General features: G+C 45.0%; 2 protein-coding genes across 4 annotated transcripts in view; both read left to right on the top strand.

Moving 5' to 3' along the window:
* The first annotated feature begins 19675 nt into the window (after positions 1 to 19675).
* LOC309401165 (BEN domain-containing protein 3-like) lies at positions 19676 to 45010 on the top strand. 3 transcript variants are annotated; one of them, XM_081970201.1, is made up of 4 exons: positions 19676 to 19789; positions 27073 to 27126; positions 29256 to 29467; positions 41602 to 45010. In XM_081970201.1, exons 2-4 carry the CDS (start codon positions 27084 to 27086, stop codon positions 43810 to 43812), a joined length of 2466 nt encoding a protein of 821 aa, XP_081826327.1. In that variant the 5' UTR covers positions 19676 to 19789; positions 27073 to 27083; the 3' UTR covers positions 43813 to 45010. The 3 variants fall into 3 exon arrangements, with proteins under 3 accessions (XP_081826327.1, XP_081826326.1, XP_081826328.1); XM_081970200.1 differs by lacking the exon at positions 19676 to 19789 and adding an exon at positions 22838 to 22897; XM_081970202.1 differs by lacking the exon at positions 19676 to 19789 and adding an exon at positions 23193 to 23244.
* A 10881-nt stretch (positions 45011 to 55891) lies between these two features.
* Positions 55892 to 71885, top strand: part of MYD88 (MYD88 innate immune signal transduction adaptor) — a 16266-nt gene continuing 272 nt past the window's right edge. The window contains exons 1-5 of the mRNA XM_081970235.1: positions 55892 to 56328; positions 59531 to 59665; positions 62449 to 62629; positions 66878 to 66969; positions 67886 to 71885. The exon at positions 67886 to 71885 is cut by the window's right edge and continues 272 nt beyond it. Coding sequence (XP_081826361.1) covers positions 55992 to 56328; positions 59531 to 59665; positions 62449 to 62629; positions 66878 to 66969; positions 67886 to 68040 — 900 coding nt within the window. The 5' untranslated portion in view covers positions 55892 to 55991 and the 3' untranslated portion in view covers positions 68041 to 71885. The remainder of the gene's footprint in view (positions 56329 to 59530; positions 59666 to 62448; positions 62630 to 66877; positions 66970 to 67885) is intronic.

Here is a 71885-nt window from a genome sequence, read left to right as displayed (position 1 = left end):
GGCGCTGCGGAAAGAAGGGACACCTGGCTACTGTCTGTCGGGCGTGGATACCTGCAAATAGGGAAGCCACCCCACAACCTTCAAATCGCCCAAACTCTGGACGACCAACCGTTCGTCAGACAAACAGCTGTCCTTCCGTGATTAACGAAGACAACTCTGCAGAATGGACTATCGATTCAGCATCCACTGAAGGTAACCACTCAGAAAAAATCCATATAACCATTGAACTGGAGGGCAAGCCCTGCATCATGGAGCTGGATACCGGATCAGCGAAATCCATAATCTCTTGGAACACCCTACGCTCCCTAATACCATCAATACGCCAAGACCAGTTGACATCTCCTCGCTGCCGTTTGAGGGACTATCAGGGAAACATCATCCCTGTCATCGGCTGCGGAAAATTCCATGTTCACTATGGCCACTTTAAGGGCCAACTACCCCTCATAGTAGTTTCCAAACCTTTAGCCTCACTATTGGGCATGGATTGGTTTAGGGCAACAGGTCTTTCAATCTCGGGAGTTAATTACACTGACCAAGGGGATGAAATGGACGGGTTGCTAAGGGAATTCGCAGATGTATTTTCTCCGTCATTAGGTAAATACAAGGGCACACCTATATCCCTAAACCTTGACCCACAGGTGGCACCCATTCGGCTTAAAGCCCGCCGCGTTCCATTAGCTTTAAAACATAAACTGGATGCGGAAATAGATAAACTACTGGAACAAGGGGTGATTGAGCCAGTAGATCACGCAAAATGGGAAACCCCCATAGTAATTCCCTTGAAGGCAGATGGCTCTATAAGAATATGCGCTGACTATAAGGCAACATTAAATAGAGCCTTACAGGCACACCCTTACCCTCTCCCAGTGGTACAACATGTGTTGCACTCACTGGGTCAGGGCAAGATATTTGCAAAGCTGGATTTGGCACAAGCCTACCAGCAATTACCCGTAGATGCTGATACTGCAACAGCACAAACAATTGTGACACACCGTGGGGCATTCAAGTGCAACAGGCTTCAATTTGGGGTATGCGTTGCTCCCGGTTTATTCCAAAGCATTATGGAGCACGTACTCCATGGAATACCCGGGGTTATTCCATACTTTGATGATGTTGTGATTGCGGCTAAAAATCAGTCACAACTCACTATCACACTCAGACAAGTGTTTAGGCGTTTCAGAGAATCTGGCCTCAGGTTAAAGAAAGAAAAATGCAAAATAGGAGTGCCAGCTGTAGAGTTTTTAGGATATCTAATTGACAGTCAGGGCATCCACCCCACACCAGCGAAGGTGGAGGCAATTAATGCAGCCCAACACCAACAAATAGGGCAGAATTACAAGCATTTTTGGGACTCTTGAATTTTTATTCAAGCTTCATACCACATAAGGCTTCGGTGGCAGAACCTCTGCACCGTTTGTTAGACACTTCTGCAAATTGGAGTTGGACAAACCGCGAGGAGAAAGCTTTTGTGGAAGTTAAGAAGTTGCTAACAACAGCACCAATACTAGCCCAATACAATGAAAAATTGCCATTAATTCTGGCATGTGACGCCTCCCCGTTTGGAGTTGGTGCTGTATTAAGCCACATATTTCCAAATGGACTAGAGGCTCCTATAGCGTTCTATTCACGAACACTGTCAAAAGCAGAACGCAACTATAGTCAGTTAAATAAAGAGGCATTGGCAGCCGTTGCAGGAGTTAAAAGATTCCATCATTATCTGTTTGGACGTCCCTTTCAATTGGTAACAGATCATAAACCTTTGTTAGGGATTTTAGCTGGGGATCGTCCTACTCCTCACATTATATCACCACGAATGTCACGATGGGCAGAGTTTATGGCAGCTTATAATTATAAATTACAACATAGACCAGGTAAGCAAATGGGAAATGCAGACGGACTGAGTCGCTGTCCAATGCACACTTTAGTGTCTGACCCTGCTCCAGTACACAGCGTGTGCCTGCTAGATGAATTTAGACTACCTCTATCAGCAAAGGATATCGCATATCACTCACGAAAAGACTCCATTATAATGCAAGTAATGGATTGGGTACACCGTGGGTGGCCAACGGACCCAGTGGGGTTAGAATTTCTACCATTTTACCGTCGCAGAGAAGAATTATCTGTGCTACAAGGGTGTCTGTTGTGGGGCTCTAGAGTTGTAATTCCAAAAACCTTGACACAGATTGTACTGGACAGACTCCATGAAGGGCACCCAGGAATAGTTAGAATGAAGGGGCTGAGTAGAAGTTATGTATGGTGGCCATCCATTGATAATAACATCACGAAGTGGGTACAGAAATGCCAACCATGTCAACAGGTCCGGCCAGCCCCTGCGGCCGCACCAGTAAGAGAATGGGACAAACCATCTGCACCCTGGAGTAGAATACACGTAGATTTTCTAGGGCCATGGTTAGGACAAACTATCTTCATAGTGGTTGATGCACTGTCAAAATGGGTAGAGTTATTTCCGATGCGTAGCACAACTGCAGAAGCAACTATAGCAGTTTTAAACAAATTATTCGCCACACATGGGTTGCCTGATACATTGGTATCAGACAATGGACCACAATTCACAGCAGCTAGTTTCCAAATTTACCTAACATCATTGGGAATAAGGCACGCTCAAATAGCACCATATCACCCTGCTGGAAATGGATTAGCAGAACGCGCTGTTCGCTCAGCGTAAGAGGCATTAAGCTGAATGGGAAATCTTCCATGGCCAGAGAAAATAGCTTCGTACTTATTAACCCAACACACCACACCAAACCCCATAACAGGGAAAAGCCCTGCTGAGATTTTAATGGGACGAAGATTACGCACCACATTAGATAGGCTTCACCCAACATACTCACCTCGGAATTCAGTACAGGATGACCCTCCTAGAGTATTCAATAGGGGGGAGGGGGTGTTTGCACAAAATTTTATGGGGGAACCTAAGTGGTTGCCGGGTTGGATATCTGAGATAACAGGGGCCTGTTCTTACAGGGTCCAGCTATGTGATGGTCGGGAATGGAGAAGACATATTAATCAATTACGCTGACGAATAACGGGGTCCGCAGCTGACACATTAGAGCAGACAACAAGGAATAAACTACAAGACACAGTTACCAGGGGAGTTCAAGTTCCGTTACCAGTTGATGAGTTACCTGTTGAAGAAGAACCCGAGTTGCATGGACAAGTATCTGTATTGTTAGCACCACCGGCACGAGGGCCAGAGAGAGGCGATGTTCCGTGCCCTGGGGCTCCTGATGCTGGCTTACGCCGATCTCAGAGAAGGCGGAGAAGACCAGCATATTTGCAGGACTATGCATGTGCAGTCCGGGGGGAAGGAGTGTTGTGTCCAGTGATTGGCTCCTGCGTCCGTGCAGGCTCGAGGGGATCGTTAAACAAGCCTATTGGTTAACTGTCTGACAGCTCAGCTATAAAAGGGCTGTCAGACGGAGAGTCGTTAAGTTCGTTACATTGTATCTTGAGCAGAATAAACCGTTACTGTTAACTCGGCTATTCAGTTACTGTTTCAGTAAAAGAGAAACATAAAATATAGCTAGGCCTAGATCTAGGTCTCCAATTAGGCCTTCTTCAGCCCACTCTGGCTCTTCCCCCAGAGGTTTCAGTCCATCCTCTCCTTCTGCATCCCCGGGTTCTGCCAGGGGTCTCAGGCAGTCTAGATCTCCTCCCCCAGCCTCATTGACACCTATCGGGGGGGAGGCGGATCCCCTGAAAGGCTCCTCCAGATCCTTCCTCCCTGCTCCAAGACTGGCCCCTCAGAATCCTGAACCCCTCCAGGATGACCTGGAGGATTTGGAGCTTTTGCCCGAAAGCATCAAGAGGCTCATCTCAACTGCCATCTCAAGGGGGATAGCACAGAGGGACAGAGCCCCTCACTCTAGTAGATCCCTGGGACGCCAATTTTCTAGGGCCTCTTCCCCATCTGTAGTGAGCGAAGCCTCTACCAGGGGGGAGGACAATTACAATGACATGGGATTTTTGGAGGATGAGGATTCTGCTCCACCAGATGCCCCCTCATCCTCGGCCTTGCTTTAAGCCGTTATTGCATAAGGCTCGTAAGACCACGAAGATTGGTACTGGAGACTCTACGGTTCCTCCATCTAGGGATCCTGACATGGCTATGTTCTCCAACACAGCTACTAATAAGGCAGAGATCCCCGCACCGCCCTTATTCTTGGAGGCAGTCCAAACTCAGTGGGCTCGCCCTTCTAATTTCACCAACCCGGGCAGCAATGACCGGCGGTTTTATAATGTGGAGCAAACCTTTGCCAAGGCGTTGCAGCTTCCCAATATAGACACCCCCATAGCCGCTTTGGTCTCCTCCCCCCCTGTAGTCTCTGGAGATGCAGCGGATAAAATGAAGCCAGAGGATAAGAGGGCGGAGCTTACTCTAAGGAAGAACTTTAACGCTTTCGCCTGGGTGGTAAAAGCAGCGGCTGCCGCTTCCTATTTTAACTGCACCACAGTGATGTGGCTCCATAAGCTTCAGGAGCGCATTCCAATCCAGGATGAGCTTCTCCACCAAAATATAACAAAAATTTTGGCGGCCTCTCAGTTTTCGGCCGATGCTACTCTTGATGCGGTGAAATTCGCATCCAGTGCCCTGGCCACCTCGGTCACTTCCCGCAGACTGTTGTGGCTCCGCAACTGGCAGATCGACAATAAAGCTAAGTGGGGTCTGGCAGCGGCCCCCTATGCGGGTCCCAATCTTTTTGGGGAGGCCCTGGACCCTATCCTGATAGAAAATAAAGACAAGAAGAAGGTCCTCCCGTCTAATGCAAAAAAGGCAGAGTCTAGGCCCACTCCTTATCGCAGACCCTCTTACAGGGCTCAGGAGCAGGATCACCAGCAAAGATACTCCTCCTTCAGACCAGATAGGCAGTTCTCCCGTCCCTATTACCAGGACCGTAGCAGGTTCCAGGGTCAGAACAGGCAGCCCTTTCGTGGGGGGGCGGGGCGGCCGCCACCGTTCGGTACGGCCTGAGACTGGAGTTCCTCTCCAACCCCCCGACCTTATTCAGAACGTTCAACCCCTCTCGGGACCCGGAGCGGCGATGCCTCATGGATCTCGCAGTAGAACATCTCCTCGAGATTCAGGCGGTCGAACCCGTTCCAACCGCAGAGCGCGGGTTAGACTACTATTCCAACCTATTTGTGGTTCCGAAGAGCTCGGGGGGCTGGAGGGCGATTCTAGATCTCAAGCGTCTCAATCAGTACCTCCTTTACAGACGTTTCAAAATGTCTTCCCTCAGGTCAATCCTCCAGGGCATCAGGTGGGGGGATTACATGGCCTCGATCGACCTGACCGAGGCCTACCTCCACATCCCCATCCTGCCTGCCCACCGCAAATACCTACAGTTTTCACACGGAAATCATCACTTTCAGTACCGGGCTCTTCCCTTCGGGCTGGCCTCTGCACCCTGCACCTTCACAAAGGTCCTGGCGGCATTGGCGGCTCACCTGCGCTCGAGGCCGGTGAGACTTCAATGCTACCTGGACGATGTATTGGTTCAGGCAGACTCCCTTCCCCAGGCCACTCACGACCTCCAGCTCACCATCAGGTATCTTCAGTCCCTGGGGTTTTCAGTCAACTTTCCCAAAAGTCATTTCACTCCGTCCACTCGCATACTACACTTAGGGACAGTTATAGATTCAGGGACGGGGATGATCCAGCTCTCCCCAGACAGGCTCACCAGTCTCCGGCAGCTAGTACTCAAGGTGCGCAGAAGTCGGTCAGTTTCCATCCTAACCTTGTCTCAGCTACTTGGCAAGATGGTCCCCTGCATCGGCGTGGTCCCGTGGGCCCGACTCCATCTTCGGCCCCTGCAGTGGGCCTTGATCCCATACCAGAGGAGACGGATGAGCAACTCTCTGAGGTCTCTTCAGCTGCCTCCATCAGTCCGAGCATCCCTCCAGTGGTGGCTGTCTCCTGCCCTGAGTCGAGGCAACACGTTTTGGGAACCGGACAGAGTGACGGTGACTACGGACGCCAGCCTGTTCGGCTGGGAGGCGCTGATGGGGTCCAGGATGGCGCAGGGTCGTTGGACAGCGTCAGATCTCCGCCACAACATAAATTGGTTGGAGCTGAAGGTGGCTCGTCTGGCCCTGAAACACTTCAAGGTTGCTGTTCGAGGTCGCCATGTATTGCTGCTGACGGACAATGTAGCCACGAATGCCCACATCAACCGACAGGGGGGCACGCACTCCCGGGCCCTCTGGCTAGAGGCACTGAGACTGGGCACATGGGCGGAGAAACATCTAGCGTCCGTGGTGTCCGAGCACATTTCCGGGGAGTCCAATCATCAGGCGGATTGGCTGAGCCGGGCGACCTTCGACAATGGCGAATGGAGTCTCAAGTCGCAGCTGTTCCAGAAGATTTGTCAGAGGTTTGGCACCCCGCTGGTGGACCTGTTTGCCACGCCACGCAACACGCGGCTCCCGAGATTCTTCTCCCGTTTGCAGTGCCAGTCGGCGGAAGGGACGGATGCATTCCGGAGCAGATGGCCACGGGGCCTTCTTTATGCCTTCCCTCCCATTCCCTTTATCCCAGGGACCATCAGGAAGATAGTGTCAGAAGGGGCTCATGTCATCCTCCTAGCTCCCCATTGGCCCAGGAGACCATGGTTTGCAGACCTGATGCTTCTCTCAGTGTCCCAGCCATGGAGGATTCCCCAGGAGACGGTTGTCTTGTGCCGGGGGGTCCTGATACATCCAGAACCCCAGTGGCTCCACCTGACCGCTGGCACTTGAACGGCAGCTCCTGAGGGGAGCCCACCTGTCCACCAAGGTTATTGAGACCTTAGAGGCCGCTAGGCGGCCATCCATCACTAGGATCTACTATTCCACCTGGTTGGCGTTCGTTAGGTGGAGCATCCCGTTAGGCCTAGATCCAACCAGAGCCTCAGTGGCTAACGTACTAGACTTCTTGCAGAAGGGTCTGGGGGGCGGCTTGGCGCCTAACACCCTGCGCAGGCAGGTAGCCGCCCTGGCCATGCTTCTGAAGGGGGAGGGTGCCTTTTCTCTCTCTCATTCCCCTCTTATCAAACGGTTTCTAAAGGGGGCAGCAAACATTCGCCCCCCTCCTATCCACAGGTTTCCCACCTGGGATCTCCCTCTGGTCCTCAGAGCCCTTACAGGTCCCTTTTTTGAGCCTATCAGGTCGGTGCACCTGCAACTGCTGGCTCTCAAGTTGGCGTTTCTGGTAGCCATCACGTCGGCTAGACGCATCTCGGAACTGGGTGCCCTGTCTTCCAGGGACGACCTTTGCATTTTTCACCTGGACAGGGTGGTTCTCCACCTTGACCCTTCCTTTCTCCCAAAGGTGAATACCCCGTTCCACAGCGCTCAGGAAATCATTCTCCCTAATTTTTGTCCGGCCCCTTCCCATGAAAGGGAACGTCTTTGGCACCATTTAGATGTTCGCCGTGCCTTACGCATCTATCTCAGGAGGACAGCGGGGGTGCGGAGGTCTGAGGCCCTGTTTATTTCCTTTCAGCCGGGGTCTGTAAGGGCTAGGGTGTCCTCAGCTACCATAGGATGGTGGATTTCTCAGGCCATAGATGTAGCCTATGAGGCTTCCGATCGGGTTTCCCCCGTCGGGAATCACAGCCCATTCAACTTGAAGTGCGGCCACCACGGCAGCGTGGGCCACTAGAGCTCCATTTGAGGACATTTGTAGGGCTGCCACTTGGGCTTCCCCGACTCCATTTATTCGCCATTACCGTTTGGATTCTTTTGCCTCTGCAGAGGCATATTTTGGGCGTAGGGTCCTACAGAGGGTGGTGGCAGATTCTCCCCCGGGGCCCTAGTCTTCCCTCCCTGGGACTTAGCTTGCGTATGTCCCACGTTACCCCTCCCTCGAATCCACCGGAAAAAGGACGTTGGTCTTACCCGAATGTTCTTTTTTGGGGGTTGAGAGGGAGGGGTAACTTCCCGCCCTAGATAGTTAGCATAGGGCCGGGGGAGGGCAGGGTTGGCTCCTGGGTCTTCTTGTGCTTCCTTTATGCAGATGCTGTACCTTCGTCTTCGTGGAAACTGGGAAGTAAAGGGAAGGCAGGAGCCTTTATCAACTTTCTCTCAGTCTATGGACCAATCAGGCTGTGTTAAAACCCACGTGTTACCTCTCCCTCTCATCCCCCGAAAATGGACGTTCGGGTAAGACCAACGTCCTTTTTGGGACAATCAGGACCTGGATGATAGAGACTCTCCATAGATGTTTAAGATTACCGGAAGGCAGAATGGGAAGGGAAGAGAAGAGAAAATAGAGAATAGAATGGAAGGGAGGGGAAGAGAAAAGAATACAGAAGAGAAGAGAAAATAGAGAAGAGAATGGAGAAGGGAAGGGAAAGGAGGTGAATACAGAAGAGAAGGAAGGGAAGGGAGGTGAATATAGAAGAGAAGAAAAAATAGAGAAGGGAAGGAAAGAGAAAAGAATACAGAAGAGAAGAAAAAGAAGGGAAGGGTGGTGAATATAGAAAAGAAGAGAAAATAGGGAAGGGAAAAGAATACAGAAGGGAGGGAAGAGAAGGGAGGTGAATACGGAAGGGAAGGAAGGGAAGAGAGCATTGCTTGTTTATCAACTGGCTCTTCCTGGCATGAGAATCTGATGGAGGGGAGATTGTCAAAGGGACTCTTGATTTCTAAGGGCCCACCTGCATTGGTCTTTGCCGGTCAACCAGACAAACAAGGCCAGGACAAGAAGAAGATGGCAGTGGGATTATTGAAAGTCTCTCGAAACCCTTCATTCTCCATAGTGGTGGAGGTAGCATCCAGACTGGGTTGACCTTCATCCACTCATTGCGAGGACTGAGCCGGACAGTTAATTTAAACCACACCCCTTGTCACTAGGCAAAGCCCAGTTCCAACTCAGTCCCTCAAAGAGGACGGATGCATCATCGCTTTGTTCTGATAATTGATCAATTGTTGTGAGTACTAAAGAATTTAAATCTGATTGGGAACATTCGGATCGGCTGAAGCCCCATTCAGGAGCAGTAGCCCCTTGATCTGAGCCTGTAAGCTCCCTTGGGAGAAATAAAGGCTTTCCAAGGCAGTGAGTGTGTTCTAAAAAATAATCTCTTTTAATTGGCGAGGCTTGAATTGCCTTGGGACTATTGAATTGCAAATGCTTAACTGCTGAGGGGAGAAAGAAACACTCTCGCCGCTTCCGTTGACAGCGCTCCATCTACGACGCCTTCTCTCCTTGCCGCTTGCCTTTTTTGTCTGACAGCAGGGCTCGGCGCAACGCTCCGCCGCTCCTGTTCGCAGTTGAGTGGCGAACCGCGGTAGCTTCGTTTTCGGCATTTCTGGGCTACTGTGGAGCGACCCGGGCCCGCCACAAAGAGCTCTCCCTCGTAAACAGCAGCGCGTCCCTCAGCGAGGCTTTTTGACTGTGCTCTTTGCCGAATATTTAAAAAGGCGCAAAGCGCCATTTTCTCTGCATTTGCACGCCGTTTGCCTGCCCAAACCAAAAAATGGCAGCCACCACTTCAAACGAACCAACAGTCACTGTCAGCACCACCCTGAGACTACTACCAGTCCCCTGATGGTGGCTGTGCAGAGAGGCCCTCAATCACCTCCCAAATCTTCTACCTCTAACTCTGCTGGCTCTGCAAAAGGGCATAAAAAGTTTGTCAAGCCCCATGCCCAGCTTCAAGCCCTGATAAAAGGAAGGAAAAGAAGAAGGCTGCATCTAATGAACCTTCCTCTGATATGCCACAGCTGGCCCAGATGCAGCTGGCCTTGCAGCTTTCTCCAAAGGAAAAACAGGGCAGGGAGGGTTCCTTTAACCCTCTCTTCCCCATTGATATCTCTGGCATTTGGGGACCAGCTCAGGAGATTCACCCCCCCCCCTGCACCTTCCATGGCTCACATCACACCTCCCAGTTGTCAAAGGATGGATTCCATACCATCTACTTCGACTGCACCTCCTGTCTTATCAGGCATTAATCAACCTAGCCCTATGGGCATGATAAATTTCTAAGACATCATCGCAAATGCTATCTCCCAGGGAATAGCAGCAGGCTTGCAACAGACGGATAATCAATCCCAAAGGCAAACCACTCAAGCTCCACTGCCTGAACGCCCAATGGCGCCTCCGATTCCCTTGCATACGACGAGTGCTGTCACACCACGTGATAAGTCATCAGCTGATTCTTCTGATTCTGAAGGAGAAATTAAGGAAGCTGAGATGTCAGAGGATGAGGGCAGGGAGCCAGAACAAAAGTCCTTCTCTGGCCTTTTTCCTCCAACCCTGTTCCCATCACTACTGTATAAGGCCAAGATGGCCTCAAAATTTGGTTCCCAATCAACACAGACTGTTCCATGACCTACTTCTGTCTCGGCTGACACCCTTTTTTCCGAGCAGGAGACTCCATCAGAGACTATACCGACCCCCAAGATCTTCATTGATCTCGTCCAACGTCAGTGGGAAGCCCCCACCTCCAGTCCAGCTCCATCGGCAGCAGACAAGAAGTTATTTAACATGACCAACGACTTGGCTCAGTTTCTGTCAGTCCCTGATGTAGATGCTCCAGTCACTGCCCTCTACACCTCGGCCAATATGCGATGGGGTCCTGAAGACGCCCTAAAACCAGAGGACAAAAAGGCAGACCTCATTCTGCAGAGAGGCCACCAGGCAGCAGCTTGGGCAGTCCGGGCTTCGACCACCGCCTCATTTTTCACGCGATCCTGCCTTCTATGGCTGCAGGACCTACAACAGGGCATCCCAATCGCAGACCTGCGCTCCCACCAAGATATCGCCAAACTGGTGATGGCGGTACAGTTCACATCTGATGCAACCCTTACATCAGCCAGGTTTGCCTCCTGTGCCATGGCATCTGCTGTGGCCTCCCGCAGGCTGTTGTGGCTCCGCCAGTGGCAAGCGGACGGGCACCACAAATGGTGGTTGGCCTCTGCCCCCTTTAAGGGCAAATCTCTCTTTGGGGACGCATTGGATCCTTATCTCATCGAGAACAAGGACAAGACAAAGGTCCTGCCTACTGCGCCCAAGAAGGGGTTTCCCCGCCCTGCTCCTTATCCCAGACGATCTTCCTTTCGTGGCCACGATGGGGGGTCATCCTTTCGGAACCAGGATTATGGTTCATCCTTTTGGGGGGCGGATTATGGCATATAGGGATACAGGCAACAGGGGGGGTATTTCCCTAGACAGCGGGGCCAATCAGACCGCTACCAGTGGAGCAAATCCACCAAGCGTCCCCTTGTGGTGGCGGGGGGCAGTTCTACCGTCAATCCTAATTTGCTGTCGGTTACTCCTCCCATCGGATGTAAATTGGCCTTTTTCGCCAATCAATGGGACAGGACCACCTCCGATGACTGGGTTAGAGTTACAGTTCGTGCAGGGCTCGCCCTCGAGTTCATCTCCAACCCCTCAAGGCTTTTCATTGTCTAACAACCCGACCAGAAGACGTCTCATGCAAGAGGCGATTCAACATCTCTTGGATATATGGGCTATACCAGTGATTCCCAAAGTGTGAGCCGCGGCTCCCTGGGGAGCCGCGCTATCGTCATAAGGGCGCCGCGAAATATTCAATTAATACCTGCGCCCGCTGGGTCTAACGCTGATGCGCCATTTCTGAAACGTCTAGTGCGCATGCGCAGTTACAAGTCGGATTTCTATTCGTTTGTTATCACCTTCTCAGTGCTCGCATAAGTTTTTGTTTGTTGGGCTAACTTAATAGTGTGGTGGTTAAGTTACTTTTCAAAAGCTATTTTTCTGATCACCCTAAAATGGACAAATTCTTATTAAACTTGAATAATCAAGATAGTGCTAAATCTATAGACGAAGTTCCACAAACTAGTGGCAAGGGTTCCGAGAAGCGAAAACGTCGTAAATATGACGACAGTTACTTGGATTTTGGCTTTACATCAATAAATGAAAATGATAAAGAGAGACCACAGTGTGTATTGTGCATGAAAGTTTTGGCACCCGAATGTATGCTTCCAAGTAAGTTAAAACGACATTTAGAAACCAACCATTCTAACTTTGTTGGTAAACCTCGCAACTTTTTTAAAAGAAAGTTAATTGAATTAAAACAACAAAAAGGCAGCATTTATAAACATATGTCAATACCAAATAATGCTTTGCTAGCATCATACAAAGTTGCATATAGAGTTGCTAAGTGTAAAAAGGCCCATACTATTGCAGAGCAACTCATTCTACCGGCTGCTGTAGATTTAGTGAACATTATGATTGGTGAGTCGGCGGGGAAACTGCTTTCAAATGTCCCTTTGTCTAACAATACAATCAGTCGCAGAATTCAGCACATGGGGGAGGATCTCAATGCACAATTAATTGAAAAATTAAAAGGAAGTGAATATGGACTGCAACTCGATGAGGCCACAGACAATAATAAGGACGCACACTTGATTTGTTACGTACGGTTCTTAGATGGTAATTCAATCATTGAGGACCTTCTCTTTTGTAAAAGTATTACTGGAAGTACAAAGGCTCAGGATTTGTTCGAGATCCTGAATATATTTATGGTTGAAAATAATTTAGACTGGACAAAGTGCGTTGGCGTCTGTACTGACGGTGGTCGTTCGATGTCCGGCTCTTATGGAGGATTGCAGGCGCTTATTCGAAACAAAGCTCCAGATTCAGTTTGGACCCATTGCATCATTCACAAAGAAGCACTTGCATCAAAGTATATAAGTCCTCCACTAAATATAGTTTTAGAACGTGTGGTAAATATAGTAAACTATATAAAAACTCGGCCACTGAAAGCAAGATTTTTTAAAAGAATGTGTGAAGATATGGGAGGTGAATACACATCTTTGTTGTACTACTGCCACTCACGATGGCTCTCTCGCGGGGGTGTATTGTCTCGTACGTTCCAATTACAGCAAGAAATATACACTTTCCTTGAAGAAGAAAAACATGAGTATGCCAAACACTTTGTAGAAACAGACTTTTTGATTAAACTCGCATACCTATGTGATATCTTTGAAAAGTTGAATGCGTTGAATCTCTCTTTACAAGGACGCAATATGCACATTTTAAAGTTAACAGAAAAGATTTCAGCTTTCAGAAAAAAATTACAGCTATGGAAACTAAAAATTAATGAAGATGATCTTAATGATTGCTTTCCCTTGTTGCACCAGTTTTTAACCTCCAATGAAATCAGTTTGTCTTGCAATTTAAAATCTCTTTTTGAAGATCACCTATCTCAGCTTATCAAATGGTTCGAAAAATACTTTGAAGCAGATAACATTGAAAAATTTACTTGGATTCAAGACCCATTTAGAGCCAAGGCTCCATCAGGATTTACCTCTACGGAAGAAGAATCTCTTATTGAGTTGTCTTGCGACACAACATTGAAGTTAAAATTTGTTAGCATGGAACTTTCTGATTTTTGGATATCAGTAAAAGAGGAATACCCACTGCTTAGTTGCAAAGCCCTAAGAATATTAATTCCTTTTGCAACGTCCTATTTGTGCGAAGCTGGGTTTTCGGCAGTCGCGGTAATAAAAAGTAAATATCGCTCGAAAATTAACGTCGAGCAAGAAATGAGAGTCGCCATTTCCAATTTTATTCCAAGATTTGAGAAGTTGTGCAGCGAACAACAAGCCCATCCATCCCATTAATAATTTTAAATCATTAAACGATGTTCAATAAATTGTGAATTTAAAGCTCGTGTTTAATTTATTTTTCAATTAACCTAACCTTAACAAACTAAAAAGTAGATTTCCAAATCCTTAAAAAGTCAAAAATTAAAAAAAATCGGATGTACCTATTAAGGGAGCCGCGGAAAAAATCCGAAGTGTTATGGGAGCCGCAAACCGAAAAAGATTGGGAACCTCTGGGCTATACAACCGACCCCTGTGGACCAACACGGTCTCGGCTTTTACTCTATACTTTTTGTTGTTCCCAAGGCCTCGGGGGCTGGAGAGCCATTCTTGATCTTAAAAAATTAAAAAAGTTCATTCGTTATAAACATTTCAAAATACATTCCTTGCAGACTATTCTGGGTAGCATTGGACATGGTGATTTTTTAGCATCAATCAGTGGGATCAGGTGGACCGGACTCACAGTATAAACTGGTTGGAATTGCGGGCGGTCCACCTGGCCTTCTGCCACTTCTAGGACTTGGTGGCGGGCAAACACGTCTTGATATTGACAGACAATATGGCAGTCAAGGCGCATATAAACTGCCAGGGGGGGACCAAATCACGCCTCCTAATGGAGGAAGCCATGCAGTTGGGATCTTGGGCAGAGAGACACCTGCTGTCCTTGTCAGCGGAGCATATATCGGGGGTGGCGAACGTACAGGCGGACTGGCTCAGCTGCGAGGTTGTGGACAATGCCGAATGGCGTCTGCATCCATCGATTTTCATGGACATTGTGAACAAGTTCGGTATGCCCGTGACACAGAAAGCAAGACCTTAATCGCATGCACTGCAGTAGGATGAAACAAGCACACAAAATAATAGAAAAGGAAAATTACTGTCCTTTTTGGCCTCTCCTGCACCACTACCTCACCACCTTGCTCCAACAACCTGCACAAAGGAGACACAGAAAGCAAGACCTTAATTGCATGCACTTCACTATCTCAAGGATGAACACAGCACAGACCACACCACACCCAGCAATAAAGACAGCCTTCAAAAACATCAATTTAGCTCCAAATCCACTATTTGTTGCCCTTCCTCATGGAAAACCTTTGGAAAGCATCATCACCAATTTAAAGAAAAGACTGATGGATTGCGACCATCTAAGAACAGGTAGCCTATTGCCAGCAGCAAACAAGTTACACTTTATCACATATTTGGAGCCAGATTACTGGAACATTGAAGATGTAGTCGTTCCATGGGCTGATGCAGAGGAAGCATTGGTTGCATTTGGCAGTATTTTTAATTATGAAATTAATTTAAACAACTACAGAGATTTTTTGGAAAATGTGCTGAAAAATCCAGAGAAGTACAAAATTCCTGACAGTATCAGAAAAGCTAAAGATATTGTCAGGACAATTGCAGTTAGTTCAGCAGAGGCGGAAAGGGGGTTCTCAAAAATGAACCTCATATGTTCAGAGCAAAGAACACGCCTAATTGTTCCAAACGTAAGTAATCTGATGGTGATAAGTGTTGTTGCCATACCTGTTGAGAGATGGGACCCAATTCCTACAGAGAAAGTTTGGCTCAGAGCGCACCACCACACGGCTGATGATCCACGAATAAAGACGAGGAAAGCTGCAACAGAGGAATCTGGAAGCCTTAAGAACAGTATGGAGATATCAACAACCAGAAAAACAACACCACAAGTAAGTACTTGAGTGTATCTCTTTCATTGTGTTATTCTTATGTAAGGTGTAAGTGCAAGCAATTAAGGTCATACTTTCTGTGTCTGTCCTTTGTGCAGGTTGTTGGAGCAAAGTAAATTGATAAGGTGGTGTGCAGAAGACCGGCAAGCCAGTGATCCCTCCTCTGTAAGTAGCTGTCTTTATTGCTGAGTGTGGTGTGGTCTGTGCTGTGTTCATCCTTGAGATAGTGAAGTGCAAGCAATTAAGGTCATGCTTTCTGTGTCTCTCCTTTGTGCAGGTTCTTGGAGCAAGGTGGTGAGGTGGTGGTGCAGGAGATGCAAAAAAGGACAGTAATTTTCCTTTTCTATTATTTTGTGTGCTTGTTTCATCCTAATGCAGTGCATGCAATTAAGGTCTTGCTTTTTGTGTCTCTCCTTTGTGCAGATTGTTGGAGCAAAGTGGTGAGGTGGTGGTGCAGAAGACTCAAAAAGGAGAGTAATTTTCCTTTCTATTATTTTGTGTGCTGGTTTCATCCCAATGCAGTGCATGCAATGAAAGAGTTCATTTCTGTGTCTCTTCTTTGTGCAGCCCATTCATTGGAGTGTGTGATACTGAAGACTGGCAAGAACAGTCATCTTCCTTCTGTAAGTAACTCTTTTATTGTTTTTGTACTTATTTTAATCTTATTGTAGTTCATCCATTGGGGCAAAGAATTCAGTGACATCTTCTTGGCCACTCCCACCCGGTCACATGGCCGGCAAGCCACTCCCACCTGGTCACATGGCCGGCAAGCCACTCCCACCAGATCACATGGCCAGCAAACCACTCCCACCAGGTCACATGGCCAGCAAGCCACTCCCACCAGGTCACATGGCTGACAAGCCACTCCCACAAAGGAGGCCACACCCACAGAGTAGGTTCCAAAAAAATTTGAAACCACTGCGCTTCCCGGACCAGCAGTCAGAGGGGGTGGATGCTCTGAGATGCAGGTGGCCTTCGGGTCTCCTCTATGCCTTCCCTCCACTTCCCATCCTGCCCTGTGACATCCAAAAGATCTTGGGAGAGGGCAAAAGTGATTCTGGTTGCCTCACTGGCCACGCAGGCATTGATTTGCGGACCTGCGGGCCCTATCGATGGACAGGCCCTGGAGGATCCCTTAGGACAGGATATCCCTCAGCCAGGGGTCTCTGGAACATCCCAATCCCCAATGGTTCCAACTCACTGCCTGGCGTTTGAGCGGAGCATCTTGAGAGAGGGCAATTACTCCTCCAGGGTCATCCGGATGACGTCCTTCAACTGATCGCATCTACGAGTCCACCTGGCGATCTTTCTGCTCCTGTTGTACTGGTAAAACCTTGGACCCCTTTAGGGCCACTATTCCTCACGTCCTGGAGTTCCTCCAGGACAGCTTGGACAAGGGCTTAGCCACAAACATTATCAGACGCCAACTAGCAGCTATCTCCTCCATGTTAACTGTCAGGCTCAGTCCTCGCAATGAGTGGATGAAGGTCAACCCAGTCTGGATGCTACCTCCACCCTATGAGAAGAGGCGTCTCAGGTAAGGACCAACGCCTTTTTTCTCTTCTGAGGCACAACAAGAATCATTCCCACACACTTTCTCTTTTCTCTGATTTACAATAACCATTCACGTCTTTTATCGCCTTCTCAAGGCCAGAGCCAAATTCTTCTACCTTGCACCAGAGGAAAAACTGAAGATGTCCAAGAATCTCCAGATCTTCTTCTACAGAACTGCTGGATAAACGGAGTCCTTTTCCTGCATGCAAAGTATCCCAAAAGCTGGATTTACATGCTGTCTTTCAGTGGATCGTAGAAGTTCAGGCAGATGTGATTCTGTTTATCTTCCAATTGTTTCTGAGTTTTTGTGCCACTAAAGGCATAAGTCTGAGCATAACCTTCTTGTACTATTTGTAACCGAAAGGTCTCCGTTATTGTGGAATAGGAGCCTGAGAGAATTCTGCTTTTTTTTCTTTTAGTCAAAGGGAGAGGAACTCTTAAGTCAAAAGAACAAGGAATTTCCATCTTGCCAAAATAGGTTTAAGCAGGGCTCAGCAACTTGTGGCTCTGGGGCTGCATGTGGCTCTTTCATCCCTCTGCTGCGGCTCCGGTTAGAGGGAGGGAGCACTGCATGCCAAGAGAAGACTCTGGCAAGGGGTGGGTTTTCTGCAAGTAGAAAAAATAGGAACCACCTTTGGTGGGAAGGTAACAGCATTCCGTGCACCTTCGACGTTTAGTCATGCAGGCCATATGACCATGGAGACGTCTTTGGACAGCGCTGTCTCTTTGGCTTTGAAATGGAGATGAGCCCCGCCCCCTAGAGTTGGGAATGACTAGCACGTATGTGCAAGGGGAACCTTTACCTTATTATTGTTTCTTTCACTTGTTCATCTTCCATCTTAATACATAGTAAATATCTATATAATAATTTTATTAATTTTTAATCTATTACAAAGAGTATAAATGAACTGTTGCAAGTCAGGAACTATCTGTATTTTTTTTCGCTCTAATCTGAAGGAATTTTTCTTGACTCGCTCGTGTCATCCATCATTGGCTTCGGCACCAGGCTCAGACCCGAATTGGGGACAACATACCCCATGAAAAAACTGATATTTTAAGATCCAATTCGAAGGGAGGATTCACTCTGCATGAAGCTATTTTACAACTTATATACATATTATAACAGTAACACAGTCGTATGTATTTATATATTTCTAAGTTTGTAAAGGTCTATTGTGAAGTTTATGGGGGGGGAGCAAATGATGGCACACACGAGATTATCACACGTACAGGTACGAAAAAACAGCATTTGGATAATTTATGTCAAGGAACACTTCATTAATTTAGCATTGCAGTTTGCCATCTATACCACTAGTGGTTTATTGTATATAATGGAACTTTTATTGACTATCTTGCATTGCAACTTTTTCCCTATACCATGACATACTGCAGTGCTACAAATTTAATCCATAAGGATTTGAAGGTATGTAACTCCAATAAATATTGTAAATCATATTTTATTATAAAATTATTAAAATAATAATGTAGACAAGACCCAATTTGGTCAATGGGTTAAGTCACCAGGCTAGAAACCCAAGACTCTTGAGCACTATAGTCCCCCTTTAGCCATGAAAGCCAGCTGGGAGCCAATCCTTCTCCCAGCCTAACCCACCTCACAAGGCTGTTGTTCTGGGGAAAATAGGAAGAGGAAGGAGTGTTAGGTATGTTTGCTTCCTTGAGTTATTTATAAAAATGATAAAGATGGGATAAAAAAGAAAACTAACACCTGAAGAAAACCGTAGTACTGAAGAACCCTTACCACACAACTGTGATAGCATATGGTTATTACAAAAGTGGTAAGGTCCATAGAAATACTTTTTAACCGTCACCATTAGGACATTTTCCAGGATATCATGTGGGAAATGTCAGGAAACTGCCTCCATGCAAGGCACCCTGTTTATGACCTTGCAAGGGTTACCGAGCCAGAGGAATCTTTCATGTGTTTCTGCTTTCTCAAGATGCGCCTTAAGCAATTCGAGGGTGAACACTTCCACTTTTCCGCTCACACACGGGCGCATCGCAAGCACGGAGGGCTTGGTTAGTAGCAGGGCTCCAAAAAACACAACCACCAACCTTTCACCTTTCGCCCCACGCTGAGTGGGATACAAAAGCAATCGGGGGAAAGCTTTTCTAAGTAAGCTCTACACTTAGTTAGCTCATGGCGGATTCCCCCGACCTGCGCACCCTGTGAGAGATTCAGCAGGCCCAAAGTAGCAGCACTTGCGGGCACTGCATCCCTTTCTTTTTCCACCCGGGGAAAACCCCGTCCCTGCCTCTAGCACGCGGCCTCCGATCCCAAATGGAAGAAAAGGGAGAGACGGCAAGCCATTGACTTGGTAGCGTCCACCATGGGAAGAAAGTGGGTGGGAGAAACGTGGGACAGAAGCAGAGAGAAAGAGCACAAGAGTGGCAGTGTGTCCCCTAACAGCTTTACCCACCAGCCCATAACCATGGGGACGCGGGCCGGGCTCAGAGGTGCACACGGGAGGTAGAGGAGGAAGACAGGGATGCGTTCCGTGCATGCGTGTGGAATCCTAGAGGGCACTGGATTCTTTTTTTTTCTCTCTCGAGCGGGCAACAGCAATGGCTGGACTTCGTCAGCCTGCCCGCTCGCACCCCCCCTTCTCCTCCTCCCCCTCCCCTCCCCTGCACATTCTGTGTCCCGGGTGGCCGCAGCAGCTCCTTGGGGCCCAGTGTCCTTGTGCGGAAATGACACATGGTCCCGTCACGTCACGTGAGAGCGGAGCACGGGGACCCTCACGCATACAAAATACATGCGCGCACACTCACACAAAGCGCCAAGGGGTAGGGAAAGCTGGGGGAGCCAGACACAGCCGTTCTTTTTTCTTTCTTTCTTTATTTTTTTTAAAAACCACCCACAAACCCACTTGAGACCAAGAGACCAAGTGTTCCCACCCTCCTTTTTTCCACAGTGCCTAAGGCAGAGCCAGGTAAGCCCCTTCCCTCTCCTCAACTTTCTCAGCTCGGGCCCTGAGGCACCCCCTCCCTCCCTCCCCGCGCATTATCTCATTGCGGTGTGCTATCGGGATGACTCGCTCCGTGGCTCGGAGAGCGGGTGCATCAGGCAGTCTCCCCTGCTGGCGCAGAGCAGCTGTAGGAGCTATGGCTGGGTTCTCACGGCCGAATAGCCTGGCCGCCACCACCATCACTACTGCTGCCTTTGGTCAGTGGGAGGGAGGGAGGAAAAGTATTTCCCCCCCTCCTGCCGGGCTTCCAGCTTCCCCACAGAGGAGGCATCTTCCGCGGGATTGTGGAGGGCTGTAGGGGATGAGGAAAGCAAAGCCTTGTGGGAAGGGACCCCCTCTGCTCGGAAGGGCCGGTCAGGAAAGGTGCTTCAGCGGGTAAGCACCGAGCCTGGCCATGGTCCCAGCCCGCCTTCTCTCCAGTTTGCTGCAAGTCCCACCTTGGCTGTCCCCGTTGCCTAGAAACTGCTCCTCGGATGGCAACGGGGATCCTCTTTTTTTGCGACTGTTGGCGAGCCCTGGGGGCTGGCACCGTGGCTGCTGCGTTTGCCGACTGCGGTGCTGTGGCCGATTAAGTTTTTTAAAGTTTCTCTGCTTGCCAGTCAAGTCTGCGAGGGAGAGGGAATGTGCCCCTCCCATCGGCCATTTGGTGGGTGGGTGGAAGAAAGAATAGCCACGTGACCTGAAGTGCTGTCTCACAATCATATAAAGGGAGTGGGGTGCTGAATGCCTTCGCACCCTAGTTTACTTTATCCAAAGTTTTGCAACAGCCATGACTAAGAATCTTAGGTTACTTTAGGATAAGCGATGGCCTTTTTAGTCCTCATGGTCCAATTGGCCAGAGGATTAAGAAGTAACATAGAGAGCAGAGAAAGGTAGATTTTAGTCCTCATGGTCCAATTGACCAGAGGATTAAGAAGTAACATAGAGAGCAAAGCAACATAGATTTTAGTCCTCATGGTCCAATTGGCCAGAGGTTTAAGAAGTAACATAGAGAGCAAAGCAAGGTAGATTTTAGTCCTCATGGTCTAATAGGCCAGAGACTTAAGTAACATAGAGAGTAGAGCAAGGTAGATAGGAAGCTCAGAGGAGCAAGCACAGAGGTATGACTTCAAGGCTAATGTTTATAACAAGTAGGCCTGTTCTACCCATAGCTACAACCTGCCATAAAGGAGAACCTGCTGAAAGGATATTGCAAGATGGTGCTGGCAGAAATAGGGACTTGGTAAGGAAGATTGAAAGCACTGGGGTCCATTTGAGATGCTGCTGACATCAGAGAACAGGAGACCAAATGAACAAGCCTAGATGATGCTCTACTGCGCCCAGCATCTATGCATTGTTTTGAGAGGGCAGAACAGCGATGAGGATTGAGTATCCTGGACCTGCTTTCAGATGCCACACTTCATACAACACATAGGCAAACAACTTGCCCCTTTAGTTCATTGCCCCTGATCGGTCTTGCTGTCCTGAATTCTTTTTACTATCGGCTCAACAGGTGCAAGCTTTTCAGCTGTGGTTGAGATTAGATTTTCATGAGAATGTGAAGAAAAGAGGATGTCATAAGAGTTGTTGCTTGAGGCTCCCCAATAGGGATCTGCAATCGTAAATCAAGACACTCGAATGACCAGAAGTAATTTTCCATTATGTTTTGCAGCTGTCATTAAGCAAACACTATGGTTGTTAAGTGAATTTTGCAGTTGTTAAGCAAACACAATATTTGTTAAGCATGCCCATTCAAATGAACGGGCATTTTTTGCCAGAGCCCTGCAAAAATCTATCATGAATCACATGATGGGAATACTATGACTGGTCATAAAGTTGGCTGGATGACATGTCATTTGATCCTGGGGGAATGGGGGGGAGCATGGCCATTTATGACAAAAATGATAAGGGGATTGCTAAGGGACCAAAAAGCACCCATTCCATAACTTCAAATGGTCGCAATATGTAACCTTAAAGTGAAGGTTACTATTTTTTTTTAATTCAAAAGAATTTTTTTCACAGGAAGGATTTTGCATTTTTATTTTTTATTAATTCCAAATCTTATTTCAAATCTATCAGGTTTCCTTAGTATATTTGTAACTTTCTAAAATCAAAATTTTAAAGCACCCTTTTTTTTTGCTGTTTTGGTTTATTGGTGCTATAACCAATGTACCTAAAACCTCCCTTCAAGGCCATTCAAGTGAAAAGGTGAGATTGAAGAATAAAGTGGACTGAAACTGTGTACGTGTAGACCAGGAGGGAAAGCATAAATTTTTTTTGTGCACACTATACACTTTTGTTTCTCATGAAGGGACGTCTGATGGCCTAAATAAAGCTTGAGGAAAACAAGGAAACATCCCTGAATGAATCTTAATTTTTTTTTAATTAATATTATTTTGTAGAGGAAAACAGTTGAGGGTTCTGAAATAATGGTTTAATAGCCGAATGGATGTACATTTAGGGGTTGCCGAGGAGCCTCCTATAGAGAGGCTGAAGAGAAGCCGGCCCGAAGGGAAGGAGCGGCTCGGGTTCCCCGCGCGGCAGAAGGAGAAGTGCCAGAACACTGACGGGCTTCCCAGGAGGCCAATCCAGCCAGCCTCCCTCACATGTGGGCGTTTTTCAGCAACTGTTCTTGCCCGGGAGCTTCTACGTCTTCGCCGGGGTTGAGCTGCATCTAAGGGGGGGAAGGCTTGGGCAGAGAGAAGGGCAACGGCTGAGGAGAGGCGGCGGCGGCCGCCGAGTCTCCACCTGACATCGCTTTCCCCCGGCTCCGCTGAGCCGGGTCTGCTTAGTTCCGCCGGGATCCAAAGGGGGAGACTGTTAGCTGGAAACTGAACGGAGAAGAAGGGAAGGGAGACCGGACTGAGGGGGTTCCTGCTTGGAAGTCTGTGAGGGTGGAAGTTTGCGCCGGTAGGGGAGGGGCTTCTGCTGCTCCTCTCCTGCCCGACATCAGTGTGTGCGTGGGGGGGGGGGAGTAGGAGCCGGAATGGAAGTGAGGGTGGGGGGAAAGGAGAGCGCAGCGCAGAGGACGCTGGGAAAGCAGCTCGCTCCGAGCGGTTTGAGGTTGATGAGCAGAGCTACGGAAGCCAAGAGGTACCATTTCTAAGGCATAAAACAAGGCGGGGAAAACAAAATACAATAAAGGAACGTGGGATGGGCGTAGGCTGAGATTCCCTATGAAGACTGTTATACCCATGCTACGGTGCACACGTGCGGCTCTTCGGCCCCTCTCCTGCGGTTCCCTGCTGCTGACCCAGTCGCGCAACCTGCTCTCCGCCCCGACAAGGCACGAGCCGCTCGCCTGCTCCTTTTGCGATCCCGCGTCCTTTGCAGGCAACTCGGTGTCAGGAAGCCCTTTTCTCGCGCTCATTTCTTGCAAGCAAACTTGCAAGGCGGAGGGGACAACGACTCTCCTCCCGCTGTCGCCACTGTGCAATGAGGTGAGTAACTGAGTACGCAGCGCAGGGGAGCCACGCTGCGCAGGAGACTCCCCAGCGCCAGACTCAGGTCAGCGCGAGCCGCGGTCCCCTTCGTGCTGGCTCAGGAAAGAGGGGAATGGGGAACAGCAGCAGCTGGTTGGGTACAGGGAGGGAAGAGCTCCAGTTCTCCTGCGCTGCAAAGGGCCCTTCTTGCACAAGGCTCTGGAACTCTTCCCTCTCTGCATCCAGATTCGGCTGCTCCAGCTCTTTCCTGAGCCACCACGAAAGGGAACACGGCTGGCGCTGACCTGAGTCTGGTGCTGAGGAGTCTCCTGCGCAGCGCAGCCAGCTACTCACTTCTCAGTGGCGGCAGAGGAAGGAGTTGCTGTCCCTGCCACTGTGATCCCGGCCCAGGAGGGTATTTTGCTTGCACGTGCAAGAAAGAAATGAAAGAGAAAGGGGGGGGGGGAGGAGAGAGAGATAGAAATGAAAGAGAGTTGGAAGGAGAGAATGGGAGAGAGGGAAAAGAGAGGGAAACAAATTAGAGGGAGAAGGGGGAGAAGGAGAAAGAAATGAAAGAACTGAAGAGAAAGAATGAGAGAGAGAGAGAGAGAGAGGGAGAGAGAGAGAAACAAATTGGGAAAGAAAGGAAGAGGAAAGAAAGAAAGAAACTAACTTTCTCAGACCTATGACGAAAGCAATGGCAAGGTAGGTCTCTTGCCAAGAAAACTGCAGTTTGCCAGAAGGCACAAATTGGAAGCAAGTCTGATTTTTTTAAAAGGAAAAATAACAGAGATGGCAAAAGAAATGCATCTGAAAATAAGATTATTTATAATTTTGGATAACGTATTATATTGTCAAACTCAAAAGAAATCAAAATATATATCCTATTGCTGTGAGTACAATCGTGCCAGCTTCTATCAACTTAGAGTTCACTATGAAAAGATTACAGAGAAGCCATTTCCTACAATTAATAACTTTATTTTGGATTTGCTATCGTATTCAATGAGAAAGAAAGAAAAAGAAAGAGGGAAAGGGAAGGAAGGAAAGGAAGGAAGAAGAGAAAGGGAGAGGAAAAATAGAGAAAAACAGAAATGAGAGGGAAGGGGGGAGAAGAGAGAGAGAGAGACCTTATTCCCACAGAAAACACTGAGCCATGAAACCTGGGTAGGCGTGTCTGGGGGGGCGAATGTCATGTGACTGGGTGGGAGTGATGATGAATTGGCCACGCCCACCCAGGCTTAATGACTCCCGGTGTTTTCTGTGGGAAACGGATCCAAGTGGCTCTTTGAGTGTTTAAGATTGCCGACCCCTGTGCTACATCATGGTTCAAGACAAAATTTCATTTATTTGTAATTAGAAATAAATATTTCACAATATATAATTACATGTTTTTGTGATTAATCACTATGCTTTAATTATGTTCAATGTATAACAATAAAAATACATCCTGCGTATCAGATATTTACATTACGATTCATAACAGTAGCAAAATTACAGTTGCACAGTAGCAACGAAAATAATGTTATGGTTGGGGGTCACCACAACATGAGGAACTGCATTAAAGGGTCGCGGCATCAGGAAGGTTGAGAACTACTGATTTAGATAAACAAACTACTGGTCTATATTATGTCCCATAGTCTAAAGAACATATTAGCCTGTTTCCATCAACAAGTTACATCAAATCTTGGTGACATTTCAGCCATCTGTTCTATTCTATTGGAATAAAATTAGAAAATGCTTATTTACTGTCAAAGCAATGACAAATGGGTATACCTTCATACACAATAACCTCATAGTCATTGAGTAAGTAAAGAGTTCCCAATGATTATTTGATATCAGACATGATTTTCCTTACTACGGTGTTTCCCCGAAAAACGTAAGACCATGCCACATTTTTCGGGTGGGCAAAAATATAAGCCCTCCCCCTGGAAATAAGCTCCCTGGACAACCCCCCCTCCAGCCAGGCCGAGCGCCACTCACCAACCTAGCGGTATCCCAAAGGTACCAAGCCGCGGGAATGGGGGTGTGTGGCAAAGGCGGTCATGTTGCTTGGTCCCTTCGGGATACTGCTAGGTTGCTGAGTGCCCAGGTGGAGAGGGGGGTTGCTGGGCGGCTGCTCTCTTGCAAGCGAGCTCCCAAAGAGCCGGGCACAGGAGCAAACAACTGTGTTGTGCTGCTGTGACAGCGCAACACAGCTGTTTGCTCCTGTGCCCGGCTCTTTGGGAGTTCGCTCGCCATGAAGAGACCACGCTCACGAGCAGCCACCGGCAAACCCCCTTTCCAGCCAGGGACAGCACCATTCACTGACCTAGGAGTATCGCCAAGCCATGTGAGCGCCTGTTCACCGCTGCCTGGCTCCCGCGGTTTGGCACCTTCAAAATGCTTCTAGGTCAGTGAATGGCGCTCTGCACAGCTGGAGAGAGGGGTTGCGCGAGAGGCTTTTCCACTCCCCACTCGTGCGTCTCCCAGCCTCACGATGCCCTGGCCCAACTCTCCCTGCAGAGTCAGGGCACCTCTGCTGCTGCCGCCATCCCAGCATGGCTTTTTCGGTGGCTTCTAAACCGTCTTCCGGCCGCTCTGGCCGTATGCTCTATGGCTGTATGCTCTGGGAATACGCTCTATGGGCCGGCTGCTCGCTTGCAAGAGAGCAGCCGCCCGGCAACCCTCCTTACCATCTGGGCACAGCACCGCTCACCAACTTAGCAGAATCCCGAAGACACCAAGCAACGCAAGCGCCTTGCCCCCCCCCCGCTCCCGCAGCTTGGCACCTTTGGGATACCGCTAGGTTGGTGAGCGGCACTCTGCCTGGCCGGGGGGGGGGGTGTTGTCCAGGGGGCTTATTTTCGGGGGGAGGGCTTATAGTTTTACCCACCCGAAAAATGTGGCATGGCCTTAGTTTCAGGACATGTATTTTTGGGGAAACACGGTAGGGAAAAAGGAGGGGATATTTGCAATTGTTTCCCTCCCTGTTTATTTAAAACACACATAAAGGGATGTAATTGTATGTTGTAATAAATGAAAAAGAATGCACTTAAAGCAGTTGCAGCGGATTGGAAGCTGCACATTCTATTGCATACTTCTTTTGTTTGTTTCAGATATTGGAAATAATTTATCTCAACAGCTAGGACCCATAGGATGGCAGCCTAAATTATTAGAATGAATATAAGATAATCCTTTTTCTAACAAAGAACTACTTGTTCCAAAGGAATTTAATAGATCAAATGTATCCCTAAAATTTCCAATGCAATGTTAGTTTCTTGAATGCAGAGTTCTTTTTATGGAAATAATTGCTCCAAATCTCCCTTGTCTTTACTTAAAAGCTACTCTAAAAAGCTTGACATTCCTGTAATAAAATTAGAAATAGGACCAAAAAAAAGAAAATACCTTCCCTCCATCCCCCACCAATTTTCATTGTGGAAAATCAATTTAACTGAAATGACTTTAAAGGAAGAAGTCTCATTCACAGGAAGACTCAGTTGGATCCAGGTCCATCATGAATACATATACCATTAATGTCTTATGCTTAGATTAGGACTATCTGTGTTGGTAGTCTCTGAAACACACCATCAGCAGCTCTGATGAAATCTGGAACTATTGTCATTTTTTACATTCATAATAATATTAATTAATATTAATTAATATTATACTAGCCTACCAAACACCACAAGCAAATGTTGCCCTTGCATAGAATTATAGTATATTCATTGTTGCTTAAAACCTAAATATGGCCTACAACCTGATGTACATCTTACTTATGCAACAGAAATGCTACATTTGGATCATTTAATTTACATTGTGCTTATGTTTCGTCTTCTATTTTTTCTTCTTGTTGTTCTATGAATATAGAGGAACAGAATATGAATTCAGCTGAATTATTTGATGATGAAGATAATACTGATGGTACTGTTTTTTAAATATATTTCCTTATCAAATTATAATATTTATCTAACCAAAGCCAATATTTATTTTGATGTAAGTATTGTAACAATGAATTGGGCAGTTTAATGTATACATGTTATTTTTTTCACTCTCCTATTAATGTTTTTTTAATTTTTCACCTTATGTACATTATGAGAAAATAGAGATTTTATACTTGTTCAGTTCTAAATAAAAATATATGATATCCAAACACTTTTATTATGAGAAAATATTAGCAAAATTATGATTGGAAGCTTCACTGGTTCCCTGGTAAAATCTTGATCATTCTACTGTCCTATATCAGCAATATGAAATATGCCTGAAGGCAAATGTAAAAAATATTTTCAATCTGAAGGTCAAACTGACTCCAGACAAGATTTGAGGAGGGCCATGGCCCCAAACAGGTGGAACCATTCTTTCTATATACATATAACCTCTAGCATACATTCGTAAGCAAGGCATTGAATTCATAGATTAATATTTGCATATTCGTCGTAATCGTTGTCATAGGAGACAGATTTAAAGCCTGATTGAAGCTGGTGGGGTGGATTTTAGAGGAAGGTTGCAATTTTTGAAGTTGAAAGGTTGGATTTCTTTTTTTCTTTCCTTCGATGCCCCCTGTCCTTTTCATTATTATTAGCATAACATATTGCCAGTAACTGAATCTGATGTAAAACTTTGCAGAGATTGTAAAATTCTCCCTTTTATCCTTTCAGGATTTCTTTTTTTTTTTCCCCTATGGATGGGAGCTACCTGAAGCCAGGGACAAGGGCAGTCAGGGCCTAGAGGAAAGGGTAGGGTTTGAAAAAAAGGAATGGGCCTCCTAGATGTTTTTCAGACAAGTTGAGGCCAGCCATGTGGTTGGACAGGTGTGCACACCTTTCAACTAATATTTTGAAGCACCTTTTTGATTTTATGACAGCATTCAGTCTTTTGGGGTAGGAATTATCAGCATGGCACATCTTGCCTCTGGAATCTTTGCCCACTCTTCCTTGCAAAAGAGCTTTAAATCTGCCAGATTTTGAAGGCATCTCCTGTGCATAACCCTCCTACAAATTACCCCACAGATTTTCAACTGAGTTCAGGTCCAAGCTTTGGCTTCGTCCTTCCAAAACTTTGATCTGTTGGTAAAGCCATTTGTTTGTTGATTTGGAGGTATGCTTTGGGTCATTGTTGTGTTGAAAGGTGAAATTCCTCGTGGTCAGCATTTTAGCTGACTGATTATTCCACCTTCACTAAAGCCCCAGTTCCAGCTGAATAAAAGCAGACTCAAAAAGGAGTGCTGTCCACCACCATGTTTCACTGTGGGCCTGGTGAACTTTTGGTGATCTACAGTGTTGTTTTTGCACCAAAGACACTTTTGGGAATTATGGCTAAAAGGTTCAACCTTGGTCTCATGAAACCATAAACTTGGCAATTGTTTTGTACCCTTTTCTTGACTGATACCTTCCAACAATGAGATCCATTTGATGCTTTGTAAGCTCTTTGCAGACCAGGCCTTCTTCTGTAAGAGGCAACTGAATAAATGTCAGAAAACAGCTGAACTTTGTATGGGCTTGATCAGAATAACTTGAATTGATGGCACCTGAATAATGACTATTATTTACCATCAGTTTGAACCTCATCCCTACTTATAAGAGGATGTGCACACTTATGCAACCCTACTGTACATTTTTATTGTTATTTTCCCAGAAAAAAAAGATTTCAGTTTGTTTTTTAGTTGAATTGTACAGCTTATTAAGGGTGGAAAAAATTCTGAAGTGATTTATCTTGATCTGATTGTTTTACATCTGAAAAAAATCTGTCATTTTAACAGTGGTGTATAGACTTTTTACATCCAGTGAAGTGTGAGTGTATACAATATCCTCGTTCTAGTCTATTCAGATCAGGCAACATAATACAAAGTGCAGAAAAGCCCTCCCCCCCCCAAAAAAAATAGAAAAGAAAGGCAGAAAAGCAAAGAAGTGGAAATCTAAGTAGCTGATCTTACCCCAACACCCTCCCTTATATTTTTATATCCGCTGTATATCATACCAAAACGTGTATCTTGAATCAGTAGCTTATGAATTGCCTACCTGTGATATCTGTGTTACTATTTTTCTTTAAATTAGGTATTAAAAATAATATGAAAGGAGAAACTGATAAAGAAGATGAGGTGCTAGACTGCTCTGTGATTACAAGACCTGAAAAAAATTCACTGGATGGATTAATAACTTGCCTACAAGATATCAACAAGCGAAAACGCAGCTCATTTGGTTTGGATGGTTCAGGGAACCACAAAGAAATTATACCGAGAGTGAAAAAAAGAGGCATTACACAAGAGGTAACTTCTTGCATAGAGCATTTTAAACATATTATTTTATCCTGAGATCATTGATAAATATACATTTATGATGTACATTTATATCAACAGTGAAGTGTATTTCTTCAGACTCAAATGATTTTTGCTGTGAAGTTCAGTTCTTGCATTACGGAAGTAACTACTGTATAAATGGTATATTCAAAAGACAAGATTCAATACAACTATTGTTTGATAACATTTATTTAATACATGAAGTGCACTACATTAAAGAAGATTTTATATATATATTCAAGCCAGTAATTTATTTAATATGTCTGTTTCTTCGTCCCGCTCCCGGGCTGAGGACCTGGTAGCCGCATGGAATAGTGCGGCTGCCGGTGCCTTGGACCGGGTGGCGCCTTTGCGGCCTCTCCGACGGCCACGATCGACCCGGGCCCCCTGGTTTAACGGGGAGCTAAGGGCGATGAAACGCCTTAGGAGACGCCTGGAGAGTAAGTGGAGATCCTCCCGCTCCGAAGCTGACCGAACACAGGTAAGAGCCTACATAAGGACCTACCTTGTGGCAATAAGAGTGGCCAAACGTCAGTATTGTGCCACTCTTATAGCATCCGCAGAGAACCGCCCTGCTGCCCTGTTTCGGGTGACCCGCTCCCTTCTGTCACAGGAGCAGCGGGACCCCCCATTGCAGGGCAGGGCAGAGGAATTTGGAGAGTTCCTGCAGGATAAAATCGATCATATCCGGAGAGGTTGGACCCACTCCAGTGCTCCAGTGGGGACGTCCGAGACTAGTCTTGAGAGACCATGCTGGGAGGAGTTTGACCCTGTTGTCATCAAAGATTTGGACAGGTTGCGCGGGCGACTGCGGGCCACCACATGTTTACTGGACCCGTGTCCCTCCTGGTTGGTGCTGGCCTCCTGGGAGGGCTCACGAGGCTGGCTACTGGGGCTGGTGAACGCTTCGTTGGGGGAGGGCCGGATGCCGGCCGCCCTGAAAGAGGCGGTGGTCAGGCCCCTGCTCAAGAAGCCTTCTCTGGACCCAAAGGAACTAGCAAATTATCGTCCTGTCTCCAACCTTCCTTTTTTAGCAAAGGTTGTTGAGAGTGTGGTGGCTCAGCAGTTTCCGCGTCACCTGGAGGAAGATGATTATCTAGACCCGCGCCAGTCCGGCTTCTGACTCGGTCACAGCACGGAGACGGCCTTGGTCGCGTTGGTGGATGATCTCTGGAGGGCAAAGGATGAGGGTTGTTCCTCCATCCTTGTTCTATTAGATCTCTCGGCGGCCTTCGATACCATCGACCATGGTATCCTATTGCGCCGGCTGGAGGGGTTGGGGATTGGAGGCACCGTGCTACGGTGGTTCCACTCCTACCTCTCTGGCCGGACGCAATGTGTGTTGACGGGGGAGCAGAGGTCGACCGCAAGGCCCCTCATTTGTGGGGTCCCACAGGGGTCGATTCTCTCGCCTCTCTTGTTCAACATATATATGAAGCCGCTGGGCGAGATCATCCGTGGTTTTGGGGTGAGTTACCATCTGTACGCTGATGATACTCAGTTGTACATTTCCACCCCAAACCACCCCAACGAGGCTGTCGAAGTGATGACCCGATGTCTGGAAGCCGTACGGGTCTGGATGGATGACAGCAGGCTCAGGCTCAACCCCTCCAAGACAGAGTGGCTGTGGTTCCCGGCTTCCCGATTCAATCAGCATATTCCATCGCTGACCATCGGGGATGAGCAATTAGCCCCGGTGGAAGGGGCGCGCAACTTGGGCGTCCTCCTTGACGATCGGCTGACCTTAGAAGATCACGTGGCGACCGTGGCAAGGGGGGCGTTCCTCCAGGTTCGCCTCGTGCGCCAGTTGCGGCCCCTTTTGGACCGGGAGGCCTTGCGCACAGTCACTCACGCGCTGGTGACGTCCCGCCTGGACTACTGTAACGCTCTCTACATGGGGCTCCCCTTGAGGTGCGCCCGGAGACTGCAGTTGGTCCAGAATGCAGCCGCGCGGGTTATTATGGGGAGATCGAGATTCTCCCATATAACACCTATCCTGCGCGAGCTGCACTGGCTTCCTGTGGCCTACCGGGTGCGCTTCAAGGTACTGGTTACCATCTTCAAAGCGCTCCATGGCACAGGGCCTAGTTACCTGCGGGATCGCGTCCTGCCCCATACATCCCTGCGACCCACTCGCTCACACAGGGAGGGGCTACTCCGGGTGCCGTCCTCTAGAGAGTGCCTGGGGACGGTGCCCAGGAGTAGGGCCTTCTCTGTGGTGGGCCCTACCCTTTGGAATGACCTCCCCCCAGACATCCGGACAACAACCGATCTTCGCTCCTTCCGTATGAAGCTGAAGACCTACCTGTTTTGTCAAGCCGGCCTGGCATAACGTTACTATCTTGCCACCCCAGGTCATTTTACAATGGGAAATTTTGTTTTTAATATTTTTGGGGTTTTAAACTTTGTAAGTATGCTTATTTATGGACTTATTTTTACCTCCTCTGCACGATTTTATGGTGCTATCTTGATTATTGCTCTGTACGTCGCCCCGAGTCCCTGTGGGGAGAGGGGGCGACTAATAAGTTCAATAAAATAAATAAATAAATAAATATGTTTGTCATTAGTATTTATTATTATGGCTGAAATTAGAATAAACAGGTTTTATCAATATACAAAGTTTAAGTAACTGACATTTTTAAAAAAGTTTTTATTTTTAAACAAACACAAACAAAGAAGACAGAGAACATAAAAGCATCTTCCATTACTAACAGTGTGTCAATTGGTTACAAGGCTTCTGTGCATCCCTTTCATAATCATCACTTAACATTCATATAAGATCACATATTATCGAATCAGATATCGTTTGACTGATTATTAAACATTAAACATTCATTGACTATAACTTTTATTACATCCTTTTTATATAAAATATTCTGAATTTAAAATAGATTTATATTATGGCATTTCATTACGTCATCCTAAAATCATCCAGTAGTATTACATCTTTATATTCTATTCTATGTGAAATTGTTTGTCTTTTATAATGAAGCTTTTCAACATCATCTCCATAGTCCTCACTTACACTTTATATAAAATTTCATATTATCAGTATAGTGTATATATATATGCATTATCATTATTAATCATTTATTTAACTTATTACTTTGTCTTATACATACTACTCAAAATTTAACAAAGTTTAGCTTAATTTTTATTATAACATTTCATTTCATCATCCTGTATCCTTCCAGTAGTAGTACAGTCCTGTATCTCTTGCCATTTGTAGAATTTGTATTCTAATTGTGTTCTTAATAAGTCTTATGTGGACATCTCTTAGCAACTTGTTGTTCATTGCATATCTTGTAAAGACACGGAACCCTCCACCTGTTCCTTCCATCAGCTTGTCTTTGGTTATCACTGGTGCTTCTGTCAAAATTTCTCTCATTATTTCTGCCAAATTTTTTCCCTTTCCTTCTTCCATGTTTTGAGGCCTGGGATAGAGTTCCAGCTCATCAACATCTCCTTTCCATGTTCCACTTCTATCATTTTCCTCCACACTCAATTTGCTGTGAATGTCAACAATTTTCTTATCACTTTGTTCTTCAATTTTTTGAACTCTATCCTCAAATTTAATCATCGTTTTGAAAATATTCTCATCTCTTCCTTCCATTCTTTCCATTCTTTGTTCTATAATCTCCAATCTCTTTTTAACGCCCTCTGTGCTTATTAATATTTTTTTGAATTTTAAACATTATTATTTGCAATGTTAAATCTTTTCCTTCTTCATGTTGCACCATTCTTCCAAATTGTAAACACTGCAACTACAACATCCAAGTCCTTTTACTAGATTTCAAACAAATTTACTATAATCTTTCCAGTCAAGGCTTTCTCTTTACTGCAGTCCAGCTACTGATAGCATTCCAGAAGAGCACCTGTGTACTCTTCCCACTATCCCTTCAATAAACAAATTCTGAAGCCTTGAAGCATGAGATATACGTCAAATATAAAGAAAAACAATATTTCCAAGCCTCCAGCCTCTAGGTGACAGTGTAGCTTCTTTTTCTTTTAGACCGCTCTTTAAACTTTCTTGTTGAGAAAAAAATGGTTAGAAAGGACAATCCTGCTGCGTTGGAGGAAAGATAAAAAAGGAATCCTTAATCCACAAATACAAAAAATGAGAAAAAATAGAAGAAGGGAAAAGAGACCAGTCCAATTTAAAAAATAAGAGGCATTTGTAAAAATTTCATCATAAAAAAGAAACGAAATTAAAGAAAAAAAGATAACACAATAGTTTTAATTCAGGCTGATCCGCCGCTTACTCTCTTCTGTCTTCAATTTTAACTTTATTCTAAGTCTTTTTGGGTGTTCTCTAAAAGTAACATTTATCTCACCAATTCCAACACACACACTCTCGTGTTGGGTCTGTCCCAACCTTAAAATGGCTGTTCAACCTTAAAAAAACGGAATGCACAGGTACAGTATAGGTGGCACCGTGCTCAATAGTAGTAACTGTGAGAGGGATCTTGGAGTTCTAGTGGAGAACCATTTAAATATGAGCCAGCAGTGTGCAGCAGCTGCCAAAAAAGCCAACACAGTTCTAGGCTGCATCAACAGAGGGATAGAATCAAGATCACGTGAAGTGTTAATACCACTTTATAATGCCTTGGTAAGGCCACACTTGGAATACTGCATTCAGTTCTGGTCGCCACGATGTAAAAAAGATGTGGAGATTCTAGAAAGAGTGCAGAGAAGAGCAACAAAGATGATTAGGGGACTGGAGACTAAAACATATGAAGAACGGTTGCAGGAACTAGGTATGTCTAGCTTAAGAGAAAGAAGGACCAGGGGAGACATGATAGCAGTGTTCCAATATCTCAGGGGTTGCCACAAAGAAGAGGGAGTCAAGCTATTCTCCAAGGCACCTGAGGACAGAACAAGAAGCAATGGGTGGAAACTAATCAAGGAGAGAAGCAATTTAGAACTGAGGAGAAACTTCCTGACAGTTAGAACAATGAATCAGTGGAACAGCTTGCCTCCAGAAGTTGTGAATGCCCCAACACTGGAAGTCTTTAAGAAGATGTTGGATAGCCATTTGTCTGGAACGGTATAGGGTTTCCTGCCTAGGCAGGGGGTTGGACTAGAAGACCTCCAAGGTCCCTTCCAACTCTACTATTGTATTATTGTATTGTTTCTCTTGTAGCTAGCAAAAAGAGCTTTCTCCTGGATCGGTCGGGGGCTTTGTGATGCCCCTGAGATTAGCAGGACATACTTTTCTCTATCACCGTCTCTTCGGGATGGTTTAGGTCCAAAAGGACCGTCCAGCAACAGAGATATCAACAGCAATCCTGGAGCTCCAAGATTGCATGTTGTGTTGTAGCGACGTCAGGCCCTGCCTCGCTACTATCTGACATTGTTTTGTGCAACTGCTCCTCAAAGATTAATCATTGCTGTTATATGTTGAGCCTTGATATATATACAATCTTGGGTTAGTGAAAATAAATGGGAATATTTCAGCTATTTTTTCTGGGACAATAAAACTTATTTCCTTGCGTTTTTAAGATAGAATGTTAAGTGCATGTTTGCCTTTGCAATATTTGAATAAGCATTAGGCTAGTAAAAAAATGCTATCAGATTTTAAAATGTGAATATTCACATATGTTTTTATGTTTTCCATTTTACAATTTGATACTGATGTTGTGACACAAAATGTGTTTGCAAAATATAGAAATCTGTTGTGTACTGAATTACTGAAGAGACACAAATAAGGCAAAATATTAGTATGAATTATGACCTAATGATAGATGGAGAAATTCAAGAAATAATGTATATCAGATACAAATTTATATTAAGCATTTTGCATTATTTTGATGTCGTCATTAATTCATTATGGCCATTTGCAGCTTCTTTGACATTTCCTGTATTTCCTTTACCAGAAAGTAGTTATTTACAAAGAGATACCAATTTGGACATCATATTAATTCAGTTGTTATACACAATAGCTTAGATTTAAAGGTCCTTCATTGAAGGACTTCAGTTTGTGGAAATCATTATATTGAATGGGGGATGGAAATAAATATAGGAAATATTTTCCCAAATTCTTATATTTATACTCATTGTTCCATCAGGAAATCTAGCCTTGCAGATGGGTGAAACAAAGGTACTTGAAAGAGCAGAGTAAAAATAAGTCACTTTTTTTTTCTGGTGGTGATATTAATTAGGATCCAAGCAAATGAGTCTGATATGGGAGGGACATGAAGATTGTTTGAAAGTAGCACTTCGGAAAGCATGTTAGCATGAACAAAATATTTCTCCTTGGAACAGTTAATAGCAATTGCACTTAGTTTTATATACTGCTTTACAGTGCTTTTCAGCCCTCTTTAAGCGATTTACAGAGTCAGCATATTACTCTCCCCCCCCCTTTCCCCCCCCAACAATTTTGGGTTTTCATTTTACCCACCTTGGAAGGATGGAAGGCTGAGTCAACCTTGAGCCTGGTGAGATTTGAACTGCCAAATCGCAGGCAGCTGACAGTCAGCAGAAGTAGCCTGCAGTACCGCACTCTAACCACTGCACAATCGTGGTTCATTGTTCTCTCCAGAAGGCTTGACGTTGCTGCTTTGATGGCTTTTCCAATTGATTGTGCACGTAAAAGAGACTGTTTGGTCTATTAGTTAAGGTATTGGGCTAGAAACCAGGAGACTGTTAGTTCTAGTGCTCTCTTGGGTGTGAAAGCCAACTGATTGACTTTGAGTCCCCTTATCCAAGGTGTCAAACTCAGTTGCCATCATGTGACGTTTTAAGACATTTTTCCCATTCACAGAGCTGGAGTGAGCGGAGCCTGCACATAATGCTTCCAGCTTGCGGGCCGCCAGTTTGAGACTCCTGCCTTAGCCCAACCACCTCAGCCCAATTACCTTACATGGTAGTAGCTGTATGGAAAATTGTAGGTGGGAGCATTATATAAATCCCTTTTCTTCAGAATTAAAGGATGATGAAGATGACAATGATAGGTGTATTCAAGCTACACTTCCAGAGGTACTGGGGGAAAGCTTGAATCAGCTGTGTCAAGTCTTTCAGAGGACTGAGCTGTTTTAATGCTTCCGAGAAGAAATGTTTTGCTTCTGTGCATATGTTTTATGATGTGATATGTTTTATACAGCCATAATTTATTTAGATGCATAATTTTCCCTATTACCTCACAATGCTCGGGGTGACTTCCAATAATAAAATCACAATTAAGATAATATTAGAATTTCGAACATTAAAATAACCTTAAACATTATTATGTCAAATCTAGCAGGACCACTTAAATTTAACACAGCACATTTGAGCACTCTTCCCTGGAACAGCTAATGCTATGGAGAAGGTTAGGTAGGCCTAGAAAAAATGAATAGTTCAGAATTACTCAATGAGCTCATAGGTAGCCTTAAACATGTGTCACCTTGGCACTGACCTGACAGTGTTTTTCATACCTTGGGTCATGATAGGTCTAGAGGGCACAAAACTCATACCATTACCCTGAAGAGGGATTTATGGTTAATAGGAAATGGGGAAGGATTGAGAGGAAAGAAGAAAATTATAAGGATCAGGCTGGAAGGGAAAAGCAGGTAGACAAATTTAAGAGAAGATAGCTTACGTTCAGGTAAGGGTCCCCGTCCCCGTCCCCCCAACATTGATGAATAAGAATGTCTGTTTTGAAAACGAAATTGCAGTTTAAGGACTAATGCAAATTGTGGGATGGAAATCCTTATTGAATATATGGAACTCTGTTATTGTGACTGGAGCAAAACATAGCATCATAGAATTATGCAGTTGGAAATGACTGCAAATATATTGTCTAATCCTCTGCAGTTTACAACCAGTTAAACCATCCTCCAAAAGTGGTTTTCCAGACTCTTCTTAAAAATCTCCAGTGATAAAGAAATTGCAGCTTTCAGAGGCAGATTGTTCCACTGTTGTACGGTTTTATTTAAATGAAGGGAAAACCTTCTAGCAATACATTTTTCTCATTTAAATAATGAGATTCTGTGGCAGGGAAATATAGTTCCTCACCATAGGTCCCCGTTTTATATATATGTCCTCCCAGTTGTCTTTCTGTCAGACTAAAATCCCAAGGTCCTTCAGCCAGTCTTCGTACGACATGTCTTTGTATTCTAGTTGTCATCTTCTGGACCTATTTTTGATTGTTATTCCTTCTGGAAAGTGGTGTCCAGAATTGTACTTCAGGATGCAGTGCAGAGTAGAAGAGGATGAGAATGTCACATATGTTTGATTCAGTGCTTTTGATACATCCCAAAATTCGGAGTAACTAATTCCCAGTCTGAGTAACTACTTCACACTGGTGGCTCATGTTCAGTTTATTGTGAATACCTCACCCATTTTTTGATATAGTGCTTCAAGCTGCAAATCACACATTTCATACGTGTGCCCTGTATTTTTAATTGTAGAAATGTAAATGTAGAATCTTACATTTCTATCTGTTCAAGAACTTTTCTGTTTTCAGTTCTCCAACTTGTTCAGATTCTGCTTGAATTCCAGCAGGATGGAGTTGTTATTGTATATTGTAGTTTCGTGAATATTCTGATAATATCCTTTACTCTGAACAGGGTTGGATTTCCTCTGAAGCAAACAGAGTGCAATGTGGAGATTCTCTTGGATTATGTCTAGTTTGATAAAAATAAGGATTAGGAGTGACATGATAGCAGTGTTCCAATATCTCAGGGGTTGCCACAAAGAAGAGGGAGTCAAGCTATTCTCCAAAGCACCAGAAGGCAGGAAAAAGAAGCAATGGGTGGAAACGAATCAAGGAGAGAAGCAACCTAGAACTGAGGAGAAACTTCCTGACAGTTAGAACAATTAATCAGTGGAACAGAAGTTGCCTCCAGAAGTTATGAATGCTCCAACACTGGAAGTTTTTAAGAGGAAATTGGACAGCCATTTGTCTGAAGTGATATAGGGTTTCCTGCCTAAGCAGGGGGTTGGACTAGAAGACCTCCAAGGTCCCTTCCAACACTGTTACTCTGTTCTGTAATGTTAAATGGACAGCAAATATAGGTCTTCAACATTCTGTTCTGTTCTTTCATTTATTTATTTATTTTATTTTTATTTCTTGGATTTCTAAACCGCCCCCTCTCCCAAAAAGGGACTCGGGGCGGTGTACAGTCAAATAAAATGCAGATAAAATACAATAATATAAAACAATTAAATACTAAACATTTGGATGGAGGAGATAAGACTGTACAAGAAATAAATATACTATAGAAACCCTAAAAAACATCCCCAATTAAAATACCCAAACCCAATTAAAATATATCCCCGGGAGACAAAACTAAGAGAGTGCCAGGCCAGCTGATTGAAACAGGTGAGTCTTTAATTTTTGACGGAAGGAGTGGAGGTCGGTGGTAGTTCGGATGTCGGGGGGGAGGTCATTCCAGTGGGTTGGGCCCATCACAGAGAAGGACCTACTCCTAGGTGTCGCCCGCTGGCATTGCCTAGCGGATGGCACCAGGAGGAGTCCCTCCCTGTGTGAGCGGATTGGTCGTAGGGACGTGTGTGGTAGGATGCGATCCTGCAGATAACTAGGTCCTATGCCATGGAGCGCTTTAAAGATGGTAATCAATACCTTGAAACGCACCCGAAAGGCCACAGGTAGCCAGTGCAGCTCGCACAGGAGGGGTGTTATGTGGGAGTATCGTGTACTCCCCATGATAACCCGCGCGGCTGCGTTCTAAACTAGCTGCAGTCTCCGGATGCGTCCCAAGGGAAGCCCCATGTAGAGGGCATTGCAGTAGTCCAGGCGAGACATCACCAGCGCATGAGTGACCGTGCGCAGGGCACTCCGGTCCAGTAGGGGGCGCAATTGGCGCACCAGGCGAACCTGGTGGAACGCCCCCCTTGCCACGGCTGCCACATGGTCCCCCATTGACAGCCGGGCATCAAGGAGGACGCCCAAATTGCGCGCCCGTTCCACAGGGGACAGTTGTTCGCCCCCTATGGCCAGCGATGGTGTCAGCTGGCTGAACCGAGGTGCCGGCATCCACAGCCACTCAGTCTTGGAGGGGTTGAGTTTGAGTCTGTTGTCCCCCATCCAGACCCCGACGGCTTCCAAACACCGGGACATCACTTCGACAGCCTCGTTGGGGTGGTTTGGGGTTGAAATGTACAGCTGAGTGTCATCAGCGTACAGGTGGTACTCAACCCCAAAACCACGGATGATCTCACCCAGCGGCTTCACATATGCGTTGAACAGGAAAGGCGAGAGGACCGACCCCTGTGGCACCCCACAAGTGAGTGGCCTCAGGGACAACCTCTGCCCCCCTGTCAACACACATTGCTTCCGGTCAGAGAGGTAGGAGCCAAACCACCGCAAAACGGTGCCTCCGACTCCCATCCCCTCCAACCGGCGCAATAGGATACCATGGTCGATGGTATCAAAAGCCGCCGAGAGGTCTAATAGGACCAGGATAGAGGAACAACCCCTATCTCTGGCCCTCCAGAGATCATCGACCAACGCGACCAAGGCTGTCTCTGTGCTGTGCCCGGGTCGGAAGCCGGACTGGCGTGGGTCTAGATAGTCGGATTCGTCCAGGTGTCGTGGGAACTGCTGCGCCACCACATTCTCAACAACCTTCGCCAAGAAGGGGAGGTTGGAGACTGGACGGTAATTAGCTAGCTCCATTGGGTCGAGCGAAGGTCTCTTGAGCAAGGGTCTCACCACCGCCTCTTTCAAGGCGGTTGGTAAGTATCCCTCACCCAATGAGGCGTTCACCAGGCCCAGAAGCCAGCCTCGTGTCACCTCCCAGGCTGCCAGTACCAGCCAGGAGGGACACGGGTCCATTGAACATGTGGTGGGCCGCAGCCGTCCACGCAACCTGTCCAAATTCTCGGGGGCAACAGAGTCAAACTCCTCCCAGAATGGTCTCTCAAGACTCGCTGTTGATGGCTCGCCTGGTCCACTGACGGAGGTCCATCCGCTCCGGATCTGATCAATTTTGTCCTGAAGATATTCCCCAAACTCCTCTGCTCTTCCCTGTAAGGGTGTCTCTCGCGTCCCCTGCGATAAAAGGGAGCGGGTCACCCGAAACAGGGCGGCAGGGCGGTTATCCGCGGACGCAATAAGGGCGGCACAAGGCCTACGCTTGGCTACTCTTATTGCCACAAGGTAAGTCCGCAAATAGGCTCTTACCTTTGTTCGGTCATAGCTACTGCTAGAGTAGCAGATAGAGGCTGTGGACAGAAAAGCCTTTGGCCACCTGTGATTATTTCTCAGTTTAACACCTTCTTGGATGTAGAAGCATTCAAGACCATAACTCATAATCTTGTCTTCTCTAGAATGGTCTTTTGTTACTTTTAGCATCTTCTCCATGGAGACTGCCTGCCATATGCAGTCTAACCAGGAGACACTGCTGTTCCTTCAGAGATCAAGTGGTTGTGGTCCAGATAATCTTATCAGTGGCAATCTTTTTGCTGTTGAAGATGATTGATTCTAAAAGGCAGAAGTTATCTACCACTTGAATATCTTCATTGTCAATTCTAATATTTTATGGACATTTCATTTGAATTCCATAAGTATTAATGGCACTAATATTAATTTTTTTTCCTTGGCCCTTCCAGTTTTTGGAATAGTACCTCAGATCAGCCAGCGTAAACAAGCATGCATTTATGGACAGATATGCAAGTGTTACCTAAATATATTTATTGGAGGAAAATTTCTTGGGAATCTGTTTTAGCCAGCAATCTTAGGATGACAAGATAGAGAAGCAATGTTATATGGGATTTTAATAAATGCTTCTTCTGTTATTCTGTCAAATAATTAATTTTGTTTTATTTGTTGAATATCAACTTACGTTCAGGATTGTCTTCTGATCTAAATAATAACCAGTAACAAATGCCTGCTAAAATAATACTCTGTTTGGTTAATGCTAGTTAAATTAAGATTAGTTGCACTTCGTCAATAGATATAATAATTTATGATTTAATGGAATGTTACTGACTTTTAGAGAACTAAGTTCAACTAACCTAATCTACAACTGATCTTATGACAAATTAGATTAAAGCAATGCTTTGTCTAAATTCAGATAATGTATTACTTGTTCGTTAAGGATAAGTTAAGAATTTGTTCAAAAGTATTTTAAACTAATGACCTGTTTGTTTATTGAAAGGATGAGACCTCAAACTTGAAATGCAGAGATGGATTGCCTACTCAGGAAGATGTTGAACAGCCAAGCAAGAACAAAAATTCCAGTCTAACATGGATTTGTGAAGAAACTTTGAATAACACAGTTATGCCTTCATATAAGAAACCTCTTTATGGGATCTCTCACAAAATTACAGAGAAGAAGACTTTGCCAGGAAAAGAACAGTTTACCACCTTTGAGTTATTTGAAAAGATTAATCCTAGCAGTCCCTCCAGTCTTAGGACTTTGAATGAGCAGCGGAAAAGAGAAACAAGCAATATTACTGCCGAATCTGATTCAAATATCTATTCTTTAATACAAAAAATGTTTTATACACTGAATACATTAAATTCTAACATGACTCAACTGCATAGCAAAGTCGATCTGTTGTCACTAGAAGTCAGTAGAATTAAGAAGCATGTCAGCCCAATAGATGCTGTTGCAGAATTCAAGCCCCCTCCTGAGTATCAGCTGACTGCCTCAGAACTCAAACAGATTATGGATCAAAGTACATCAGGTGGTGATCTGGCTTGCCGATTACTAGTACAACTTTTTCCAGAACTCTTTAGTGAGGATGAATTAAGTAAAGCCTGCACCACATGTGGCTATCTTAACAAAAAGAAACTTGAATCACTTCAGCTGCAGCTCATCCGAAATTATGTGGAAGTCTGTTATCCATCTATGAAAAATCCTGCCGTTTGGCAAGCAGAATGTTTGCCTCAGGTCAATGACTTTTTCAATAGTTTTTGGGCTCAGAGAGAGATGGAGAATAGTCAACCAGATGTACAATCCTCCAGTTTTTATGAGTCTGATCATATTAATGATAAAGATGATGACGAAGTTCTACCTATTGATAGAAATACTTCTGTTGCCTCAGAATGGGTATTTGATGCTCAGGATATAAATGAATTTTTAGACGAAGCATCTTCTCCTGGAGAATTTTGTGTATTTTTGCTACACAGATTGTTTCCAGAACTCTTTGATCATAGAAAATTGGCTGAAAGACACAGCTGTTACGGAGAATGTGGAAAGCAAGAACTTGATCCTCAACGACTTCAGGTAATCCGCAGATACACAGAGATTTACTTTCCTGCTATGCAGGAGAGAAAGGCTTGGTTACAGCATTGTGTTCAGAGAATAAATGATGAACTTGAAAGCATGTATATGGATGACAGTGAGAATGAACAGATAAGAGATGATTGCTACGATTCTTCAAGTTTGCCTGATGATGTGTCAGTTATAAAAGTAGAAGATAATTCTGAATATGAAAGACCAGGTAGAAGGTCAAAAAAGATTTGGCTTGTTCCCATAGACTTTGATAAACTTGATATTCCTTCCCCTGATTTTGATGTTCCTGTCTCAGATTATCTGTTAAGTAAGGAGCAGCTTAAGAATATATATGAAAGTAGCTTGTCTATAGGTAATTTTGCTTCTCGGTTGCTAGTTCATTTATTTCCTGAATTGTTTACTCCTGAAAACTTAAGGAAACAATACAATTGCAGTGGCTCCCTGGGCAAAAAACAACTTGATCCTGTTAGAATTAAATTGATTCGACACTACGTGCAAATGTTGTATCCAAGAGCTAAGAATGATAGAGTATGGACACTGGAATTTGTTGGGAAACTGGATGAAAGATGTCGTCGAAGAGATACTGAACAGAGACGCACATACCAGCTGCAGCGAAAAGTCCATGTGCCGGAACCTGAGAGGAGAGAATTCCTGACCTATGCAATAAACCCAGAGCGATTTAAAGAGGAATTTGAAGGGCCACCATTGCCTCCCGAAAGAAGCAACAAAGACTTTTGCAAGATTCCACTTGAGGAACTTATTGTTCCTCCACCAGACTTTTCTGTGCCTTCTCTATATTTCCTGTCTGATAAAGAGCTAAGAGAAATAGTACAACAAAGCCTTTCAGTTGGCAACTTTGCCGCCCGCCTCTTAGTAAGACTTTTTCCAGAGCTTTTTACCTCAGATAACCTCAGACTGCAATACAACCATTCAGGGGCTTGTAACAAGAAGCAGCTTGATCCTATCAGACTGAGACTCATCCGCCATTATGTTGAAGCTGTTTATCCCGTTGAAAAGATGGATGAAGTTTGGCATTATGAATGTATACCAAGCATTGATGAAAGATGCAGACGTCCAAATAGAAAAAAATGTGACATATTGAAAAAAGCCAAGAAAACAAAAAAGTGATATTTTAAGTTTCCAAAGATGGTGACTTCAGTTATTTTGAAGTAGCTTGAGAGGTCAATTGGTTTAGTATTAGGACAACTGATCAATACATTTTTTTTCTTTCATATGTGTTTACACATGCAGGAATGGGGTAAGAAGTTGGAAGTTATAATCCAGTGAGAGTCTCTCTTAAAAGCCCTAATGAAATAAATACATATGGTGGAAAAATCTATTTTATAACTCCATTTTAGTATGCCTTTATATAGCTTAGATTTCTTGCTGTTTTTTTCAGTTACCATCTGCCTAAACTGGATCACAAGGAGCCACAAAATATTAGAGTTGATCTAATAATATATCATCTAAATATAATTTTTAATTAATTTTAAATAGTAATTAACTTCTTTAAGACAATTCTCAATAGGGACTTTTATCATTTGGAAATTGATAAATTTTTAAATATTTCAAATCTCCAATTTTAAAATGTTACACCTCTTTAAAAAGAATGCAAAATCACAGCAGTTTCTATGCTTGTGGATACTCCTTATATCAAGTATTAACATTAGGAAAGGAAAAATTACAAAATCAAGTTATCACATTTTAAAAATAATTTTTCATTTTGTAGTTGATTTGGAGTAAAAATTTAAATTATAATCATGGGTTATTTAATGAGTGTTTATGTTAAGATTGTAGTATTGATTACATTTTTTATTCATATAAATTATTTTATTGTTTTCTGTATAATCTTGATAAAAGAACTACTGGTAGGCGTGGAGATTGTGAAATATAGAATCCTACTCTGTATCAGTAAAAGTGGTGCTATTACCTGTTATACTCACTACTTCAAAAAAAATACTTGAATTGAGGAATGTGCAAAACACTTAAGTCCATATTATTTTTATCAGTTAAATTACTGCAGCTTTTAAACTGTTGAAAATATTAAATATGCTATCTATATTTTTATTTGAATTATATACTAAGCTCTCGTGTGTTGATTAGTATCGTCAAATACAGTGACACCCAAATAATTTCATTACCGCAAAGATTATAAACTTTTCTTTAATCATAGTTTAGTTGATCAAAAACATTGATTATATAGTTCCACTAAATATATGTTCAGTAAAAATTAAATAATTTTGGATTTTTTTTTCCTGAAGAGTATTAGTGTCACAATGTGTTACATTGTGTTATTTTTTTCTTTTACTGCAAGTCATGAAATTAACATAACAGAATAAAATCATATTCCCAAATTGACATTTCCTTGTATGTGTTGGGTTGGATTAGATCCGAACAAAGGTAGCAGTATTTCAGTCCCACTGAAATCAGTCATGACTAACAAGTTCCAGTAACTTGTTCCATGGATTTTTACAAGACTTCCAGATCCAACCCACTGATATTTTTTTCCTGAAATGCCCATAAATTGGTTTAGAAAAAGCAACTGATCCCTGCCTGTGGATTTGCTGTTCCCCTGAATAGTGTAAATTGCATATATGATCATCAGTGTGTACTGATGCTCTATAGTAGAATGCTTGTTCATTGCTAAGGATGTCATTTACTTTCCATCATTTCTAGTATGACACATTTGTTCCATTGCAAATAATGTATGTGTATGTATGTATGTATGTATGTATGTATGTATGTATGTATGTATGAATGTATATGTATTTGTGTTATTTATTTATCAGTACAAATACAACACGTGTATATATATACAACACAACAACATATATATATATATATATATATGTATGTATGTATGTATGTATGTATGTATGTATGTATGTTTTCGTAGATTTTCACGGGTGTAGGTATGCTGGTTTTGTTGTTCCCCTTACACGGGAAAAGACCCGAATACAACAAAACCAGCATGCATATATATATATATATATACACATATATATACATATATATACATATATATACATATATATACATATATATATACATACATACATACATACATACATACACACACACACATATATACATATATACATATATATATATATACACATATACAAAACCAGCATACACATATACATATATACATATACATATATATATACATATACATATATATACATACACATATACATACATATATATGTGTGTGTGTGTATGTGTGTGTGTTGTATTTGTGCTGATAAATAATTAAAGGGAGTACATACAACACAAATATAAAAAGGCAACATTAAAAATAAAAATATGGTTTTCTGCTGGATGGTCCTCTGTAATGAGCCGAAGGACAGAAAGGGGGAGTAGTGAGCTCCCTCCCATATTTGGGCATACCAGGGGTTGTAACACAAATACATATATATGTATGTATGTACGAACGTACATATGTATGTATGTATTGTGTCACAACCCCTGGTATGTCAAATTATGGGAGGGAGCATACTGCTTCCCTTTTCTGTCTTATTGGCCCATCGTAGGGGCCATCCAGGCAGAAAGCCATTTTTTTTAATGTTCTGTTGAGAGAGGGCTGTTCAGTTTTGATATGGATGGCCTCTTTGACCCCCTCTTTAAGAGCCCTCTCTCAACAGAGGCGGAATGATACATTATCAGTCTACAACACAGTTCTTTTGGCAGTTTCAAGAAGATTCCACATCACAGGTGTCAAACTCGCCATGTCACGTTGCCGTCATGTGACCTTTGTGACATTTTTTCCCATTCGCACAGCTGGGGTGGGCGTGGCCTGTGCATGATGCCCCGGCCCGTGGGTCACCAATTTGACATCCCTGCTACAAACCTGTTTGCCCTACTCAAGTGACCCTGAGGACAGATAAAGCTCCAAGTGGTCTCTACTACTCTCTAAAAGGATGCAAATGACCAGCTGTCTGCAAGGACTATAAATCCTTCCTTTTCCCACCATCCCATCAGAGCTGAAGAAGCTTCTTGGATGAGAAGCGAAACGTCTTCAAAGAAAAACAAGGAAGTCCAATTGCCTCTTGAAAAAAGCACCTTTGGGATTTCAGTCTGAAAGCAGAAAGATGCTTTAGAGCAAGCCAAGAGCACATGCCTGCAACTCCCTAAACCACAATTATTTTTTCATAGGATCATGCAACAAGATAGGACAGCTGTTTGCCATTCCAGTAAAAGGCATCATTGCTTGAAGCACTTGCAAGCATAGCTACTTGCAGCTGCACACACTGAAGCACCGTTTTGCCTTCTAATTGAAACTGCTGCACAACACGGTTTGTTTCGGCAGTGAGGTGTTGATACAATTACTGCGTGCGACAGATTTCTATCTATCCGTTTGTATACGTTACTTGGATCTTAATATGGTACCACATGTCACTTTAGGAAAAGTGTTTTTGTTTTTTCCTGTTCCGAAAATAATGGATTTTTAATGAATTAAAAATAAAAAAGGGTAAATAGAACCGTGAGGAGAGAAATGGATTGATTAGAATGTTTCCTTTCCCAACTTTCTACCAAATTTCTCTCCACTTTGCCTTACGCGTTGGCTTTACAATTTACACTGGCTTCAAGTAAAACAGGTGATAAATCTTCGCAAATGTCATAATGAAAATCTACGTCTCCTACTTCTGTTTCTCAGCTCCCTAATGAACGTTTCTTCTATAGCAGTGATGGCAAACCTATGGCACACGTGCCACAGGTGGCACGCGGAGCCATTTGTCAGGGCAAGTGAGGCGCTGCCCTGTCAGCTGGCCAGCGTGCATGCGGCACTGGCCAGCTGAGTTCACCTTTTTAAAAGCCATTTTGTGCCCTCCCCAGGCTCCAGAGGCTTTATAGGAGCCTGGGGAGGGGGAAAAGAGCCGCCCCCGCCCTCCCAGCGGGCCTCTGGAGGCTTCAGGGACCGTCCGGAGGCTTCCCTGATGCCTTCGGAGTGCTTAAAATGACCCTCCGAGCAACCCGGAAGTCACTTCCGGTTTGCTCGGAGGATCCTTTTGAGTGCTCCGAAGGCTTCAGGGAAGCCTCCGGACGGTCCCTGAAGCCTCCGGAGGGCCTCCGGAGGGGCGGGGGAGGCTCTTTTCGCCCTCCTCAGGCTCCTATAAAGCCTCTGGAGCCTGGGGAGGGCGAAAAAAGCATGTAAAAATGGGGGGGTCACGCGTTGTGCGTGCATGTGCACTGGGGGGTCGCGCGTTGCATTATGGGTGCGGCACGGCCACACACAAACCCCCTGCGCTCCCCCCACTTGTGGCATGCGAGCCAAAAAAGGTTCGCCATCACTGTTATCCTGTACTGGACCCTGAGAATCCTAGCTCAGTTTGATGTGGCAGTATCTACCACACTACTTTCTCCCTCTCTCAGGGCCAAGGTCGATTTCAGCTTTTTCTCTCAAATAGCTTTCCTAACATGCTATGTTTGTTAGCTGAATGTACCACTCTTAAAAGAGTAAAGAAGAAAATATTTTCTGATTTATAATAAGTCAATAAATGAGTTAATCTGAACCAAAACTTATACATTTATATAGAGGCATTAATGTTATAGCCCTCGATTTAGAAATAGCAGTTTTTGTTCCTCATCTGAACATGACAAAAATCACATATCAGGTTTTGGGTTCTACTGAACTATGAAAGAGCCGAAAATCTGTGGTAGAATTTCAGGACACGTATTGTTTTCTGAATTTAAAACAAAGCATCGCTTCTATATTGTGTCCTTCCATATTTAATTCTGATTTTATTTTCCTGCTGGGGTTGTTTCCAATCTTCCTGCAATTCCTTCCTTTCCATATACTACAATAAAATAAAAATAAATGTGCTTTTGTTATCGCTAAAATAGTGAAACCGCGACACAAAATTTTTTGTGTACAGTATCATTTTAGAAACATTTTAGTTTTCCATGATCAGCATATCCTCAAAGAGAGCACAAAAAGCATTTATACAATTTCTTACATGAAATTTATTGAGCTACAATTAACAGAATTTTATTTTAAGATGGTAACATAGATTTTTAATTCACAAATATACCTTTATAAAACAAGACTGTCTTTCTGTGTGTCTCTCTGTCTGTCTGTCTCTGTATTTCTCTCTCTTCTCCCTGAAAGGGTATATGTAAGTATACCTATACATTACTTTTTTACATTTTCTCGCAGTTCCTTAGCTAGTTGGTATGCCCTCATAATTTATGTATGTAAAGTATCTGCATTTCTCTGATAGATGAGCCATAATAAGGATGAAATCCAGCCAAAGCCTTCCGTCAGCTGAATAAGAAGCAGGATGGTTTTGAAAGATGCCCTCACTAAAGAGAAATATTGTACTTTGCAGCAGTGAGTTAAATTAAAATCAGACATATGAACTTTGGTACAGGGCCTCATGTCTATTCTAATGAGCACCTGGGTTGCCATAAGATCACATGTCCATGGAAGACTGAATATGCAGAGCTGCACTGCACACTGATGTAAACATTAACTCCCATCTATTTTTGTTCTAGAGCTTTACACTGTCACTGGGTTTTCAAGTGAGAAAATACATGGCAAACACTTTCAAGTTATCCAGTCTAGTAGCACTCTTATTTTTCTGATATACATGATTCTACTGTAACAGTACCCCCTCTACTTTTACAACCCTCTTATGCATGAAGGAACTCTGTTTTATACAAGTGAAAATACAGTGGCCAGTAGATTTAGCTACATTCCACACTGCCACCTCTTCTATGTTTTTATGTTTGTATGTTTGTATTTTCATTTTATCTGTTTTATTTGACTGTACACCGCCCCGAGTCCCTTTGGGGAGAGGGGGCGGTATAAAAATCGAAATAAAGGTAAAGGTAAAGGTAAAGGTAAAGGAAAGCAAATAGGAATTACTTATTTCATTTTTCATTCCTAGAAATGGAAATATACTACTAATCTATCGGATATCTTCCTTTTTGATGTAAATAGTAATATTGCAATTGACAGAAATATTCTAAAAATAATGTTTCCCCGTAAGATTAGCATTTGAGTTTCTGAGTTATGTGGTTAAGCAACAGCCAAGACAATATAAGATCAGGCTTTTATTTTATTTATTTCTCACTAGCTGTACCCGACCACTCGTTGCTGTGGCCCAGTCTGGTTAAATGGAAAAGAAAGAAAAGAGAAAGCGCAAGACCCCCGGCAGAGGCGGCCCCCGCATGGAAGTGAGCCACGGTGACCCCTGCAAGAGCCGCCACGGAGGACGCTCCCACAGGCCCCGGCCTGACTGAGCTGAGGAGGAGAGGAGAAGAAGACGGCCGCTGCCCCCGACCTGGCTTCCCTCAACGGTGGCGGTGAGAGGAGGTGGCCGGCATCCCCGGAGGAGCAGGAGGAGGAGGAAGGAGCTGCCCCTGGTGACACGGACACGAGGCAGCCCCCGCTGGCTGCGGCCCCATCCAGAGACCCCGTCGCCACCTCACAGGGCATCCAGCGGCCGCCCCAGCCCCACTGCGCCTCAGGCTGACACCGCTGCCGCCCCATCGGAACTGCCTTGGCGAGGCCGTAGCTGGAGGCCTGGCGGGAGGGGAGGAGAGGGGGGAGGGGGAAAGGCTTTGGCTCCCCTTGGTGGAAATGGCGAAGCTCGTCAGAGGAGGGGCTGAAAGGGAAAGGGGTGCAGCCGCAGCCCAGCAACACATATAAAGGGACCATCGGGACGAAGCTGGAAAGAGGCCGAGCTGTTCCGAATATACTATACTCAAGAAATGAACGCTATGGCATATAGCAGATGGCGCTGGTTTTCAAAAAAGCCAAGACAGAAAATAGAGAATACAAATATATGGATATAAATAATGAATACTATTATAAGTGTTAATACTATGTTTGTTAAATTATAGGACAAGGTTATAGTGAGAGGAAGGCAATGCAGAAGGGGGAATTATAAAAGCTAAGAAGAAAAGCCGATAGAGAAAGCTGTAAAATTATTGTATATTGTTATGTATGTTGTGTGTTTTGTTTTGTCTTATTGTGGTTTTTTTTCTTTGCTGTGTCTTCCCCATTGTTTTTAAAGATCACAACATTTAATAAAAATTATTTAAATAAATAAATAAATAAAATAAAACAATTTTAAAGTGTTCCACATACAATAATTTAAAATATAACCATTTTAAAGTATTCCACACCAGCTCGCAGCTTTAGCAAGGGAAGGCCTTCTCGCGAAAGCCGCAAGCTGGCATACACTATCCTCCCACCACCGCTGCCGCCACCCACCTCCTTTCAGCCGCGGCTGGCATACGCTAGCCTCCGGCCATGCAGCATACACCAGCCGCGGCTTTCACGAGGGAAGGCCTTGCGAAAGCCGCAAGCTGGCGTACGCTAGCCTCCTGCCGCCACCCACCTCCTTTTGGCTGCGGGCTGGCATAGGCTAGCCTCATGCCGCCGCCACCAACCCCATTTTGGCCACGCGGCGTATGCCAGCCCACAGCATTCATGAGGGAAGGCTTGAAGGTGGACTGAAGGGACAAGGGACAACCAGGTCACCTAGGTTCGCCGCCTTGCAGGTTTAGCCAGCCAGGGGAGGCTGGGGACTGGAGGTGGGAGGTGGGGGGGGGTAGCAGGAAACCCCCTTTCGGCCATGCAGCATACGTCAGCTCGCGGCCTCAGGCTGGCATATGCTAGCTTCCCACTGCCACCGTGCCCCTTTAAGCCACACGGTGTACACCAGCCTCCCGCTGCCACCGCCCCCCCCTCGCACTTAGTTGCTTACCTGAGGGAAGCAGTAAGTTGCTGGAAGGCAAAGCAAAGGGAGGACTCGATCAGCAAGCATGATGCAACAGCTGTTCGGGAACAAGACCTTTCAAAAGAGAAAGACTCTTTTCAAAAAAGGAATGTTGGCCTTTGGCTCCGCGCTTTTAAATGGGTGTTAGAGGCGGGCGGGTTGACTCCAGCCCGCTCACTGATTGGCTGGGCTAGTTTAGTGCAGAGGGGCGGGGAAGTGAGCAAGCTGTGATGGAATGGGCAGGGTGAGCGAGCGACAGGGTCGGGTCAGGCGTTCTGGAACGTACTTCCGGGTCTTTCGGTGGAACCTCTTCTAACCGGTACGGTAGATTTGACGAACCTCTTCTACCGAACCAGTTAGAATCGGCAGGAACCCACCCCTGCTGTAAACCCATTTCAGACATTTCTAGTCCATGAAACTTAAAAGCCACAATAAAGAAGCTACAGCAGTAATATGACACACCATAAACCATATACTGCACCCCAGTGGTGTGTTGCCAATTTTTTTACTACTGGTTTGGACGCGCTTCTGTGCAACACTTCTGCACATGCACCTCTGCGTACTTCCACCGCCGCTACCGGTTCGCCTGATCCGAGCCGAACCAGGAGCAAACCACCTCTGTTGCACCCGTGAGTTCACTTGAAATACTATATCCAATTTTGATCATTAAGCTACAAAATAGACGCTGTGAGTCTAGAAAGAACACAGAGAAGAGAAACAAAAAGGGATCTGGAGGCTAAATTGTACAATGAACAGTTAAGGGAACTAGGTGTGTTTAGCCTAACAAAGAAAAGGTTTAGGGGTGACATGATAGCCGTCTTCCAGTATTAGATGGACTGTCACAAAGAAGGAGGGTTGACTTAGTCTCCAAAGCACTTAGGGGCAGGATAAGAAGTAATGGCTGGAAGCTTGTCAAAGAGAGATTCATCCTTGGAACAAAGGCTAAATTTTCTGACAGTAAGAACAATTAGTCAATGAAACAACTTGCCTCCCAGAATTGTGGGTGCTCCATCGCTGGAGGTTTTAAAGAAAAAGACACCATGCTTATTAAGGTCTTCTGCCTTGAAAGGAGGGTTGGACTTGAAGAGTCCAACTTATTGGACCGGGATGCCCTACGCACAGTCACCCGTGCGCTGGTGACGTCTCGCCTGGACTACTGCAATGCTCTCTACATGGGGCTTCCCTTGAGATGCACTCGGAGACTGCAGTTGGTCCAGAATGCGGCTGCACGGGTGATTATGGGGAGGACTAGATACTCCCCTGTAACACCTCTCCTGTGCGAGCTGCACTGGCTTCCTGTAGTCTATCGAGTGCGTTTCAAGGTTTTGATTACGATCTTTAAAGCGCTTCATGGCACAGGACCTAGTTACATGCGGGATCGCATCCTGCCCCATACATCCCTACGACCAATCCACTCACACAGAGAGGGACTTCTTCGGGTGCCGTCCACTAAACAGTGTCGGGGGGCGACACCCAGGAGCAGAGCCTTCTCTGTGATGGGCCCAGCCCTGTGGAATGACCTCCCCCGTGACATCAGGATTACTTCCGATCTCCGCTCCTTCCGTGTACAGCTGAAGACCCACCTCTTTCAATTATCTGGCCTGGCTCAACCGTAATTTTTTTTTTCTTATTCCTCCTGACAGTCCTTTTGAATTTTAAATTGTGTTATTATTAATGGGGTATTTTAATGGCTGATTTTTAACATTCTTAATGTGATGTAATTTGTTACCTCCTCCGTGCATGTATGTCTTTGTATATGTGTGTATTTGGATGTTTATGTGTTTGCACATATGTCTTTATGTTTTTATATGTTTTGTTGTACGCCGCCCCGAGTCCTGTGTGGAGAGGGAGCGGCTGATAAATTCAAATTTTTTATTATTATTATTATTATTATTATTATTATTATTATTATTATTATTATTATTATTATTATTATTATTATTATTAAGATCTCTGAAGACCCTTCCACCCCTATGATTCTATTTTACTATTCCCATTCCATTCCGCTCTATAATTTACAAGCCACAAGAGCTGGGTTCATAGAACCAAGCAAAACTCCTTATGATGTACCGCACAGCAACACGATGTGTCTTGTTACCTTGCTTGTAAAATGGTGATGGGTCAAATCAACCTATTTTCACAGCACAGTTCCAGATCATGGGAAGAACGAATGGCAGTGTAAGATTGGTAGGATGTGGCACTGAACAGTTTCTCTTCCCCCATTGCCTGAAGTCCTTCAGTGATTTTCAAAATAACATAGAACTCTTACTCTAAGAATTGAACATCACACCTCTACTGTAATGTGCAAAACGTAATAATATCCCCATAAGAATCAAAATATTCTATGATTAATGGTTGTTGCTATTACTAACTGAGTTTCTATGTGCTGAATCTACCAGATCTATGACAATTTATAGCCACATACATCAAAATAAAATGTTTATAGTAAACATTAGCTACAGCCCCTAATAAAATGGACAATACAATATACTTCAATCTTCCCCCCCCAAAAAAAAACACAATTATCATATACAGAAGAAGCAAAAAGTGTCAATGTTAAACAAACCCTACAAAGCAAAAGTTTTCTCCAACTTCTGGGAGGCCATCAGTGAGAGAATCAGCCTCAGTACTAGAGGCAGGCTGGTTCCACAGAATTTACACTGAGACGGTGCCATCCCAGTCAACTAAAAAAACCAAGCCATTGGTAGCAGCTTCTTCTGGGAGACACTTAGGTTAACTCAGGTACCTTAACCAAAACAAAAAAACCCTACAAAGCAGTAACCATTAGCCTTCTTCCTAACTTACAATTAAAACTGAGTTCTAGTTTAACCCAATGGCCAAATTAAGAAGCCAGAATTCTTCAAAAGTGAAAGAAAATATGAAGAATGCATGCCCAAAATTTTAGATGAACTTATTCCAATTGTTCATCTGACTTTAAATTATGTCTAAGAGATACATTGAACTAGCTCATTTTTTAAATGCAGTATTAGTTGTATAATACAACATGCAACTGTTACTTTAATAATCTGGTTATCAAAATGTAAACAGTTCTAGAAATAAAAATAAGCTGATGGCCAAAAATAATAATAAACTTGGGTCTCAATGCTGTAAAGACAAATGTCTGTTTCACTATGTAATATTTATCGGAATTATATTCTATCCATGATTTCTCGTGTTAATTTGGTTTATACTGTGAATTTCAAAAAGTCTTACCGATCTACTTTTCTTCCACAATTTTTCTCCATTCAGTCTAATGCACCTTCCACTTTGCTTTAAAACAAAAAGAACCCTATTTTTTATATTTAATATTCTTGCTAAAAAAAAATTCAAAAATAAATACTAAGAATAACCTTTTCTACCACTGCATCATTTGTATATAGATAGCTACATCAGTGTTTTTCAACCTTGGCGACTTTAAGAAGTTGTGGACTTCAACTCCCAAAATTCCCCATACAGCAACGCTGGCTGGGGAATTCTGGGAGTTGAACTGCATACATCTTAAAGTTTCCAAGGTTGAAAAACACCGAGCTAGGTCATATCGATTAACATAAATGATAACAATGTTTCACTTTAGCATTTCCCGTTCTAGTGCAATTGATTCACTTTGTATGGACTTCCAGACACAGTAAGCTTTTACGGAAGGAAAATCAATGCTGCATTTTTAAAGCTAAATAAGACTGAAACCCTAGGCATACTTTTGATGAAACAAATCCTATTAAACATATTCAGGTTTTCTTGAAAGGAACATTTCAGAGAACCCGATTATAAAATGTGTTAAAGATACATTTAAAATAAACAGCTTTCAGGTCAAAATGCCAATCTTCTTAATATGTGATCAATTGAACAGTTCAGAGACTGTTGGTCTGTGATCAGAAATCAGGAACAATTTCTACTTAAATCTGTTTTATTACCTTCTGCAAGTGAAATAACAAAGGTTGATAACACATGCCTAATTTTTCTGCTCTTCATTCAAAGCTTTTTACTACACCAAATCCTGAAACAAATGATAAAATCTAAGCAAGAAACATGCATCATATCATGATGTCTGGAGCATTTACAATTCACAAATTGTGAATGCTCCAATATTGGAAGTTTTTAAGAAGAGATTGGACAAGCATTTCTCTGAAACGATCCTATAGGTAGGATCTCCTGCCCGAGCAGGGGGTTGGACTAGAGGGCCTCTAAGGTCCCTTCTAACGCTCTACAAGGCCAATTTCACTCGTTCCCCTCCGGAGAACGTCTCCAAACGCCCAGCCAACCCTTCCCACCTGGCCCCGAGCGAGGATGCCGGGTGGTGTAGTTCATCTACATCTGGAAGCCTTCGCTCGCCTTCTCCACGCGGGGAAATAGTGCCCGGACTTCAACTCCCGTCAACCCCAGCCCTGCAGCTGCCCTGCTTCCCCAGCTGCGCGAGCGGCGCGTAACCCAGAGCCGCTGTGCGCACAAAGCGAAACCTGCTGGGCGGAGACGGCTCCGCCTTTGCTTCTGCGCTGTCGGTGGAAGGGTGTTGTGTAAGCGGCTAAGCTGAGCAACCATAGCTTGGCCAGCCCGAGCAGGACCCAGCCCGAGCCGGCCATGGCTGGAGAGGCGACCAGATGCTTCGAGGGCGAAGCGGAGACGTCGGAAAGTGCCGCGGTGCCGCTGGTGGCGCTGAATTACTCGGTGCGCCGCCGGCTGTCTCTCTTCCTCAACCCGCGCGCTCCGGTGGCGGCCGACTGGGCGACGCTAGCGGAGGAGCTGGGCTATGAATACCTGGAGATCAAGCACTTTGAAGCCCAGCGGGACCCCACCGGCGTCCTGATGGACGACTGGCAGGCGCGGAGCCCCGGCGGCGCAACTGTGGGGCGTCTCCTGGATCTGCTGCGCCTCCTGGGGCGCCAAGACGTCCTCACTGACCTGGGACCCAGCATTGGTGAGCGCCCGGCCGCATAGGAGCAGGGAAGGTCGCTATCCGAGGGGCGGGGTGTACCCTGCTTTGGGAAGCCTGCTGTTGAAAGGGGATCGCTGCGCTGTAGCCTGCGCTGAACGTGTGGCAGGCGTCCTGAAATTGCCGCTTCCTCTGGTCGCCTTGGCAGAACCCCAGCTTACCTCTTCAAGTGGAGGTCTTCAACCTTGGCAAATTTAAGACTTGTCGACTTCAACTCCCAGAATTCTCCAGCCACCACAAGTCTTAAAGTTGCCAAGTTTGGGGATCCCTGCCCTAAAGGGTGACACTTGGGGTCTGCTTTGTTTTGCAAAGCTCCTGGGCGTTCCGTCCCAGCTATATTCTAACCTAGGATCAATAGAGGCAAAGTGAAGTTGAGGGGAGTGTCCCCTGTTGAATACCTTACCTGTCAGGGACAGGTGTGAGGCTGAAGGTTGATGGGTGGGGAGAAGAGCTGAAATGTTGCGTAAATCTGCCTTCCCATCTAATTGGCGGCAATTTCTACAAAAGGCAAAAAAATAACCCACCCTTGTGAGTATTTCATTGTCATTTCCTGCTTGCACATTCCCACCACCCCCACCACATCCTGTTTCAAGGCTGTGGGCTTACAGTAAATCAATCCAGTCAATCACTTTTCCCAACTAACGCAATTTATTAAAACCAAAGTTTTCGGGAGCATCTGGTGTGTTCCTGGTCTCCAGATTTTAGTGTCAACATTCTGGGCGCCTTCCAGATGTGTGAGGACTTCAACTGTCAGAATTCATAGCCATGGCTAGGCGGCAAGTCCACATCTCCAGAGGGTGTCCGAAATAGGGAAGGCTAGTTTAATTATATTAAAAGGAAAACAATAGTTGACCACTCCAGTGACTTCGATGGGAAAATATAGTTGTTCCTTTTAAGGTTGTTTCAGTTTTTACATCGCTGTTGTGGGTGGCTGAAATCTCTCGGCAAATGCCATCATTTTAAGATAGAAATTATCTCTCTAAAGTACAGGTAGTCCTCGACTTACACTGAAAAAAGTGACTTATGACCATTTTCATACTTACAACCGCTGCAGCAAACCTAATGTCATGTGATTCAAAATTCAGCTGTTAACTTTAGTTGTTAAGTTTGTAACCATGATGGTTAAGTGACTCCAAATGCTCCATTGACTTCAATCTCCATTGAAGATTGCAAAAGGGTTCACAAGATACCCCCCCCCCAGAACACTGCAACTGTCATAAATATGAATCAGTTGCCAAGTAGCTGAACTTTGATCACATGAGCATGGGGATGCTGCAATGGTCATAAGGTTGAAAAATGGGCATGTCACTTTTTTCTGTGCCGCTGCAACTTTGAACAGTCACTAAATGAACTGTTGTAAGTCAAGAACTATCTGTATTGTTATTACCGTATACAGACAACAATGTATAATCACAGCTGCCAATTCAATTATTATTCATAGTACTGTGGAAAGTTAGCACCCACGACTCTCCTAGAAGAATGAAATGTTTTGAGAAATATTAAAAAGGCAGAATATTATATTTCCCTGGATTAGAAAAGAAGAAGCATGTACAGTATTTGGAAAGCAAGCCCCCACCTTCCTTAATAGCCCTCAGCAGATGTCAGTTAAGAGTTAAAGAGATAGATAGCTCTATTCATAAGAATATACCCTCACCCAAGATCCAACAAAGGTAGGATTAACCCTCAACCCTCAACCACAATAGGAATTGCCCAACGCCCCTTCATTGTATCACCCTCCAAACTTCAACCAAATTTAGCTCAGACCAAAACACCTAGGATTTGTACTTTGCGTATAGAGCCAGCTATGACCCATACATAACCCCAATATGTCCCCATTAGAGTCTGACAACAGCCAATAGAATACATGTTCTTGCACAGGAACAGGAAGCTCAAGTCCAAAGGTATAAAATCAGCGGTGGGTTCCACATTTTAAAACCACCGGTTTGTTGCGTGCGCCCCACTTCACACCTGTGCCTGGCCTTCCACACATAGACTTTGTTCACGTGCACGCCTTCCGCGCATGCACCCTCCCTCAAAAACGTGCCTAAATAGGACAGTATAGAGTCGGGGCAGGGGAATGGGCCCACCTGCAATTTCAGCTACCGGCTCGGCTAACCGGTCTGATCCGGCTGAATGCCACCTCTATAAAATCCCCCCACTCTCAACTCCATGTATTCAGCTGCACCAGAACTACAACATGTGGTTCTGTGCATCAATAGATGGACCCACTTTACAATCAGCCTCCATTTTGTCCCCAGTGCCTTTCTCTTGGCTTGGAACTGAAGCAGATGGATATTTCTTCCAAAACTAGTACTTATTAAATTATTTTCAGATAATATATGTTTGGGGATCAGTGGACAATATTGAAATTTCATGAAGGGGAATCCCTGACTTAGACCAATAGTCCTCCATCTTCGCAGCTTGGCTGGGGGTGAGGGTGAAGGGAACTCCTCAGGGTGCCGTCCGCCAGGCAGTGTCGGCTGGCGACCCCCAGGGGGAGAGCCTTCTCTGTGGGAGTGCCTTCCCTCTGGAATGAGCTGCCCCCGGAGCTTCGCATAATCCCCGACCTCTGGTCCTTCCGACGCGCCCTAAAAAGTTGGCTTTTCCAGCAAGCCGGCCTGGCCTGAACAGAATAAAATAAATGATTAATTTAATTGTTAATTTTAATCTTAATTTTTTAAAAAAATTTATTGTTAATATTAATTGGGTTTGTTTTTGGATAATTTATTTAATTTCCTTTTTAACTTTTGTAATATGTTTCTTTTTTTTAATGTTGTATGCCGCCCTGAGTCCTTTGGGAGAAGGGCGGCATATAAATCCAATAAACAAACAAACAAACAAACAAACTGGACTGTACAAGCGGTGGGCTGAGGTGCATGGGCGCTCACCTACATGTATCCTTTGCCCGAGTGATGAGCTGGCATGCATGCATGCAAGCAAATGCCCGCCGGCCCATTGCTTGCACAAGTTGTGTGCACGTCAGCCAGACACTTGTGTGGTCTAATTCTGAATAGGCCACGGCTGGGTAATGGGCTACAGCCTGGGGATTTGGAGACCCCTGACTTAAAGGAGGCCATGGGAGCTTATCCCAGTTGGCTGTATCCCTATCCCCGCTCAACTCCCTCAAGGTATGCCTAGTCCTGGTTTCCGAAAGTTGTTCACCTCTGTGTCTTCCTTCTATTTGCAGAGGAAAACTGTAAGAAGTATCTCCAGAAGAAGCAACAGGAAGAATCGGAGCGACCGGTTCAAGTCCCAGCAGTGGACAGTAGCTTTCCAAGGGCATCCGAAATGCAGGGCATCACGACTCACGATGACCCCCTCGGTAAATGACCCCGTCAGGTCTTTAAATAATTTTAATACAGGTAGTCCTCGACTTCTAGCGTTGCATTTAGTGGCCGTTCAGAGTTACAGTGGCACTGAAGAAAGTGACTTAAGACGCTTTTCACAGAACCGTTGCAGCTCCCCATGGTCACCTGATCAAAATTAACAGAAAACCCAGACACCGGGCAACTGGCTCAAATTGATGACAGGCGATGTTTCTTGGGGGGGGGGGGTTGTCAGCTGATCCCCTCTTGCAACCTTCTGAAAAACAAAGTCAATGGGGAAGCCAGATTCACTTAGCAACCATGTTGCTAACGTAACACCTGCAAGTGATTGATTCACTGGCAAGAAAGGTGGGGCAAAACTCACTTAACTTAGCAACATAAATTTTGGGCTCAGTTGTAAGTTGAGGACTACCTGTATTGCAATGTTTTTTAATCATTGCTCTTTTTAAAATATGTATTGTCTTTTCTCTTTTGTCTGATTTTACAGTAGACTGCCCAGAGTTAAATGGACTACTAGGGTAGTTCCCAAATTAAATTATATTTAAGATATTTATTTAAGATAGTTTATAGCAGGCATCTGGTGGGGATTGGAGAGAGGTTGGTTGATTGGTTCCCCCACTCGCACATATGTGCTAGTTGTTCCTGACTCTAGAGGGCGGTGCTCATCTCCATTTCAAAGCCAAAGAGCCAGCCCTGTCCGAAGACGTCTCCGTGGTCATGTGGCTGGCATGACTTAACGCCGAAGGCACACGGAATGCTGTTACCTTCCCATCAAAGGTGGTCCCTATTTTTCTACTTGCATTTTTACATGCTTTCGAACTGCTTGGTTGGCAGAAGCTGGGACAAGTCACGGGAGCTCATTCCGCTACATGGTGCTAGGGATTCGAACTACTGATGGTTCTGATCGATAAGCTCAGTGTCTTTGCCACTGGGCCACCGGGTCCCCAGTTTGGGACCTATTCAATTTCTCTTAGGGAGGAAAAAACACACAATTCTATCACTACCTTCTGTAGGAATGAGAGGCATTTCTCCGGACTATCTATATTTGTAAACTAGGTAGAAATTCAACAGGGAAAGCTTCAGCAGGCTTCTTCATACAGGTAGTCCTTGACTTACAACCAGAACTGAGACCAGAATTTCCATTGGTAAGGCAGCTATGAAGTGACCTGTGCATGCCCTATTTTACAATTTTTCCCCATGTTTTTTATGCGAATCACTGCAGCTATTAAGTAAATCATGTGGTCCTTAAGCGAATCCCATTAAGCCCATTGACTTTGCTTGTTGGAAGCTGGATGGGAAGGTCACAAATGGTGATCACGTGACCCCCGAGGATCCTCATTCTATGCCAAGCAACCAAATTTTGGTCGCATGACTGCCGGGAATGTTGCATTGGTTGTAAGTGCGAGGTTGTAAGTCACATTATTCATTGCTATTGTAACTTGGACCAGTCACTAAATGAATGGTTGTTAAGTTTACGACTATTTGTACATCATAGAAAACAATATGGATCATTTGATGTTGGCTTAGTAGGTACTGAGGCCTGCCAATGATCGTAGTCCGTTTGCAAAGCCGGTTGAGATTTATTTATGGTTCATGGATGGAATCCATCTGTGGTCTATTTATTATCTGTGCTTGGAGCCATTTATGGTTTATTAATGACTTGTGCATGAACCAACAGTGGTCTGTTTATAATTTGAACATGGAGCCAATTATGGCTTGTCTATGAAAACCCAAAACTGTGGCTTAGCACGACAAACAAGCCAGTATGTGGCATTTCCCTCCAAAAGACTAGTTCATTCATTCATTTATATTTCATATTTCTTAGAGAAAGGATGTAGTTGAAACTAGATTGCTGTGCACTTCCTTCCTCTTTGGACAGTTTTGCCAGAAGTAAAGGGACAAGCATGTTTATTTCTGACCTCAGATGTTATTGTCCATTTTAGAAAAGGGATTATATCTGTTTATTCTGGATTGGACGTGGTGGCTCAGTGGCTAAGACACAGCTTGTCGATCAGAAAGATCGGCAGTTCGGCAGTTTGAATCCCCAGCACTGCGTAACGGAGTGAGCTCCCGTTACTTGTCCCAGCTTCTGCCAACCTAGTAGTTTGAAAGCATGTAAAAAAGGGAAGTAGAAAAATAGGGACCACCTTTGGTGGGAAGGTAACAGTGCTCCATGCGCCTTCATGCTGAATATTAGAATGTGCTGAGATGGACAGTTAAGATAAAAAAGAAGAAACAGAATACTATTTAAGATGGGGTTTATTTTACCAATGGTTAACTAATAAGAACAGAGATCAGAAACTAAGCAGGATCAAAAAAGATAACAAAAACGTGTATTGAAAAATGGATAAACTAACTGTGTTATTATTTTGTGATTCATATTGATTTGTCTATTAAGATTAATAGTATTATTATGGTTATTGCTGTATACTTATTTAAATCAATGGTGGCCAGACAACACGCTGTTCAGATAGAACATGGAATTTTTTATGCTTAAAAAAATGTATCAATAAAACATAGAAGCACAGAAATTGCGGTCATACGTTGAGGAGCACCTGTACGGGATTGGCAGGATGCCATCACAGCCCACAAATTGGCATCCTGGTGGCTTAAACCAGGGGTCTCCAACCTTGGCAACTTAAAGCCTGGCGGACTTCAGCTCCCAGAATTCTCCAGCTGGGGAATTCTGGGAGCTGAAGTCCAAAGTTGCTAAGGTTGGAGAACCCTGGCTTAAACCAACGTTGGCCCTCAGCAACTCTTTCTTCTCTTTATTTTGCAGGGCGCAGTCCTGAGCACTTTGACGCCTTCATCTGTTACTGCCAAAATGACATTCCTTTCGTGCAAGAAATGATCCAGGAACTGGAGCAAACAGAACATAAGTTGAAGCTCTGTGTGTTTGATCGCGACGTCCTGCCGGGCACTTGCGTGTGGTCCATCACCAGCGAGCTGATAGAGAGGAGGTGAGTTCAGCAGCGCCTCTGGGGGAAAAACGAAGAAGCTTGAACTGACCGAAGTCAGGAAACACTTTGGAGGTTCTGGAATTAAAACACAAATTGTGTTGACTTCAGCACAGAAAGGAGGAGCTGTGGCCCTTTTAGGACTTGTGGACTTCAACTCTCAGAATTCCTGAGCCTGCCATGGTTTAGTATAGGGGTGTCAAACTCAAAGCCTAGAGGCCGGATCTTGCCTGCAGGGCTGCCGTGGAAACAGCAAAGGGCCCCCCATGGTGCCTCTGCCAGTGAAAACAGGACTCGTGAGGGCAGTGCACAATCCTCCCGGGCTCCGTTTTCACTGGCAGAGGGTTGCAGGAGACTGACACAGCCAGAAACGGAGCTCGGGAGCGAGTTTTTGCTGGCAGAGGGTTGCAGGAAGCCGTCGCAGCCAGAAACGGAGCTCGGGAGCGTGTTTTTGCTGGCAGAGGGTTGTAGGAAGCCGTCGCAGCCAGAAACGGAGCTCGGGAGCGTGTTTTTGCTGGCAGAGGGTTGTAGGAAGCCGTCGCAGCCAGAAACGGAGCTCGGGAACGCGTTTTTGCTAGCAAGAGGGTTGCAGGAAGCCGTCGCAGCCAGAAACGGAGCTCGGGAACGCGTTTTTGCTGGCAGAGGGTTGCAGGAAGCCGTCGCAGCCAGAAACGGAGCTCGGGAGTGCATTTTTGCTGGCAGCGGGTTGTAGGAAGCCGTCGCAGCCAGAAACGGAGCTGGGGAGTGCGTTTTTGCTGGCAGAGGGTTGCAGGAAGCCGTCTCAGCCAGAAACGGAGCTCGGGAGCGCGTTTTTGCTGGCAGAGGGTTGCACGAAGCCGTCGCAGCCAGAAACGGAGCTCGGGAGCCCATTTTCACAGACATAGCACTTGGGCCCCAACAGGTGCCCCCAATACGAGTGATGTCGAGCTGGCCACGCTGTTCCTGATTCTCCCCCAGGTCAGACACAACTCTGATATGGTCCTCAATGAAATCGAGTTTGACAACCCTGCTTTAGTGGGAGAGGTGGTAGGCCAGGCAGCTTAGCACTTCTCCAATAAGATTTGGGAGAAGAGATTTCCTATGGGTCCCATTAATGAAAAAGTACAGGCAATACTCGACTTACAGCGGTTCTTTTAGTGACCATTCAAAGTTACAAACGGCACTGAAAAAAATGGAGCAAAACCTACATAACAAATTTCTCACCTAACAACAAAAATTTTGGGCTCAATTGTGGTTGTAAGTTGTGAACTACCTGTACATGATAGCAATTATATATCGCTTCACAGTGCTTTCCAGCCCTCTCTAAGTGGTTTAAAGAGTCAGCCTATTGCCCCTCTGACAATCTGTGTCTTCATTTTACCCACTTTGGAAAGACAGAAGCCTGAGTCAACCTTCAGCTGGTCAGGATTGAACTCCTGGCTGTGGGTAGAGTCAGCCTGCAATACTGCAGTCTAACCACCATGCCACCACAGTTTAGACCAGTAATGGCTAACCTTTTTCAGATCACATGCCAAAAGCGGGGGGAGTGCAGGGGGGTCATGCGCGGGTGTGCCCACACCCATAATGCTATGCGCGTGAGCCCCTGGTCTCACCCACCCCCATTTTTCGTGCGCGATGGACCGGTGTTTCGCCCTCCCCAGGCTTCAGAGGCTTTCTAGGAGCCTGGTGAGGGCGAAAAGAGCCTCCCGCCTCCCAGAGGCACTCTGGAGCCTTCAGGAGGCTTCACTGAAGCCTCCAGAGGGCGAAAAATGTACTGTACGGGCAAAACGGAAGTCACCATTGCTGAACTTCTAAGTTGCCTTAAGGTCGTTTTTTGCCCTCTGAAGCCTTCAGGAGGCTTCCCTGAAGGCTCCGGAGGGCAAAAAATGACACTACGGCCAAACCGGAAGTTCGTTCCCAAGCCTCCGGTTTGCCCATAGCGCTGTTTTTCACACTCCGGAGCCTTCAGGGAAGCCTCCTGAAGCCTCCGGGGGGCGAAAAAAGACAGAAAAAGAAGGCCGAAGTCAGCTGGCCAGTGCACTGCCTCACGTGCCCTAACAAATGGCTCTGCATGCCACCTGTGGCACATGTGCCATAGGTTCGCCATCACGGGCTTAGACAGCAATAGCGCATAGACTTATATATTACTTTACACGCCCCTCCTCTCTCTATGTGATTTGTTTGCTGATTTGGTGGCCTGCAGTCTTTCCCTGCCAAATTATGTCCTAAAGGCGATTTAGTAAGCCAGGTGTAGAACAGGTAGCAAGCTAGAAAAAAACTCCTATTGTGCTTGGAAACCCATGGTTTATTGTGTATATAGAGATAGTCCTCGACTTATGCCCATAATTGGGACCAGAATTTCAATTGCTAAGTGAATTGGTCCAAATTTTACAACTTTTTTGTGGCATGGTTGTTTAGCGAATCACTGCAGTTAGGTGAAAAATCATGGTTGAAGACCTGATCATGTCACTTTTTTCAGTACTATTAGGTAACTTTAAACAAGGGCTCTTTGTAGAATGGAATAGAACAGAATGCAGGGTAGAGCAGAGTAGAGTAGAGTAGAATAAGGTTGGGTAGGGAAGGGTACAGTAGGGTAGAAATAGAATAGAGTAGGGTAGAATAGAGTAAAGTAGAGTTTAGTAGAGTAGAGAGTAGAATAGAGTAGAAGGTAGGGTAGAATAGAATAGAATAGAATAGAATAGAATAGAGTAAAATTAGGAATAAGAATAGCAATAGGAATACAGAAGCAACAGAAGAGAATTCCTTATTGGCCAAGTGTCATTGGACACACAAGGGAGTTGTCTCTGGTGCATAAGCTCTCCGTGTACATATAAGCAACAAATGATAAATCATGATCATAATCTTAAAATGCAATTATCATAAATCATAAGATACAACATTCAAGAGATACCGTGTTTCCCCGAAACTATGACATGTCCTGATAATAAGGCCATGCCACATTTTTCTGGTGGGCAAAAATATAAGCCCTCCCCTGCAAATAAGCCCCCTGGACAACCCCCACCTCCGGCCAGGCAGAGCGCCGCTCACCAACCTAGTGGTATGCCAAAGGTGCCAAGTCGCGGGAACCGGGGGGGGGGGCAGGCAAAGGTGATCGTGTTGCTTAGTGTTTTCGGGATACCGCTAGGTTGGTCAGCGGCTCTGTGCCCAGCTGAAGAGGGGGTTTGCCGGGCAGCTGCTCTCTTGCGAGCAGTTCCTAAAGAGCCGGGCACAGCCTCATGGGCAAATGGCTGTGTTGCGCTGTTGCAGCAGTGCAGCACAGCAGCCATGAAGCAACCACACTCATGAGCAGCCACCTGACAAAACCCCTTTCCAGCCGGGCACAGCGCCATTCACTGACCTAGGAGTATCGCCAAGCCGTGTGAGTGCCTGTTCACCACCACCCGGCTCCTGCGGCTTGGCGCCTTCAGAATGGTGGTGAAGGGCGCTCTGCACGGCTGGGGGGGTTGCGCGAGCGGCTGTTCCGCTGTCGCTCACATGCCTGCCAGCCTCACAATGCATGGCCCAGCTCTCTCCGCAGAGCCAGGGCACCTCCGCCGCCGCCACCACCGCATGGCTTTTTCTGCGGCTTCCAAACCGAGTCTTCCAGCAGTGGCCGCTCTGGGCATACACTCTATGGTTGTATGCTCTGCCGGCAGCTGGCCCACAACCAAAGAGCGTACGCCCAGAGCGGCCACTGCCGGAAGACTCGGTTTGGAAGCCGCAGAAAAAGCCATGCGGCGGCGGCAGAGGTCCCCTGGCTCTGCAGGGAGAGTTGGGCCAGGGCATCGTGAGGCTGGCAGGCGTGTGAGCGAGAGCGGAACAGCCGCTCGCGCAACCCTCTTCCAGCCATGCAGAGCGCCATTCACTGCCATTTCGAAGGCGCCAAGCCGCGGGAACAGATGGGAAGAATAATAGTAATACAGTAGGTATTAGTAGGTAATATGACAGTGTTGTGGGAATTAGTTGTTAAGCAGAGTGATGGCATTCGGGGGAAAACTGTCCTTGTGTCTAGTTGTTCTGGTGTGCAGTGCCCTATAGTGTCGTTTTGAGGGTAGGAGTTGAAACAATTTACGTCCAGGATGTAGATATTTTCATGGCCCTCTTTTTGACTCCTGCAGTGTACAGGTCCTCAATGGAAGGCAGGTTGGCAGTGATAGTTTTTTTCTGCAGTTCTGATTGTCCTCTGAAGTCTTTGTCTGTCTCTTTGGGTTGCTGTGACAAATCAGGCAGGGAAAGAAACTCATGTATTTCCCATTCTGTGTGCAACTGCAGGTGTCGGAAAATGGTGGTGGTCATTTCGGATGACTATCTTGACAGTGAGGAGTGTGACTTCCAGACCAAGTTTGCTCTCAGTCTGTCCCCAGGTAAGAGCCCGATCATTGTGGGAACAAGGTCCGCGGTCAGTCAGGCCACGCTGCCTTGCAGACTTTCAAGTAGTCCTCGACTTACGACTAAAGTTCAACCCAACATGTCCATTCCTAAGCAAGACAGTTGTTAAGTGAGTTTTCCCCACTTTACAACCGTTCTTGCCACAGTGGTTAAGTGAGTCACTGCAGTTGTTAAGTTAGTAACAGTGAATCTGACTGCCCTGTTGACTTCGCTTGTCGGAAAGTCGCAAAAGGGGCATCATGTGACTCCTGTAGGACGCTGCAACTGTCATAAATACCTGCCAGTTGCCAAGCTTCTGGATTTTGATTTTGTGGCCATGGGGATGCAGCAACAGTTGTAATTGTGAAAAACAGCCATAAGTCACTTGTCAAGGTTCCAACAGATGCCCTAATTAACTCATGAGTCTCGCCCCGAGATTCAAAAGAAAACTAGTTATTTATTAGGAGCAGCATGTCGACATCTACTCCGGTCAGATCAACTCTGCTGCGTAATTTACGGCTCAGCTTTGACCCTGTTTCCCCCCCCCCTCACTCTGTGTCATAAATCACATTCTCCAAGGAGGCGCTCCCTCGGGCTGTAGAAATCCACACCTTGAAGCCGGCTTTGATAATCTGAGATCCAACCCTGGAAGAAGGTATGTGTGGATTGTGGTCCCCCTTGCTGCAACTCAAGAACAGACTAGAAATGCTTTGAAGTTGACATCAATTTTTTTCAGCACCGTCACTGAACGAGTGACTGTAAGTCGAGGACTACCTGTATTGGACTGCTGTGGGATGGGATGTGTGGCTCAGAACGTCAGTTGGGGAAGAGTGGTGGCCCCAGGTGCCTCTTGCTTGGGGCCACAGCTCATGTCTGATTAGCTCACCCTCCCGTCTCGGCTTCCTTCTGCAGGGGCCCGACTCAAGCGCCTGATTCCAGTTAAATGCAAAAGCATGAAGAAGGACTTCCCGAGCATCTTAAGATTTATCACCGTCTGTGACTACACAAACCCTTCCACCAAGAAATGGTTCTGGACGCGACTGGCCAAATCTCTGTTGCTCCCATGATGCTAGTGTGAAAGGCTGAAGCTTCATAGCCCAGGAAAATGAGTGGGGGGGGAGGGGGGTACTGCACAAAGGGTAGAGGTCCCAGTAACTTTTCCTTGACTTTTCACCCTGTAATCAAAAACAACAACAACAACAGCAGCGTTTTAACCACACATTCCTGAGAACCGTAAGCTTGGTTTTAAACCAACTTTTATAAATCCACTGGAACGGCCCCCTGCCTCATGTTGGAGGGGGGTCATACAAAGAAGGAACAGCATCCACTCCAACCAGTGGTTAGAGTGGAGTATACTGCAGGCTACTTCCGCTGATCACCGGCTGCCAGCAGTTTGGCAGTTCGAATCTCACCAGCTCAAAGGTTGACTCAGCCTTCCATCCTTCCGAGGTGGGTAAAAGGAGGACCCAGATTGTTGGGGGCAATAGGCTGACTCTGTAAACCGCTTAGAGAGGGCTGTAAAAGCACTGCGAAGCGGTATATAAAGTCTAAGTGCTATTGCTATTACATTTCCCGCTGTACTGAGTTCAGCTGGATTAAACTGCAAATAGGGCTTAGGCATCTAACCCAGCAGACGCAGCTGTTCCTGGGATATTAATCCACATCCCATTAAGCCTTTATTTTTTTTCACTGCTTTCTTTTTAATTTTTGGCAGAACCAAGGGACCAAAGAAAAACTTGACACGGACACTTTTAAACCCAGTGGGATGAGAAGCATCAAATGCTTTCCCCTAAGAGCACACTGCCTATGGGTTCTTGTGAAGGAAGGACCACAAAAACCATCATCCTGTGTTACAGAACCCGCATAGGACCTGTCCTAGTTACTTGTTTCCAAAAAGGGTAATGAAACACACACACACACACATACACACACACACACCTTAAAGGCTCCTCATCTACCAGAGTGTAGAGATGGTTTCTTGACCAAGTCTTAGTGGGATCGTTCACACATAATACCATGCCACGAAGCCCAGTTGATAGTGGTTGAGTTTACAAGTGATGCTAAACCAAACATGATTTTTTTTCATTAAACCCTAACACAGGGTGTGCATTTTTAGAATGATTAATCAGTAGAACAACTTGCCTCCAGAAGTTGTGAATTTTTAAAGAAGAGATTGGACAACCATTTGTCTGAAGTGGTAGAGTTTTTCCTGCCTGAGCAGAGGGTTGGACTAGAAGACCTCCAAGGCCCCTTCCAACTCTGGAAAGGCCGGCGTGATGATGTAGTCGATGCTCCACCCATTTTTAAGTGCACTTAGCAAGGCAGCCATATTGACACTTTTTCGACCATGGCTTGCAAACACCTCTCTATCTATCTCAGGGACCCTCAGGTGTCACGCCAAGCTTCAGCCTTAGGATATATGACATTTAGAAATACTATTTTAATGTGTATTTTGGGGCGGCATTTAATAGTTTTACTTCAGGGATTAACGGCACTTTTCTATGATTATATTTCATTCAAATTATTCATTTCTAAGCTGGCCACCATCCATTTCTCCTGTTGGCTTTCATAGGCTGGCTTTTGGTTCAGATATTTTAACCATTTGTCCTCCTGCTCTCCCTTTTAGATTATTGTTTCATAGCACTGACTGATGTCTTTTAATTCTGAACGGCACTTAATTCTGTAGTAGAGGTGGGGGCACCACGGCCCCATTTATAACTTCTGGACAGCAGGGTTGGCTCAGGAATTCTGGGAGTTGAAGTCCACAAGTCATAAAGGGGGCATTGTTCCCTCCCTTGTTCTAGAGCAGGGATGGCGAATCTTTTCAGCACTGAGTGTCCGAAACGGAATGCATGTGGATGCGCTTAAGCACTGGAAATTTGAAGACCAGCTAGCCGGCGTGCACATGCCTGTTTTTTGGCTGTTTTGAGGGCTGTTTTTGGAGCTGTTCTCAGGCCATTTTTGGTCTGAAAAACAGCCTCAAAACAGCCCTAAAAATGGCCTCAAAACAGCCCCTAAATGGCCTGAAAAAGGCCATAGAAAACACCCTTAAAAATTCGCCTGGAAATGGCCTGGAAAAGGCCCAGAAAACACTCCCAAAATTGCTTGAAAATAGCTCAAAAAACCATCTGAAAAACGTCCTGAAAAGCCCCCCCCAAATGCCCCAGAAAAGGACCCGAAAAATGTCCTGAAAATGGCCAAGAAAATGGCCGCCTTTTTGACCATTTTTCGTGCCGTTTTCTGGCACCCGCAAAGAGCACCTGGCGATGGCGCATGTGCCCACAGGAAGGTTCAGGGTTCGCCATCACGGTTCTTTGAGAATCAAAGCCCTTTTAAATATGCTGTCCACAAAATAATGAAAGAAAGAAGAAGTTTCTTCTTATTGGGGGTTGGCCTCCCTCACTTCAATTTGATTTGTAGTTAATAGATATGTTTAAAGTAATCCAATTCTCAATTGTTTGGGATTGTTTTTTGTTTGTTTGTTTGTTTGTTTTGCCAGAGGGAAGGGGGAAGTGGAGATTTAATCTGATTCGAATGAAGGCAGATGTCCACACTTCCTGAATCGCAGTAAGATTCAAAACAGAGAAACTGTACTTTGAAATTTGCACTTTCTGAAAGAAACTGAGCAAAATCGTCTAACATTGCTGGAAATAACAAAAAGAAAAAAAAGACGTTAACAAAAGACTACTCACCTTACCTTCACGTTAAGTGCACATAATTTTTAATGTTGATTTTAGACAAAAGTACGCAGGGATGCTGCAAATGGGAAATTAAAATGAATATATAACTGATTGAATGAGAAACTGATTATTTGCGGGTGTGGTGGTGGGGTGTTTTTCCCTTCACAGAAAATTCAATGATGGTCATAAACCATGTGCCAAATGCAAGGTAATAATTAACCCAGGTTTACTGATAATTATCTGGATTTATTTATGTTTGGCTTAGCATGCGTTGGAAACAATTATTTGTATTTTACTGTGTGTTGTTGAAACTAATATTGCTGTACAGGTAGTCCTTGATTTACAACCACAATTGGGATCAGAATTTCCATTGCTAAACAAGGCAGCTTTAAGTGAGTAACCTGATTTTAGCACCTTTTTTGCCAGGTTTGTAAAGCAAATCACAGCACTTATTAAGTAAATCATCTGGTCATTAAGCAAATACCGTTTCCCCCATTTGTCTAACTTGTTGGTGGAACGGCTTCAGTCCAGAAGTAGGTGCTACTCCAACATTGGAAGTTTTTAAGAAGAGATTGGACAACCGTTTGCCTGAAATGATACAGGGTTTCCTGCCTGAGCAGGGGTTAGACTAGAAGACCTCCAAGGTCCCTTTCCATCTCTGTTATTATTGGAATCTGGCTAGGAAGGTCACAATTGGCAATTACGTGAGCCCTGGGCATTGTAACCATTGTAAATACACACTGGCTGTCAATCACCTGAATGCTGCGACAGTCATAAGTCACTCTTTCCAGTGCCTTTGTGGCTTTGAATGGACACTAAACAATGGCTGTCAGCTGAGGACTACCTGTGATGTACATTTGATTCTGTAAATGTAGATTTCAAAATCTTCCCTTCAAATTCAGGACAGGTTGGTTGAAAATGAGAAAGAGAAGCCATTTGCAAAAGAACAGGGAGTGGTGTTTTGTTTTTTGTTAAAAAAACAACAACATTTTTAATGGAATGGGTTGGAAATTTGACATCTAAATTCGCCATTTGCATTTCTCTGAGGGATGTTTCACATTTTGCCTCCAGAAGTTGTAAGATATTCCATCACTGGAAGTTTTAAAAAAGAGATTGGATCAGCCATTTGAAATGGTACGGGAGTTTCCTTCTTGAGCAAGGGGGTTGGACTAGAAGACCTTGGAGGTCCCTTCCAACTCTGTTTTTCTGTTAACTTCATAGAACTTCAACCA

Source organism: Natrix helvetica (assembly GCF_964273705.1).
Source record: "Natrix helvetica genome assembly, chromosome: Z".
NCBI classification, from domain to species: domain Eukaryota; kingdom Metazoa; phylum Chordata; class Lepidosauria; order Squamata; family Natricidae; genus Natrix; species Natrix helvetica.
Note: the sequence above shows the minus strand (reverse complement) of the source record. Positions and strands in the feature narration are given on the sequence as shown.

What these genes read in the sequence shown, in the direction of transcription:
- LOC309401165 (XM_081970201.1), top strand. Translation starts at nt 27,084, where the DNA reads ATGAATTCAGCTGAATTATTTGATGATGAAGATAATACTGATG. An exon ending in TGATGAAGATAATACTGATG is followed by an intron (nt 27,127 to 29,255) that starts GTACTGTTTTTT and finishes TCTTTAAATTAG; the next exon opens with GTATTAAAAATAATATGAAA. An exon ending in AAAGAGGCATTACACAAGAG is followed by an intron (nt 29,468 to 41,601) that starts GTAACTTCTTGC and finishes GTTTATTGAAAG; the next exon opens with GATGAGACCTCAAACTTGAA.